This window comes from Scyliorhinus torazame, chromosome 20 (genome assembly GCF_047496885.1).
Source record: "Scyliorhinus torazame isolate Kashiwa2021f chromosome 20, sScyTor2.1, whole genome shotgun sequence".
NCBI lineage: Eukaryota > Metazoa > Chordata > Chondrichthyes > Carcharhiniformes > Scyliorhinidae > Scyliorhinus > Scyliorhinus torazame.
In genome coordinates, this window is record NC_092726.1 from 21,807,754 (window position 1) to 21,878,519 (window position 70,766).

The following is a 70,766-nucleotide window of genomic DNA, read 5'->3' on the forward strand; positions in this document are numbered from 1 at the left end:
ATACCACTGACCCCCCCCCCCCATACCACTGACCCCCCCATACCCCTGACCCCCCCCCCCATACCACTGACCCCCCCCCCATACCACTGACCCCCCCCCATACCACTGACCCCCCCCCCATACCCCTGACCCCCCCCCCCCATACCCCTGACCCCCCCCCCCATACTACTGACCCCCCCCCCATACTACTGACCCCCCCCCCATACCACTGACCCCCCCCCATACCACTGACCCCCCCCCATACCACTGACCCCCCCCCCATACCACTGACCCCCCCCCCCATACCACTGACCCCCCCCCCATACCACTGACCCCCCCCCCATACCACTGACCCCCCCCCCAATACCACTGACCCTGACCCCCCCCCCCCAATACCACTGACCCTGGGCCCCCCTCCCCCCAATACCACTGACCCTGGGCCCCCCTCCCCGCAATACCACTGACCCTGAGCCCCCCCTCCCCCAATACCACTGACCCTGTGCCCCCCTCCCCCCCCCCCCCCAATACCACTGACCCTGTGCCCCCCTCCCCCCCCCCCCCCAATACCACTGACCCTGGGCCCCCCAATACCACTGACCCTGGGCCCCCCTCAAAACAAAGAACAAAGAAATGTACAGCACAGGAACAGGCCCTTCGGCCCTCCAAGCCCGTGCCGACCATACTGCCCGACTAAACTACAATCTTCTACACTTCCTGGGTCCGTATCCTTCTATTCCCATCCTATTCATATATTTGTCAAGATGCCCCTGAAATGTCCCTATCGTCCCTGTTTCCACTACCTCCTCCGGTAGTGAGTTCCAGGCACCCACTACCCTCTGCGTAAAAAAACTTGCCTCGTACATCTACTCTAAACCTTGCCCCTCTCACCTTAAACCTATGCCCCCTAGTAATTGACCCCTCGACCCTGGGGAAAAGCCTCTGTCTATCCACTCTGTCTATGCCCCTCATAATTTTGTAGACCTCTATCAGGTCGCCCCTCAACCTCCTTCGTTCCAGTGAGAACAAACCGAGTTTATTCAATCGCTCCTCATAGCTTATGCCCTCCATACCAGGCAACATTCTGGTAAATCTCTTCTGCACCCTCTCTAAAGCCTCCACATCCTTCTGGTAGTGTGGCGACCAGAATTGAACACTATACTCCAAGTGTGGCCTAACTAAGGTTCTATACAGCTGCAACATGACTTGCCAATTCTTATACTCAATGCCCCGGCCAATGAAGGCAAGCATGCCGTATGCCTTCTTGACTACCTTCTCCACCTGTGTTGCCCCTTTCAATGACCTGTGGACCTGTACTCCTAGATCTCTTTGACTTTCAATACTCTTGAGGGTTCCACCATTCACTGTATATTCCCTACCTGCATTAGCCCTTCCAAAATGCATTACCTCACATTTGTCCGGATTAAACTCCATCTGCCATCTCTCCGTCCAAGTCTCTAGACAATCTAAATCCTGCTGTATCCTCAGACAGTCCTCATCGCTATCCGCAATTCCACCAACCTTTGTGTCGTCTGCAAACTTACTAATCAGACCAGTTACATTTTCCTCCAAATCATTTATATATACTACAAAGAGCAAAGGTCCCAACACTGATCCCTGTGGAACACCACTGGTCACAGCCCTCCAATTAGAAAAGCATCCCTCCATTGCTACCCTCTGCCTTCTATGGCCTAGCCAGTTCTGTATCCACCTTGCCAGTTCACCCCTGATCCCGTGTGACTTCACCTTTTGTACTAGTCTACCATGAGGGACCTTGTCAAAGGCCTTACTGAAGTCCATATAGACAACATCTACTGCCCTACCTGCATCAATCATCTTCGTGACCTCCTCGAAAAACTCTATCAAGTTAGTGAGACACGACCTCCCCTTCACAAAACCGTGCTGCCTCTCACTAATACGTCCATTTGCTTCCAAATGGGAGTAGATCCTGTCTCGAAGAATTCTCTCCAGTAATTTCCCCCTGTAGTTCCCGGGATTTTCCTTGCTGCCCTTCTTAAACAGAGGAACAACATTGGCTATTCTCCAGTCCTCCGGGACATCCCCTGAAGACAGCGAGGATCCAAAGATTTCTGTCAAGGCCTCAGCAATTTCCTCTCCAGCCTCCTTCAGTATTCTGGGGTAGATCCCATCAGGCCCTGGGGACTTATCTACCTTAATATTTTTTAAGACACCCAACACCTCGTCTTTTTGGATCACAATGTGACCCAGGCTATCTACACCCCCTTCTCCAGACTCAACATCTACCAATTCCTTCTCTTTGGTGAATACTGATGCAAAGTATTCATTTAGTACCTCGCCCATTTCCTCTGGCTCCACACATAGATTCCCTTGCCTATCCTTCAGTGGGCCAACCCTTTCCCTGGCTACCCTTTTGCTTTTTATGTACGTGTAAAAAGCCTTGGGATTTTCCTTAACCCTATTTGCCAATGACTTTTCATGACCCCTTCTAGCCCTCCTGACTCCTTGCTTAAGTTCCTTCCTACTTTCCTTATATGCCACACAGGCTTCGTCTGTTCCCAGCCTTTTAGCCCTGACAAATGCCTCCTTTTTCTTTTTGACGAGGCCTACAATATCACTCGTCATCCAAGGTTCCCGAAAATTGCCGTATTTATCTTTCTTCCTCACAGGAACATGCCTGTCCTGTATTCCTTTCAACTGACACTTGAAAGCCTCCCACATGTCAGATGTTGATTTGCCCTCAAACATCCACCCCCAATCTATGTTCTCCGGTTCCCGCCTAATATTGTTATAATTAGCCTTCCCCCAATTTAGCACATTCATCCTCGGACTACTCTTATCCTTGTCCACCAGTACTTTAAAACTTACTGAATTGTGGTCACTGTTACCTCCCCCCAATACCACTGACCCTGGGCCCCCCTCCCCCCCAATACCACTGACCCTGCCCCCCCCCCCCCAATACCACTGACCCTGGCCCCCCCCCAATACCACTGACCCTGGGCCCCCCTCCCCCCAATACCACTGACCCTGGGCCCCCCCTCCCCCCAATACCACTGACCCTGGGCCCCCCCTCCCCCCAATACCACTGACCCTGGCCCCCCTCCCCCCAATACCACTGACCCTGCCCCCCCCCCCCCCAATACCACTGACCCTGGGCCCCCCTCCAATACCACTGACCCTGGGCCCCCCCCCCCACAATACCACTGACCCTGCCACCCCCCCAATACCACTGACCCTGGGCCCCCCTCCAATACCACTGACCCTGGGCCCCCCTCCCCCCCCCCCCAATACCACTGACCCTGGCCCCCCCCCCCAATACCACTGACCCTGCCCCCCCCCCAATACCACTGACCCTGCCCCCCCCCCAATACCACTGACCCTGGGCCCTCCTCCCCCAATACCACTGACCCTGGGCCCCCCTCCCAATACCACTGACCCTGCCCCCCCCCCCCAATACCACTGACCCTGGGCCCTCCTCCCCCAATACCACTGACCCGGGTCCCCCCTCCCAACACCACTGACACTGCCCCCCCCCCCCAAAATACCACTGACCCTGGCCCCCCCCCCTCCAATACCACTGACCCTGCCCCCCCCCCAATACCACTGACCCTGGGCCCCCCCCCCCCCAATACCACTGACCCTGGGCCCCACCCCAATACCACTGACCCTGCCCCCCCCCCAATACCACTGACCCTGGGCCCCCCCCCCCAATACCACTGACCCTGCCCCCCCCAATACCACTGACCCTGGGCCCCCCTCCCCCAATACCACTGACCCTGCCCCCCCCCCAATACCACTGACCCTGGGCCCCCCTCCCCCCAATACCACTGACCCTGCCCCCCCCCAATACCACTGACCCTGGGCCCCCCCCCCAATACCACTGACCCTGCCCCCCCCCAATACCACTGACCCTGCCCCCCCCCCAATACCACTGACCCTGCCCCCCCCCCAATGCCACTGACCCTGCCCCCCCCCCCAATGCCACTGACCCTGGGCCCCCCTCCCCCAATACCACTGACCCTGGGCCCCCCTCCCCCAATACCACTGACCCTGCCCCCCCCAATACCACTGACCCTGCCCCCCCCCAATACCACTGACCCTGCCCCCCCCCCAATACCACTGACCCTGCCCCCCCCCAATACCACTGACCCTGCCCCCCCCCCAATACCACTGACCCTGGGCCCCCCTCCAATACCACTGACCCTGCCCCCCCCCAATACCACTGACCCTGCCCCCCCCATACCACTGACCCTGCCCCCCCCAATACCACTGACCCTGCCCCCCCCCAATACCACTGACCCTGGGCCCCCCTCCAATACCACTGACCCTGCCCCCCAATACCACTGACCCTGCCCCCCCCCAATACCACTGACCCTGCCCCCCCCCCAATACCACTGACCCTGCCCCCCCAATACCACTGACCCTGCCGCCCCAATACCACTGACCCTGCCCCCCCCCCAATACCACTGACCCTACCCCCCCCCCCAATACCACTGCCCCTGCCCCCCCCCCAATACCACTGACCCTGCCCCCCCCCCCCCCCCAATACCACTGACCCTGGGCCCCCCCCCCCATACCACTGACCCTGGGCCCCCCTCCCAATACCACTGATCCTGCCCCCCCCCCCCAATACCACTGACCCTGCCCCCCTCCCAATAGCACTGACCCTGGACACTCCCTCCTCCAAAGCCATGAGCCCCCTCCACTCCCTCAGCCGGCAGAACAGAAAATGTCACCTCGTCCTGACACCCAGGTGTGGACGTCGCAACAGGAGCCGAACTCCACATTTGCGACCGCTGTCCGCTCCACGTGTAGGTTTCAATGCTCCCAGGAACTCTCACGGTAGCCTTGTGGATAGCACAATTGCTTACAGCTCCAGGGTCCCAGGTTCGATTCCCGGCTTGGGTCACTGTCTGTGCGGAGTCTGCACATCCTCCCCGTGTCTGCGTGGGTTTCCTCCGGGTGCTCCGGTTTCTTCCCACAAAGAAGATGTGCAGGTTAGGTGGATTGGCCATGATAAATTGCCCTTAGTGTCCAAAATTGCCAGTTAGTGTTGGGTGGGGTTGCTGGGTTATGGGGGTAGGGTGGAGGTGTTGACCTTGGGTGGGGTGCTCTTTCCAAGAGCCGGTGCAGACTCGATGGGCCGAATGGCCTCCTTCTGCACTGTAAATTCTATGATCTATGATCTAACCTGTTTGACCAGTCTGCCTTTGACCTGATCTGACCTGACAGCTTTGAAATGTGATTGGCTTTTGTGAAGGGTGGGTATGAGGAAACTGTGTGCTGCAGGGAACCGAGAGGCCAGGCCCGACCATTGTTATGGTAGCAATAGGCGATGATGAACTCAGGAAGTGCGTCATTTTTCCCAAACAGAAAGAAGAGAGCACTTTCCTCCCGCAAGTCCCAAAAGACGTGCTTGTTGGGTGAATTGGACATTCTGAATTCTCCCTCTGTGTACCCGAACAGGCGCCGGAATGTGGCGACGAGGGGATTTTCACAGTAACTTCATTGCACTGTTAATGTAAGCCTACTTGTGACAATAATAAAGATTATTATGGGTGGCACGGCGGCGCACTGGTTAGCACTGCTGCCAACGGCGCCGAGGTGCCGGCCTCGATCCCGGGCCTGGGTCACTGTCCGTGTGGAGTTTGCACATTCTCCCCGTGTCTGCGTGGGTTTCACCCCCACAACCCAAAGATGTGCAGGGTAGGTGGACTGATCACGCTAAATTGCCCCTTAATTGGGGGAATAAAAAGAATTGAGTACTCTAAATTTATTTTTTTTAAAGCTATTATTTATTATCTTGCCTTTTTGCAATGAGTTCTTGAAGGCCATGAACTTTGAACACTGAACTTTCTTCCCCTTTTGTAGGAGCTGTCTTATCCAGGATATGCCTCCAATTACTGGTATCCCACCGGTACGCAGACTCCTTACCCGAGTAACTATTCTCAAATGATGGACCATCAAATGCCTCCTCAGGTAATGAATCTTTTTCCCCCAGGAGTTTTGAACACGGCACGTATTTGAGTGTGGAATGTAGTGGAGGGGTTCAGATGGTTTGTGTTGGATATCGTGAGGAGGCTGGGGTATTGATCAAGCCCTGGATCTGAGGCTGAAACTCGACGCAGTCCCGTAGTGATCTGAGCAAAGTGTTGACGTGGGTGTCACCCGACTCTGCCCTATTCGCACGACTGCCCTGACACTTGAGCCCAGATTGTTTTGTGCTGTAACTCGCTTGAAGTGTGGGAGTGGTGGGCGCGTAGCGTAACTGGGACCTTGGTGAATAACGGGATTGACAATCCTCCAGAAATACCTCCAGATTTGAAGCTGGCACAAAGTTGGGTGAGAGGGTGAGTTGTGAGGAGGATGCGGAGATGCTTCAGCGGGATTTGGACAAGTTGAGTGAGTGGGCAGATGCAGGATAATGTGAATAAATGTAGCGTTAGCCACTTTGATTGCAAAAACAAGAAGGCAGATTATTATCTGAGAGAGGGGAATGTACAAGGAGACCTGGGTGTCCTTGTGCACCAGACGCTGAAGGTAAGCATGCAGGTGCAGCAGGCGGTAAAGAAGGCAAATGGTACGTTGGCCTTCGTTGCGAGAGGTTTCGAGTATAGAAGCAGGGATGTGTTGCTGCAATTGTACAGGGTGAGGCCACACCTGGAATATTGTGGGCAGTTTTGGTCTCCTTCTCTGAGGAAGGATGTTCTTGCTCTCGAGGAAGTGCAGCGAAGGTTCACCAGACTGATTCCTGGGGTGGCAGGACTTATGTACGAGAGAGCTGTCCCGCTCTCTCTCTCGCTGTCCCGCTCTCTCTCTCGCTGTCCCGCTCTCTCTCTCGCTGTCCCGCTCTCTCTCTCGCTGTCCCGCTCTCTCTCTCGCTGTCCCGCTCTCTCTCTCGCTGTCCCGCTCTCTCTCTCGCTGTCCCGCTCTCTCTCTCGCTGTCCCGCTCTCTCTCTCGCTGTCCCGCTCTCTCTCTCGCTGTCCCGCTCTCTCTCTCGCGCTGTCCCGCTCTCTCTCTCGCGCTGTCCCGCTCTCTCTCTCGCGCTGTCCCGCTCTCTCTCTCGCGGTCCCGCTCTCTCTCTCGCGGTCCCGCTCTCTCTCTCGCTGTCCCGCTCTCTCTCTCGCTGTCCCGCTCTCTCTCTCGCGGTCCCGCTCTCTCTCTCGCGCTGTCCCGCGCTCTCTCTCTCGCTGTCCCGCTCTCTCTCTCGCTGTCCCGCTCTCTCTCTCGCTGTCCCGCTCTCTCTCTCGCTGTCCCGCTCTCTCTCTCTCGCTGTCCCGCTCTCTCTCTCTCGCTGTCCCGCTCTCTCTCTCTCGCTGTCCCGCTCTCTCTCTCTCTCGCTGTCCCGCTCTCTCTCTCTCGCTGTCCCGCTCTCTCTCTCTCGCTGTCCCGCTCTCTCTCTCGCTGTCCCGCTCTCTCTCTCGCTGTCCCGCTCTCTCTCTCGCTGTCCCGCTCTCTCTCTCGCTGTCCCGCTCTCTCTCTCGCTGTCCCGCTCTCTCACTCGCTGTCCCGCTCTCTCACTCGCTGTCCCGCTCTCTCTCTCGCGCTGTCCCGCTCTCTCACTCGCTGTCCCGCTCTCTCACTCGCTGTCCCGCTCTCTCTCTCGCTGTCCCGCTCTCTCTCTCGCGCTGTCCCGCTCTCTCTCTCGCGCTGTCCCGCTCTCTCTCTCGCGCTGTCCCGCTCTCTCTCTCGCGCTGTCCCGCTCTCTCTCTCGCGCTGTCCCGCTCTCTCTCTCGCGCTGTCCCGCTCTCTCTCTCGCGCTGTCCCGCTCTCTCTCTCGCGCTGTCCCGCTCTCTCTCTCGCGCTGTCCCGCTCTCTCTCTCGCGCTGTCCCGCTCTCTCTCTCGCGCTGTCCCGCTCTCTCTCTCGCGCTGTCCCGCTCTCTCTCTCGCGCTGTCCCGCTCTCTCTCTCGCGCTGTCCCGCTCTCTCTCGCGCGCTGTCCCGCTCTCTCTCGCGCGCTGTCCCGCTCTCTCTCGCGCGCTGTCCCGCTCTCTCTCGCGCGCTGTCCCGCTCTCTCTCTCGCGCTGTCCCGCTCTCTCTCTCGCGCTGTCCCGCTCTCTCTCTCGCGCTGTCCCGCTCTCTCTCTCGCGCTGTCCCGCTCTCTCTCTCGCGCTGTCCCGCTCTCTCTCTCGCGCTGTCCCGCTCTCTCTCTCGCGCTGTCCCGCTCTCTCTCTCGCGCTGTCCCGCTCTCTCTCTCGCGCAGTCCCGCTCTCTCTCTCGCGCTGTCCCGCTCTCTCTCTCGCGCTGTCCCGCTCTCTCTCTCGCGCTGTCCCGCTCTCTCTCTCGCGCTGTCCCGCTCTCTCTCTCGCGCTGTCCCGCTCTCTCTCTCGCGCTGTCCCGCTCTCTCTCTCGCGCTGTCCCGCTCTCTCTCTCGCGCTGTCCCGCTCTCTCTCTCGCGCTGTCCCGCTCTCTCTCTCGCGCTGTCCCGCTCTCTCTCTCGCGCTGTCCCGCTCTCTCTCTCGCGCTGTCCCGCTCTCTCTCTCGCGCTGTCCCGCTCTGTCGCTCGCTCGCTGTCCCGCTCTGTCGCTCGCTCGCTGTCCCGCTCTGTCGCTCGCTGTCCCGCTCTGTCGCTCGCTCGCTGTCCCGCTCTGTCGCTCGCTCGCTGTCCCGCTCTGTCGCTCGCTCGCTGTCCCGCTCTGTCGCTCGCTCGCTGTCCCGCTCTGTCGCTCGCTCGCTGTCCCGCTCTGTCGCTCGCTCGCTGTCCCGCTCTGTCGCTCGCTCGCTGTCCCGCTCTGTCGCTCGCTCGCTGTCCCGCTCTGTCGCTCGCTCGCTGTCCCGCTCTGTCGCTCGCTCGCTGTCCCGCTCTGTCGCTCGCTCGCTGTCCCGCTCTGTCGCTCGCTCGCTGTCCCGCTCTGTCGCTCGCTCGCTGTCCCGCTCTGTCGCTCGCTCGCTGTCCCGCTCTGTCGCTCGCTCGCTGTCCCGCTCTGTCGCTCGCTCGCTGTCCCGCTCTGTCGCTCGCTCGCTGTCCCGCTCTGTCGCTCGCTCGCTGTCCCGCTCTGTCGCTCGCTCGCTGTCCCGCTCTGTCGCTCGCTCGCTGTCCCGCTCTGTCGCTCGCTCGCTGTCCCGCTCTGTCGCTCGCTCGCTGTCCCGCTCGCTCGCTGTCCCGCTCGCTCGCTGTCCCGCTCGCTCGCTGTCCCGCTCGCTCGCTGTCCCGCTCGCTCGCTGTCCCGCTCGCTCGCTGTCCCGCTCGCTCGCTGTCCCGCTCGCTCGCTGTCCCGCTCGCTCGCTGTCCCGCTCGCTCGCTGTCCCGCTCGCTCGCTGTCCCGCTCGCTCGCTGTCCCGCTCGCTCGCTGTCCCGCTCGCTCGCTGTCCCGCTCGCTCGCTGTCCCGCTCGCTCGCTGTCCCGCTCGCTCGCTGTCCCGCTCGCTCGCTGTCCCGCTCGCTCGCTGTCCCGCTCGCTCGCTGTCCCGCTCGCTCGCTGTCCCGCTCGCTCGCTGTCCCGCTCGCTCGCTGTCCCGCTCGCTCGCTGTCCCGCTCGCTCGCTGTCCCGCTCGCTCGCTGTCCCGCTCGCTCGCTGTCCCGCTCGCTCGCTGTCCCGCTCGCTCGCTGTCCCGCTCGCTCGCTGTCCCGCTCGCTCGCTGTCCCGCTCGCTCGCTGTCCCGCTCGCTCGCTGTCCCGCTCGCTCGCTGTCCCGCTCGCTCGCTGTCCCGCTCGCTCGCTGTCCCGCTCGCTCGCTGTCCCGCTCGCTCGCTGTCCCGCTCGCTCGCTGTCCCGCTCGCTCGCTGTCCCGCTCGCTCGCTGTCCCGCTCGCTCGCTGTCCCGCTCGCTCGCTGTCCCGCTCGCTCGCTGTCCCGCTCGCTCGCTGTCCCGCTCGCTCGCTGTCCCGCTCGCTCGCTGTCCCGCTCGCTCGCTGTCCCGCTCGCTCGCTGTCCCGCTCGCTCGCTGTCCCGCTCGCTCGCTGTCCCGCTCGCTCGCTGTCCCGCTCGCTCGCTGTCCCGCTCGCTCGCTGTCCCGCTCGCTCGCTGTCCCGCTCGCTCGCTGTCCCGCTCGCTCGCTGTCCCGCTCGCTCGCTGTCCCGCTCGCTCGCTGTCCCGCTCGCTCGCTGTCCCACCCGCTCGCTGTCCCGCTGACCCGCTCGCTGTCCCGCTCTGTCGCTCGCTCGCTCGCTGTCCCGCTGACCCGCTCTGTCTCTCGCTCGCTGTCCCGCTCTGTCGCTCGCTCGCTCGCTGTCCCGCTCTGTCGCTCGCTCGCTCGCTGTCCCGCTGACCCGCTCTGTCGCTCGCTCGCTCGCTGTCCCGCTCTGTCGCTCGCTCGCTCGCTGACCCGCTCTGTCTCTCGCTCGCTCGCTGTCCCGCTCTGTCGCTCGCTCGCTGTCCCGCTCTGTCGCTGACCCGCTCTGTCTCTCGCTCGCTGTCCCGCTCTGTCTCTCGCTCGCTGTCCCGCTCTGTCGCTCGCTCGCTCGCTGTCCCGCTCTGTCGCTCGCTTGCTCGCTGTCCCGCTGACCCGCTCTGTCTCTCGCTCGCTCGCTGTCCCGCTCTGTCGCTCGCTTGCTCGCTGTCCCGCTGACCCGCTCTGTCTCTCGCTCGCTGTCCCGCTCTGTCGCTCGCCCGCTGTCCCGCTCTGTCGCTCGCTTGCTCGCTGTCCCGCTGACCCGCTCTGTCTCTCGCTCGCTGTCCCGCTCTGTCGCTCGCTCGCTGTCCCGCTCTGTCGCTCGCTTGCTCGCTGTCCCGCTGACCCGCTCTGTCTCTCGCTCGCTGTCCCGCTCCCCCTCCCTCCATGTGGCCCATAGTGACGATGTCCAAAGAGCTGAGCTGTTAAAGGAAATGGGTTATTTGTGAGTCTTTGAGTCATGTCATGACTCACGGTTGCTGTCTGAAGTGAGTACGTACCCAGTACTGAATCATTGAGTGGAATATTGCGTCGTCTTTCCACAGCTCCATGTCAACCTGCACCAAGGACACACTTGGGTCAGTGATGGAGACGGTAGAGAGTGTGATCTCGGTCCTTTCTAACCCTGCCTCTCACTCTCTCTCTGTGCTGAATCCCCATGCTGTCAGTCCCCTAACCCTGCCTCTCTCTTTCTCTCTCTCTCTGTGCTGAATCCCCATGCTGTCAGTCCCCTAACCCTGCCTCTCTCTCTCTCTCTGTGCTGAATCCCCATGCTGTCAGTCCCCTAACCCTGCCTCTCTCTGTGCTGAATCCCCATGCTGTCAGTCCCCTAACCCTGCCTCTCTCTCTGTGCTGAATCCCCATGCTGTCAGTCCCCTAACCCTGCCTCTGTCTCTCTCTGTGCTGAATCCCCATGCTGTCAGTCCCCTAACCCTGCCTCTCTCTCTGTGCTGAATCCCCATGCTGTCAGTCCCCTAACCCTGCCTCTCTCTCTCTCTGTGCTGAATCCCCATGCTGTCAGTCCCCTAACCCTGCCTCTCTCTCTCTGTGCTGAATCCCCATGCTGTCAGTCCCCTAACCCTGCCTCTCTCTCTGTGCTGAATCCCCATGCTGTCAGTCCCCTAACCCTGCCTCTCTCTCTGTGCTGAATCCCCATGCTGTCAGTCCCCTAACCCTGCCTCTCTCTCTCTGTGCTGAATCCCCATGCTGTCAGTCCCCTAACCCTGCCTCTCTCTCTCTCTCTCTCTCTCTCTGTGCTGAATCCCCATGCTGTCAGTCCCCTAACCCTGCCTCTCTCTCTGTGCTGAATCCCCATGCTGTCAGTCCCCTAACCCTGCCTCTCTCTCTCTGTGCTGAATCCCCATGCTGTCAGTCCCCTAACCCTGCCTCTCTCTCTCTCTCTGTGCTGAATCCCCATGCTGTCAGTCCCCTAACCCTGCCCCTCTCTCTCTCTGTGCTGAATCCCCATGCTGTCAGTCCCCTAACCCTGCCTCTCTCTCTCTCTGTGCTGAATCCCCATGCTGTCAGTCCCCTAACCCTGCCTCTCTCTCTCTCTGTGCTGAATCCCCATGCTGTCAGTCCCCTAACCCTGCCTCTCTCTCTCTCTGTGCTGAATCCCCATGCTGTCAGTCCCCTAACCCTGCCTCTCTCTCTCTCTCTCTCTCTCTGTGCTGAATCCCCATGCTGTCAGTCCCCTAACCCTGCCTCTCTCTCTGTGCTGAATCCCCATGCTGTCAGTCCCCTAACCCTGCCTCTCTCTCTCTCTGTGCTGAATCCCCATGCTGTCAGTCCCCTAACCCTGCCTCTCTCTCTCTCTCTCTGTGCTGAATCCCCATGCTGTCAGTCCCCTAACCCTGCCTCTCTCTCTGTGCTGAATCCCCATGCTGTCAGTCCCCGAACCCTGCCTCTCTCTCTCTCTGTGCTGAATCCCCATGCTGCCAGTCCCCTAACCCTGCCTCTCTCTCTCTCTCTCTGTGCTGAATCCCCATGCTGTCAGTCCCCTAACCCTGCCTCTCTCTCTCTCTGTGCTGAATCCCCATGCTGTCAGTCCCCTAACCCTGCCTCTCTCTCTGTGCTGAATCCCCATGCTGTCAGTCCCCTAACCCTGCCTCTCTCTCTCTGTGCTGAATCCCCATGCTGTCAGTCCCCTAACCCTGCCTCTCTCTCTGTGCTGAATCCCCATGCTGTCAGTCCCCTAACCCTGCCTCTCTCTCTCTGTGCTGAATCCCCATGCTGTCAGTCCCCTAACCCTGCCTCTCTCTCTCTCTGTGCTGAATCCCCATGCTGTCAGTCCCCTAACCCTGCCTCTCTCTCTCTCTCTGTGCTGAATCCCCATGCTGTCAGTCCCCTAACCCTGCCTCTCTCTCTCTGTGCTGAATCCCCATGCTGTCAGTCCCCTAACCCTGCCTCTCTCTCTGTGCTGAATCCCCATGCTGTCAGTCCCCTAACCCTGCCTCTCTCTCTCTCTGTGCTGAATCCCCATGCTCTCAGTCCCCTAACCCTGCCCCTCTCTCTCTGTGCTGAATCCCCATGCTGTCAGTCCCCTAACCCTGCCTCTCTCTGTGCTGAATCCCCATGCTGTCAGTCCCCTAACCCTGCCTCTCTCTCTCTCTCTGTGCTGAATCCCCATGCTCTCAGTCCCCTAACCCTGCCTCTCTCTGTGCTGAATCCCCATGCTGTCAGTCCCCTAACCCTGCCTCTCTCTCTCTCTCTGTGCTGAATCCCCATGCTGTCAGTCCCCTAACCCTGCCCCTCTCTCTCTCTGTGCTGAATCCCCATGCTGTCAGTCCCCTAACCCTGCCTCTCTCTATCTCTGTGCTGAATCCCCATGCTGTCAGTCCCCTAACCCTGCCTCTCTCTCTGTGCTGAATCCCCATGCTGTCAGTCCCCTAACCCTGCCTCTCTCTCTCTCTCTGTGCTGAATCCCCATGCTGTCAGTCCCCTAACCCTGCCTCTCTCTCTCTCTCTCTGTGCTGAATCCCCATGCTGTCAGTCCCCTAACCCTGCCTCTCTCTCTGTGCTGAATCCCCATGCTGTCAGTCCCCTAACCCTGCCTCTCTCGCTCTCTCTCTGTGCTGAATCCCCATGCTGTCAGTCCCCTAACCCTGCCTCTCTCTCTCTCTCTCTGTGCTGAATCCCCATGCTGTCAGTCCCCTAACCCTGCCTCTCTCTCTGTGCTGAATCCCCATGCTGTCAGTCCCCTAACCCTGCCTCTCTCTCTCTCTGTGCTGAATCCCCATGCTGTCAGTCCCCTAACCCTGCCTCTCTCTCTCTCTCTCTCTATGTGCTGAATCCCCATGCTGTCAGTCCCCTAACCCTGCCTCTCTCTCTGTGCTGAATCCCCATGCTGTCAGTCCCCTAACCCTGCCTCTCTCTCTGTGCTGAATCCCCATGCTGTCAGTCCCCTAACCCTGCCTCTCTCTCTCTGTGCTGAATCCCCATGCTGTCAGTCCCCTAACCCTGCCTCTCTCTCTGTGCTGAATCACCATGCTGTCAGTCCCCTAACCCTGCCTCTCTCTCTCTGTGCTGAATCCCCATGCTGTCAGTCCCCTAACCCTGCCTCTCTCTGTGCTGAATCCCCATGCTGTCAGTCCCCTAACCCTGCCTCTCTCTCTCTCTGTGCTGAATCCCCATGCTGTCAGTCCCCTAACCCTGCCTCTCTCTCTCTCTCTGTGCTGAATCCCCATGCTGTCAGTCCCCTAACCCTGCCTCTCTCTCTGTGCTGAATCCCCATGCTGTCAGTCCCCTAACCCTGCCTCTCTCTCTGTGCTGAATCCCCATGCTGTCAGTCCCCTAACCCTGCCTCTCTCTCTCTGTGCTGAATCCCCATGCTGTCAGTCCCCTAACCCTGCCCCTCTCTCTCTGTGCTGAATCCCCATGCTGTCAGTCCCCTAACCCTGCCTCTCTCTCTCTCTCTGTGCTGAATCCCCATCCTGTCAGTCCCCTAACCCTGCCTCTCTCTCTCTCTCTGTGCTGAATCCCCATGCTGTCAGTCCCCTAACCCTGCCTCTCTCTCTCTCTCTGTGCTGAATCCCCATGCTGTCAGTCCCCTAACCCTGCCTCTCTCTCTGTGCTGAATCCCCATGCTGTCAGTCCCCTAACCCTGCCTCTCTCTCTCTGTGCTGAATCCCCATGCTGTCAGTCCCCTAACCCTGCCTCTCTCTCTGTGCTGAATCCCCATGCTGTCAGTCCCCTAACCCTGCCTCTCTCTCTCTGTGCTGAATCCCCATGCTGTCAGTCCCCTAACCCTGCCTCTCTCTCTCTCTGTGCTGAATCCCCATGCTGTCAGTCCCCTAACCCTGCCTCTCTGTGCTGAATCCCCATGCTGTCAGTCCCCTAACCCTGCCTCTCTCTCTCTCTGTGCTGAATCCCCATGCTGTCAGTCCCCTAACCCTGCCCCTCTCTCTCTGTGCTGAATCCCCATGCTGTCAGTCCCCTAACCCTGCCTCTCTCTCTCTCTGTGCTGAATCCCCATGCTCTCAGTCCCCTAACCCTGCCTCTCTCTCTCTCTCTGTGCTGAATCCCCATGCTGTCAGTCCCCTAACCCTGCCCCTCTCTCTCTCTGTGCTGAATCCCCATGCTGTCAGTCCCCTAACCCTGCCTCTCTCTCTCTCTGTGCTGAATCCCCATGCTGTCAGTCCCCTAACCCTGCCTCTCTCTCTCTGTGCTGAATCCCCATGCTGTCAGTCCCCTAACCCTGCCTCTCTCTCTCTCTCTCTCTCTCTCTGTGCTGAATCCCCATGCTGTCAGTCCCCTAACCCTGCCTCTCTCTCTCTGCTGAATCCCCATGCTGTCAGTCCCCTAACCCTGCCTCTCTCTCTCTCTGTGCTGAATCCCCATGCTGTCAGTCCCCTAACCCTGCCTCTCTCTCTCTCTCTGTGCTGAATCCCCATGCTGTCAGTCCCCTAACCCTGCCCCTCTCTCTCTCTGTGCTGAATCCCCATGCTGTCAGTCCCCTAACCCTGCCTCTCTCTCTCTCTGTGCTGAATCCCCATGCTGTCAGTCCCCTAACCCTGCCTCTCTCTCTCTCTGTGCTGAATCCCCATGCTGTCAGTCCCCTAACCCTGCCTCTCTCTCTCTCTGTGCTGAATCCCCATGCTGTCAGTCCCCTAACCCTGCCTCTCTCTCTGTGCTGAATCCCCATGCTGTCAGTCCCCTAACCCTGCCTCTCTCTCTGTGCTGAATCCCCATGCTGTCAGTCCCCTAACCCTGCCTCTCTCTCTCTCTCTCTGTGCTGAATCCCCATGCTGTCAGTCCCCTAACCCTGCCTCTCTCTCTGTGCTGAATCCCCATGCTGTCAGTCCCCTAACCCTGCCTCTCTCTCTCTCTCTCTCTCTGTGCTGAATCCCCATGCTGTCAGTCCCCTAACCCTGCCTCTCTCTCTCTCTCTCTGTGCTGAATCCCCATGCTGTCAGTCCCCTAACCCTGCCTCTCTCTCTGTGCTGAATCCCCATGCTGTCAGTCCCCGAACCCTGCCTCTCTCTCTCTCTGTGCTGAATCCCCATGCTGCCAGTCCCCTAACCCTGCCTCTCTCTCTCTCTCTCTGTGCTGAATCCCCATGCTGTCAGTCCCCTAACCCTGCCTCTCTCTCTGTGCTGAATCCCCATGCTGTCAGTCCCCTAACCCTGCCTCTCTCTCTCTGTGCTGAATCCCCATGCTGTCAGTCCCCTAACCCTGCCTCTCTCTCTCTATGTGCTGAATCCCCATGCTGTCAGTCCCCTAACCCTGCCTCTCTCTCTCTCTCTCTCTGTGCTGAATCCCCATGCTGTCAGTCCCCTAACCCTGCCTCTCTCTCTCTGTGCTGAATCCCCATGCTGTCAGTCCCCTAACCCTGCCTCTCTCTCTGTGCTGAATCCCCATGCTGTCAGTCCCCTAACCCTGCCTCTCTCTCTCTCTGTGCTGAATCCCCATGCTGTCAGTCCCCTAACCCTGCCTCTCTCTCTCTCTCTGTGCTGAATCCCCATGCTGTCAGTCCCCTAACCCTGCCCCTCTCTCTCTCTGTGCTGAATCCCCATGCTGTCAGTCCCCTAACCCTGCCTCTCTCTATCTCTGTGCTGAATCCCCATGCTGTCAGTCCCCTAACCCTGCCTCTCTCTCTCTCTGTGCTGAATCCCCATGCTGTCAGTCCCCTAACCCTGCCTCTCTCTCTCTCTGTGCTGAATCCCCATGCTGTCAGTCCCCTAACCCTGCCTCTCTCTCTCTCTCTCTGTGCTGAATCCCCATGCTGTCAGTCCCCTAACCCTGCCTCTCTCTCTGTGCTGAATCCCCATGCTGTCAGTCCCCTAACCCTGCCTCTCTCTCTCTCTCTCTCTGTGCTGAATCCCCATGCTGTCAGTCCCCTAACCCTGCCTCTCTCTCTCTCTCTCTGTGCTGAATCCCCATGCTGTCAGTCCCCTAACCCTGCCTCTCTCTCTGTGCTGAATCCCCATGCTGTCAGTCCCCTAACCCTGCCTCTCTCTCTCTCTGTGCTGAATCCCCATGCTGTCAGTCCCCTAACCCTGCCTCTCTCTCTCTCTCTCTCTGTGCTGAATCCCCATGCTGTCAGTCCCCTAACCCTGCCTCTCTCTCTGTGCTGAATCCCCATGCTGTCAGTCCCCTAACCCTGCCTCTCTCTCTCTGTGCTGAATCCCCATGCTGTCAGTCCCCTAACCCTGCCTCTCTCTCTGTGCTGAATCCCCATGCTGTCAGTCCCCTAACCCTGCCTCTCTCTCTCTGTGCTGAATCCCCATGCTGTCAGTCCCCTAACCCTGCCTCTCTCTGTGCTGAATCCCCATGCTGTCAGTCCCCTAACCCTGCCTCTCTCTCTCTCTGTGCTGAATCCCCATGCTGTCAGTCCCCTAACCCTGCCTCTCTCTCTCTCTCTCTGTGCTGAATCCCCATGCTGTCAGTCCCCTAACCCTGCCTCTCTCTCTGTGCTGAATCCCCATGCTGTCAGTCCCCTAACCCTGCCTCTCTCTCTGTGCTGAATCCCCATGCTGTCAGTCCCCTAACCCTGCCTCTCTCTCTCTGTGCTGAATCCCCATGCTGTCAGTCCCCTAACCCTGCCTCTCTCTCTCTGTGCTGAATCCCCATGCTGTCAGTCCCCTAACCCTGCCTCTCTCTCTCTCTCTCTGTGCTGAATCCCCATGCTGTCAGTCCCCTAACCCTGCCTCTCTCTCTGTGCTGAATCCCCATGCTGTCAGTCCCCTAACCCTGCCTCTCTCTCTCTGTGCTGAATCCCCATGCTGTCAGTCCCCTAACCCTGCCTCTCTCTCTGTGCTGAATCCCCATGCTGTCAGTCCCCTAACCCTGCCTCTCTCTCTCTGTGCTGAATCCCCATGCTGTCAGTCCCCTAACCCTGCCTCTCTCTGTGCTGAATCCCCATGCTGTCAGTCCCCTAACCCTGCCTCTCTCTCTCTCTGTGCTGAATCCCCATGCTGTCAGTCCCCTAACCCTGCCTCTCTCTCTCTCTCTGTGCTGAATCCCCATGCTGTCAGTCCCCTAACCCTGCATCTCTCTCTGTGCTGAATCCCCATGCTGTCAGTCCCCTAACCCTGCCTCTCTCTCTGTGCTGAATCCCCATGCTGTCAGTCCCCTAACCCTGCCTCTCTCTCTGTGCTGAATCCCCATGCTGTCAGTCCCCTAACCCTGCCTCTCTCTCTCTGTGCTGAATCCCCATGCTGTCAGTCCCCTAACCCTGCCCCTCTCTCTCTGTGCTGAATCCCCATGCTGTCAGTCCCCTAACCCTGCCTCTCTCTCTCTCTCTGTGCTGAATCCCCATGCTGTCAGTCCCCTAACCCTGCCTCTCTCTCTCTCTCTGTGCTGAATCCCCATGCTGTCAGTCCCCTAACCCTGCCTCTCTCTCTCTGTGCTGAATCCCCATGCTGTCAGTCCCCTAACCCTGCCTCTCTCTCTCTGTGCTGAATCCCCATGCTGTCAGTCCCCTAACCCTGCCTCTCTCTCTGTGCTGAATCCCCATGCTGTCAGTCCCCTAACCCTGCCTCTCTCTCTCTGTGCTGAATCCCCATGCTGTCAGTCCCCTAACCCTGCCTCTCTCTCTCTTTGTGCTGAATCCCCATGCTGTCAGTCCCCTAACCCTGCCTCTCTCTCTGTGCTGAATCCCCATGCTGTCAGTCCCCTAACCCTGCCTCTCTCTCTCTCTGTGCTGAATCCCCATGCTGTCAGTCCCCTAACCCTGCCCCTCTCTCTCTGTGCTGAATCCCCATGCTGTCAGTCCCCTAACCCTGCCTCTCTCTCTCTCTGTGCTGAATCCCCATGCTCTCAGTCCCCTAACCCTGCCTCTCTCTCTCTCTCTGTGCTGAATCCCCATGCTGTCAGTCCCCTAACCCTGCCCCTCTCTCTCTCTGTGCTGAATCCCCATGCTGTCAGTCCCCTAACCCTGCCTCTCTCTCTCTCTGTGCTGAATCCCCATGCTGTCAGTCCCCTAACCCTGCCTCTCTCTCTCTGTGCTGAATCCCCATGCTGTCAGTCCCCTAACCCTGCCTCTCTCTCTCTCTCTCTGTGCTGAATCCCCATGCTGTCAGTCCCCTAACCCTGCCTCTGTCTGTGCTGAATCCCCATGCTGTCAGTCCCCTAACCCTGCCTCTCTCTCTCTCTGTGCTGAATCCCCATGCTGTCAGTCCCCTAACCCTGCCTCTCTCTCTCTCTCTGTGCTGAATCCCCATGCTGTCAGTCCCCTAACCCTGCCCCTCTCTCTCTCTGTGCTGAATCCCCATGCTGTCAGTCCCCTAACCCTGCCTCTCTCTCTCTCTGTGCTGAATCCCCATGCTGTCAGTCCCCTAACCCTGCCTCTCTCTCTCTCTGTGCTGAATCCCCATGCTATCAGTCCCCTAACCCTGCCTCTCTCTCTCTCTGTGCTGAATCCCCATGCTGTCAGTCCCCTAACCCTGCCTCTCTCTCTCTCTCTCTCTCTGTGCTGAATCCCCATGCTGTCAGTCCCCTAACCCTGCCTCTCTCTCTGTGCTGAATCCCCATGCTGTCAGTCCCCTAACCCTGCCTCTCTCTCTCTCTCTCTGTGCTGAATCCCCATGCTGTCAGTCCCCTAACCCTGCCTCTCTCTCTGTGCTGAATCCCCATGCTGTCAGTCCCCTAACCCTGCCTCTCTCTCTGTGCTGAATCCCCATGCTGTCAGTCCCCTAACCCTGCCTCTCTCTCTCTGTGCTGAATCCCCATGCTGTCAGTCCCCTAACCCTGCCTCTCTCTCTCTGTGCTGAATCCCCATGCTGTCAGTCCCCTAACCCTGCCTCTCTCTCTCTCTCTCTGTGCTGAATCCCCATGCTGTCAGTCCCCTAACCCTGCCTCTCTCTCTGTGCTGAATCCCCATGCTGTCAGTCCCCTAACCCTGCCTCTCTCTCTCTGTGCTGAATCCCCATGCTGTCAGTCCCCTAACCCTGCCTCTCTCTCTGTGCTGAATCCCCATGCTGTCAGTCCCCTAACCCTGCCTCTCTCTCTCTGTGCTGAATCCCCATGCTGTCAGTCCCCTAACCCTGCCTCTCTCTGTGCTGAATCCCCATGCTGTCAGTCCCCTAACCCTGCCTCTCTCTCTCTCTGTGCTGAATCCCCATGCTGTCAGTCCCCTAACCCTGCCTCTCTCTCTCTCTCTGTGCTGAATCCCCATGCTGTCAGTCCCCTAACCCTGCATCTCTCTCTGTGCTGAATCCCCATGCTGTCAGTCCCCTAACCCTGCCTCTCTCTCTGTGCTGAATCCCCATGCTGTCAGTCCCCTAACCCTGCCTCTCTCTCTGTGCTGAATCCCCATGCTGTCAGTCCCCTAACCCTGCCTCTCTCTCTCTGTGCTGAATCCCCATGCTGTCAGTCCCCTAACCCTGCCCCTCTCTCTCTGTGCTGAATCCCCATGCTGTCAGTCCCCTAACCCTGCCTCTCTCTCTCTCTCTGTGCTGAATCCCCATCCTGTCAGTCCCCTAACCCTGCCTCTCTCTCTCTCTCTGTGCTGAATCCCCATGCTGTCAGTCCCCTAACCCTGCCTCTCTCTCTCTCTCTGTGCTGAATCCCCATGCTGTCAGTCCCCTAACCCTGCCTCTCTCTCTCTGTGCTGAATCCCCATGCTGTCAGTCCCCTAACCCTGCCTCTCTCTCTCTGTGCTGAATCCCCATGCTGTCAGTCCCCTAACCCTGCCTCTCTCTCTGTGCTGAATCCCCATGCTGTCAGTCCCCTAACCCTGCCTCTCTCTCTCTGTGCTGAATCCCCATGCTGTCAGTCCCCTAACCCTGCCTCTCTCTCTCTTTGTGCTGAATCCCCATGCTGTCAGTCCCCTAACCCTGCCTCTCTCTCTCTGCTGAATCCCCATGCTGTCAGTCCCCTAACCCTGCCTCTCTCTCTCTCTGTGCTGAATCCCCATGCTGTCAGTCCCCTAACCCTGCCCCTCTCTCTCTGTGCTGAATCCCCATGCTGTCAGTCCCCTAACCCTGCCTCTCTCTCTCTCTGTGCTGAATCCCCATGCTCTCAGTCCCCTAACCCTGCCTCTCTCTCTCTCTCTGTGCTGAATCCCCATGCTGTCAGTCCCCTAACCCTGCCCCTCTCTCTCTCTGTGCTGAATCCCCATGCTGTCAGTCCCCTAACCCTGCCTCTCTCTCTCTCTGTGCTGAATCCCCATGCTGTCAGTCCCCTAACCCTGCCTCTCTCTCTCTGTGCTGAATCCCCATGCTGTCAGTCCCCTAACCCTGCCTCTCTCTCTCTCTCTCTGTGCTGAATCCCCATGCTGTCAGTCCCCTAACCCTGCCTCTCTCTGTGCTGAATCCCCATGCTGTCAGTCCCCTAACCCTGCCTCTCTCTCTCTCTGTGCTGAATCCCCATGCTGTCAGTCCCCTAACCCTGCCTCTCTCTCTCTCTCTGTGCTGAATCCCCATGCTGTCAGTCCCCTAACCCTGCCCCTCTCTCTCTCTGTGCTGAATCCCCATGCTGTCAGTCCCCTAACCCTGCCTCTCTCTCTCTCTGTGCTGAATCCCCATGCTGTCAGTCCCCTAACCCTGCCTCTCTCTCTCTCTGTGCTGAATCCCCATGCTATCAGTCCCCTAACCCTGCCTCTCTCTCTCTCTGTGCTGAATCCCCATGCTGTCAGTCCCCTAACCCTGCCTCTCTCTCTCTCTCTCTCTCTGTGCTGAATCCCCATGCTGTCAGTCCCCTAACCCTGCCTCTCTCTCTGTGCTGAATCCCCATGCTGTCAGTCCCCTAACCCTGCCTCTCTCTCTCTCTCTCTCTGTGCTGAATCCCCATGCTGTCAGTCCCCTAACCCTGCCTCTCTCTCTCTCTGTGCTGAATCCCCATGCTGTCAGTCCCCTAACCCTGCCTCTCTCTCTGTGCTGAATCCCCATGCTGTCAGTCCCCGAACCCTGCCTCTCTCTCTCTCTCTGCTGAATCCCCATGCTGCCAGTCCCCTAACCCTGCCTCTCTCTCTCTCTCTCTGTGCTGAATCCCCATGCTGTCAGTCCCCTAACCCTGCCTCTCTCTCTGTGCTGAATCCCCATGCTGTCAGTCCCCTAACCCTGCCTCTCTCTCTCTGTGCTGAATCCCCATGCTGTCAGTCCCCTAACCCTGCCTCTCTCTCTGTGCTGAATCCCCATGCTGTCAGTCCCCTAACCCTGCCTCTCTCTCTCTGTGCTGAATCCCCATGCTGTCAGTCCCCTAACCCTGCCTCTCTCTCTCTCTGTGCTGAATCCCCATGCTGTCAGTCCCCTAACCCTGCCTCTCTCTCTCTCTCTCTCTCTCTCTCTGTGCTGAATCCCCATGCTGTCAGTCCCCTAACCCTGCATCTCTCTCTCTGTGCTGAATCCCCATGCTGTCAGTCCCCTAACCCTGCCTCTCTCTCTGTGCTGAATCCCCATGCTGTCAGTCCCCTAACCCTGCCTCTCTCTCTCTCTGTGCTGAATCCCCATGCTGTCAGTCCCCTAACCCTGCCTCTCTCTCTCTCTGTGCTGAATCCCCATGCTGTCAGTCCCCTAACCCTGCCTCTCTCTCTCTCTCTGTGCTGAATCCCCATGCTGTCAGTCCCCTAACCCTGCCTCTCTCTCTCTCTGTGCTGAATCCCCATGCTGTCAGTCCCCTAACCCTGCCTCTCTCTCTCTCTGTGCTGAATCCCCATGCTGTCAGTCCCCTAACCCTGCCTCTCTCTCTCTCTCTCTGTGCTGAATCCCCATGCTGTCAGTCCCCTAACCCTGCCTCTCTCTCTGTGCTGAATCCCCATGCTGTCAGTCCCCTAACCCTGCCTCTCTCTCTCTCTCTCTCTCTCTGTGCTGAATCCCCATGCTGTCAGTCCCCTAACCCTGCCTCTCTCTCTCTCTCTCTGTGCTGAATCCCCATGCTGTCAGTCCCCTAACCCTGCCTCTCTCTCTGTGCTGAATCCCCATGCTGTCAGTCCCCTAACCCTGCCTCTCTCTCTCTCTGTGCTGAATCCCCATGCTGTCAGTCCCCTAACCCTGCCTCTCTCTCTCTCTCTCTGTGCTGAATCCCCATGCTGTCAGTCCCCTAACCCTGCCTCTCTCTCTGTGCTGAATCCCCATGCTGTCAGTCCCCTAACCCTGCCTCTCTCTCTCTGTGCTGAATCCCCATGCTGTCAGTCCCCTAACCCTGCCTCTCTCTCTGTGCTGAATCCCCATGCTGTCAGTCCCCTAACCCTGCCTCTCTCTCTCTGTGCTGAATCCCCATGCTGTCAGTCCCCTAACCCTGCCTCTCTCTGTGCTGAATCCCCATGCTGTCAGTCCCCTAACCCTGCCTCTCTCTCTCTCTCTGTGCTGAATCCCCATGCTGTCAGTCCCCTAACCCTGCCTCTCTCTCTCTCTCTGTGCTGAATCCCCATGCTGTCAGTCCCCTAACCCTGCCTCTCTCTCTGTGCTGAATCCCCATGCTGTCAGTCCCCTAACCCTGCCTCTCTCTCTGTGCTGAATCCCCATGCTGTCAGTCCCCTAACCCTGCCTCTCTCTCTGTGCTGAATCCTCATGCTGTCAGTCCCCTAACCCTGCCTCTCTCTGTCTGTGCTGAATCCCCATGCTGTCAGTCCCCTAACCCTGCCCCTCTCTCTCTGTGCTGAATCCCCATGCTGTCAGTCCCCTAACCCTGCCTCTCTCTCTCTCTCTCTGTGCTGAATCCCCATCCTGTCAGTCCCCTAACCCTGCCTCTCTCTCTCTCTCTGTGCTGAATCCCCATGCTGTCAGTCCCCTAACCCTGCCTCTCTCTCTCTCTCTGTGCTGAATCCCCATGCTGTCAGTCCCCTAACCCTGCCTCTCTCTCTCTGTGCTGAATCCCCATGCTGTCAGTCCCCTAACCCTGCCTCTCTCTCTCTGTGCTGAATCCCCATGCTGTCAGTCCCCTAACCCTGCCTCTCTCTCTCTCTGTGCTGAATCCCCATGCTGTCAGTCCCCTAACCCTGCCTCTCTCTCTGTGCTGAATCCCCATGCTGTCAGTCCCCTAACCCTGCCTCTCTCTCTCTGTGCTGAATCCCCATGCTGTCAGTCCCCTAACCCTGCCTCTCTCTCTCTCTGTGCTGAATCCCCATGCTGTCAGTCCCCTAACCCTGCCTCTCTCTCTGTGCTGAATCCCCATGCTGTCAGTCCCCTAACCCTGCCTCTCTCTCTCTCTGTGCTGAATCCCCATGCTGTCAGTCCCCTAACCCTGCCCCTCTCTCTCTGTGCTGAATCCCCATGCTGTCAGTCCCCTAACCCTGCCTCTCTCTCTCTCTGTGCTGAATCCCCATGCTCTCAGTCCCCTAACCCTGCCTCTCTCTCTCTCTCTGTGCTGAATCCCCATGCTGTCAGTCCCCTAACCCTGCCCCTCTCTCTCTCTGTGCTGAATCCCCATGCTGTCAGTCCCCTAACCCTGCCTCTCTCTCTCTCTCTGTGCTGAATCCCCATGCTGTCAGTCCCCTAACCCTGCCTCTCTCTCTCTCTCTGTGCTGAATCCCCATGCTGTCAGTCCCCTAACCCTGCCTCTCTCTCTCTCTGTGCTGAATCCCCATGCTGTCAGTCCCCTAACCCTGCCTCTCTCTCTCTCTCTGTGCTCAATCCCCATGCTGTCAGTCCCCTAACCCTGCCTCTCTCTCTCTGCTGAATCCCCATGCTGTCAGTCCCCTAACCCTGCCTCTCTCTCTCTGCTGAATCCCCATGCTGTCAGTCCCCTAACCCTGCCTCTCTCTCTGTGCTGAATCCACATGCTGTCAGTCCCCTAACCCTGCCTCTCTCTCTCTGTGCTGAATCCCCATGCTGTCAGTCCCCTAACCCTGCCTCTCTCTGTGCTGAATCCCCATGCTGTCAGTCCCCTCACCCTGCCTCTCTCTCTCTCTCTGTGCTGAATCCCCATGCTGTCAGTCCCCTAACCCTGCCTCTCTCTCTCTGTGCTGAATCCCCATGCTGTCAGTCCCCTAACCCTGCCTCTCTCTCTGTGCTGAATCCCCATGCTGTCAGTCCCCTAACCCTGCCTCTCTCTCTCTCTGTGCTGAATCCCCATGCTGTCAGTCCCCTAACCCTGCCTCTCTCTCTGTGCTGAATCCCCATGCTGTCAGTCCCCTAACCCTGCCTCTCTCTCTGTGCTGAATCCCCATGCTGTCAGTCCCCTAACCCTGCCTCTCTCTCTCTCTCTCTCTGTGCTGAATCCCCATGCTGTCAGTCCCCTAACCTGCTGTTTGTCCTCTCGGTCCTTGCTCTATGTCTGTGTGTGTCTGTCTGTATGTGTGTGTGTCTCAGTGTGTGTATATAGGTGTGCGGATGTGTCTTGGTGTGCGGCTGTGTCGGGCTGCGTGGCTGTGTCGGGCTGCGCGGGGCCGCCTCGAGCCGCGCAGCCGTGTCGATGTGAGTGTGTGAGGTGGAGCGATGCTTGACGACAACTTGCTGTCTGGTGCTGCAGTGACCTCACAAATGGTGAGTGTCTCTATGTCACTGAGCTGGATTTGTGCGACCCCACAACACAGGGTGTTCAGGAAGGGCTACCCCAGGGGGCAAATAGCCTCGTATCTTAGCGAGTGTAAAAAGTGGTTCACTAGGGCTGCTTAATTCCCTTTCAGAAATCGTTCTTCTGCATTGACAGAATGCTATCAAGCCAGATTGTACATTGCTCTGCTGAATCTCTTCGTCCTCTGGTGAATGGATAACCTGTGTACTCTTCCTCCTCTCAGGGTTTGGTCAATGGTGTGTTCCCTTCCGGAAGAGCATCGTCGCCCAGCCGAATCCCAGGGAGCACGTGGTATTCCCGCGGAGTGAGTGAAAGCATACTGCCCGAGGACATCCCCGGCGAGAGCATTCAGCAGCAAAGTTATCCCCAGCACCAGCAGCACCCCCAGAATCAGCAGGCCTACCTGCAGCAGCCCACCCAGCAGGCAGGCCTGCCCCGGCCCCCCAGCAATGGGCACGCCTCCTCTGCTCAGTGGGCCCACTCGCAGACTGGGCCGCCCTCGGGCCTGCCGACGAGGGCCCAGACACCAGCTCACACAGCGTATCCAGCTCAAGGACAGCAGCGGGTGAGTGTGGGCGACTCTGGGTGCGTGTCCAAAGTTTCACACTGTTAGACGAGAGTGGCTGAGAAAGGAGACCATTGAGCAGTAACGCTCTGGGCTGTGCACTCTCGGAAGGTTGTGAAGGCATGAGGGCGGGAAAGGGTGCTAAAAAGATTCACAAGAATGGTTTCGGGGAGGAGATACCCTGTTATGAGGACAGATTGGAGAAGTTGTGACTACTTTTTGGAGAGGAGAACATTGGGAGGAGATTTATATTATGATCCCGGACCAGCCCCCAACAGTGGCAAGGATACTGGACAGAACCTCAATATTCTATTTTCAATTTGTTGGACTGTGAGGGAAGTAGCCCTCACTCCAGGAGTGACTGCACAAACATAGGGATCTGGTATATTAAAACAAACTTTATTACCAACACAGTATTAAAATATATTTGCCATTACACCAGATAATAGCTTACAATTATCCCTTAACCAATGCGAATCAATACAGTAACACTGACCCTCAGCTGCTATCTTTATTCCCACTCAAACAACAGGACCCATCCCTACTCTCAATCCACTTTCAAATATAGTCAGCACTCTGGAAAACCCACTTTACCGAGATGCTTCTTTGAGACTGTTTTGAAGAAAAGATCTGAACCCTGGCAGACCCATGCAGAAACTCTGGCTGTGTTCCTTCAGAAGCTGCTTCTCAGTTTGTTCAGCTCACCTTCCAATCACCCAGTTCTGAACTGCTTAGAAGGAAACTGCTAATCTGTCGACAGACGTATCTTAAGACTGCAGTGGGAGCAGATGCTCGACTTCTGCTCACATCCCACTCTAAAACTCAACTAAATCTGTGTTTATGCACAATTCCTGGTGCTTGAGCTCCTCCCAGTAATTACATAACCGTACCAAGCAAGAACATAAAGTATCTACCATTTTTTTGAAATTTAGAGGACCCAATTATTTTTTTCCAATGACGGAGCAATTTAGCGTTGCCAATCCACCTACCCAGCACATTTTTGGGTTGCGGGGGTGAAACCCACGCCGACACGGGTAAAATGTGCAAACTCTACACAGACAGTGACCCGGGGCCAGGATCAAAACCTGGGTCTTCGGCGCCGTGAGTCAGCAGGGCTAACCATCACGCCACCGTGCTGCCGTTCAAAGTATTTAACTAAATCCACAGGGAACCTCCCCAATCCAAACAAAACTCCCATTCGCCCCAGCTTTTACGATGCCTTAATTGCACCCCCCTGGCTCACAAAACCTTGTAAATCAGGATTGTTTAAAAACGTGACCGCAGCAGTCCTACACACATCAACCCAGCCTTTTATCCCTTCCTGCTCCAAATACGGACAATACAATATATCTAACATTCATTACGTTTGAGAGCGATGTTCAAAATCACAAGGGGAAGAGAGTGGAGAGGGAGAAACTGTTGTCGCTTGTACAAGTATTGCTTACGAGAGGGCACAGATTTAAAGCAGCTGGCAACGGAAGCGAAAGTCACATGGGGGGGGGGGGAGAAAGAATAATTTTCCCACAGCGAGTGTGGACTGCCCTGCCTGAGAGAGTGGTGCATACAGGAGGGGATTAGACACTTCTTTTGTCAGAGAAGTACATACAGGGTTAGGGGGTCAGGCGAGCGAATGGAGCTCGATGAATTGCTGATTGGGAGAGCCGATTGCGAGGCAATGGGCCGAATGGCCCCCTCCTTTTCAGTTTGTATCTGAGTAATGCGAATGCCAAGGGCAACGTGGATTTGGGTAACTCCCGCAGAGCAAAGCGTTCCAGGGTATTTAACAGGAGCAGAGGCTATAAAACCTTGCTGATATTGGGACAGCGGGTCACATTTGACGATTTGTCGTCGGGAAGGTCAGCAGGGTGAGGGGGTGGTTCAGAGTTCAGAGCTCCGATGGCTGAAGAAATGGCCGCCGTCAGCAGTGGGGCGATTAAAATCCTCAGCCCTTCGGTTGACCATGTAGTTCCGGCTCCTCTGCAGGTTGAACCTCGGTTGAGGCTGACTGAGCTTTTGTTTCTGATTGAACAGGAGGTGTACGAGCAACAGCCGCAGTACCCAGTGACCGCCCCGCAGTACCACTTCAGAAACCCGGATTCGGCCCCGCAGCCGTCCATGTACCCTCCCCAGCATCAGCCTGCACCTGGCCCGCAAACACAGCCCTGGTCGCCCTCGGCACCAGCACCCTCTCTGACAGCGGCAGGATTGCAGTCCCACGACCTGTGGGCCCAGACCCGGGCGGCCGGGCTAACATCGCCCACGGAGCAGTTCCCTCACGCTATGCCACCGTTCGGGGGTGGGGGCGTATCGGGACCACCTACGCCTGGTTGGCAGAGGCTCAGTCCGTCGCAGTCGATGTACGAACAGAAGGTAAGACCGTGCACAGTCGGAACCTTGTGTTGACACGAGGCTTTGACTGAGATTGTGAGCACCTGAGGATCGGTGGCCCCCGATTGTTAGCCTGGCCGCCTGTGAGGCCCCCCCTCCCTGGCAAAGGACTCCTCTTTCCCCCCCCCCCCCCCCCCCCCCCCGGGTGAAGGACTCTTTCTTCCCCCCTCCCCCCCCCCCCCCCCCCCGCCCCGGTGAAGGATCCACCCACACACCTCTGTGGCAATGAATTCCACAGACCCACCACTCTCTGGCTGAAGACATTTCTCCTCATCTCTGTTCTAAAGTGACTCCCTTTTATTCTAAGGCTGTGCCCCCGGGTCCTAGTCTCCCTTGTTAATGGAAACAACTTCCCTACATCCACCCTATCTAAGCCATTCATTATCTTGTAAGTTTCTATTAGATCTCCCCTCAACCTCCTAAACTCTAATGAATATAATCCCAGGATCCTCAGACGTTCATCGTATGCTAGGCCTACCATTCCTGGGATCATCCGTATTAATCTCTGCTGGACCTGCTCCAGTGCCAGTATGTCCTTCCTGAGGTGTGGGGCCCAAAATTGCTCACGGTATTCTAAATGGGGCCTAACTAATGCTTTATAAAGCTTCAGAAGTACATCCCTGCTTTTATATTCCAAGCCTCTTGAGATGAATGACAACATTGCATTTGCTTTCTTAATTACGGACTCAACCTGCAAGTTTACCTTTAGAGAATCCTGGACTAGGACTCCCAAGTCCCTTTGCACTTCAGCATTATGAATTTTGTCACCGTTTAGAAAATAGTCCACGCCTCTATTCTTTTTTCCAAAGTGCAAGACCTCGCACTTGCCCACGTTGAATTTCATCAGCCATTTCTTGGACCACTCTCCTAAACTGTCTAAATCTTTCTGCAGCCTCCCCACCTCCTCAATACTACCTGCCCCTCCACCTATCTTTGTATCATCGGCAAACTTAGCCAGAATGCCCTCAGTCCCGTCATCTAGATCGTTAATATATAAAGAGAACAGCTGTGGCCCCAACACTGAACCCTGCGGGACACCACTCGTCACCGGTTGCCATTCCGAAAAATAACCTTTTATCCCAACTCTCTGCCTTCTGTCTGACAGCCAATCGTCAATCCATGTTAGTACCTTGCCTCGAATACCATGGGCCCTTATTTTACTCAGCAGTCTCCCGTGAGGCACCTTATCAAAGGCCTTTTGGAAATCAAGATAGATAACATCCATTGGCTCTCCTTGGTCTAACCTATTTGTTATCTCTTCAAAGAACTCGAACAGGTTTGTCAGGCACGACCTCCCCTTGCTAAATCCATGCTGACTTGTCCTAATCCGACCCTGCACTTCCAAGAATTTAGAAATCTCATCCTGAACAATGGATTCTAGAATCTTGCCAACAACCGAGGTTAGGCTAATTGGCCTATAATTTTCCATCTTTTTCCTTGTTCCCTTCTTGAACAGGGGGGTTACAACAGCGATTTTCCAATCCTCTGGTACTTTCCCTGACTCCAGTGACTTTTGAAACATCATCACCAACGCCTCCACTATTTCTTCAGCTATCTCCTTTAGAACTCTAGGGTGTAGCCCATCTGGGCCCGGAGATTTATCAATTTTTAGACGCCTTAGTTTCTCTAGCACTTTCTCCTTTGTGATGGCTACCATATTCAACTCTGTCCCCTGACTCTCCGGAATTGTTGGGATATTACTCATGTCTTCTACTGTGAAGACTGACGCAAAGTACTTATTTAGTTCCTCAGCTATTTCCTTGTCTCCCATCACAAAATTACCAGCGTCATTTTGGAGCGGCCCAATGTCAACTTTTGCCTCCCGTTTGTTTTTAATGTATTTAAAGAAACTTTTACTATCATTCCTAATGTTACTGGCTAGCCTACCTTCAAATTTGATCCTCTCTTTCCTTATCTCTCTCTTTGTTATCCTCGGTTTGTTTTTGTAGCCTTCCCAATCTTCTGACTTCCCACTACTCTTTGCCACATTATAGGCTTTCTCTTTTGCTTTGATGCATTCCCTAACTTCCTTTGTCAGCCATGGCTGCCTAATCCCCCCTCTGATAACCTTTCTTTTCTTTGGGATGAACCTCTGTACTGTGTCCTCAATTACTCCCAGAAACTCCTGCCATTGCTGTTCTACTGTCTTTCCCACTAGGCTCTGCTCCCAGTCGATTTTCGTCAGCTCCTCCCTCATGCCCCTGTAGTTACCTTTATTTAACTGTAACACCTTTACATCTGATTCTACCTTCTTTCAAATTGGAGATTGAATTCGACCATATTATGATCACTGCCTCCTAAGTGCTCCCTTACTTTAAGATCTTTAATCAAGTCTGGCTCATTCCATAACACTAAGTCCAGAATGGCCTGTTCCCTCGTGGGCTCCATCACAAGCTGTTCCAAAAAGCCCTCCTGTAAACATTCAATGAATTCCCTTTCCTTGGGTCCACTGGCAGCATTATTTACCCAGTCCACCTGCATATTGAAGTCCCCCATGATCACTGTGACCTTGCCTTTCTGACATGCACTTTCTATTTCGTGGTGCATCTTGTGCCCCTGGTCCTGACCACTGTTAGGAGGCCTGTACATAACTCCCATTATGTTTTTTTTGCCTTTGTGGTTCCTCAACTCTACCCACACGGACTCCACATCATCCGACCCCATGTCGCCCCCCCGTCGGCAATTCAGCCAGTTTTCCTGGGAGAATTGCAGCGGAGGCCTCTGTCAATGGCCCCCTACCCGTGCGATTTGCGGCGATTCTCCGGAGACTGGAAAATCGCAGGAGCGGCGTCGGACTGGATTTCACCATTGACGCCCATTCTCCGACCCCCGCGTCGATCGCCATTTTGGCGCTGAGGCTCGGAGAACCCACCCATGAGCTTTTGGGGAGTTGGACTCTGGGCAGGATTTTGCACACCCTCGCCCCCAGTGGTGTGTTTTCCTGGGGGTAGGGGGGGTGGGGGTCACTGCCTTCAGCGGGATCGGAAGGTCCCGCCCTCTACCCTAAAAAGTTCACCTTCCTCACCGATGTGGGAGTTTTCCTGTGTGTGTGAGTGTCTCCTTGCTTCCACAGTCGGGGGGTGGGGGGGGGGGACAGTGCTCGTGTGAGGTCTCCTGTATTGTTGAACTGGCTCCGTACTGCCGATGCTTGCCCCAAGTTCCCCCGAGCTTTCCGTTGAGCTGCGCTGGAACACTGCAGCAGGCCGAGGATGGAGAGGTCAGTGTTGGTGGGTGGGGATTTAATGTTTTGCCTTCGTGTCCCTTTGAGAACAAGTTTTAAGGTGTCCCCTAAACAGAGGTGGGTGTGTGGTCGTGTTCTCCTTAATATTTAACACGAGTAGTGATATCAAACCAGGCATTGCTGTCTTGCTATCAGTTCCTCCTCCCATTTAATTGATCTGATTTGTACACTGTCCAGTCTCGAACTCGCAGTGAAGAAGCGGATGCACTCTGCAGGCGCTCACTTTAATTTGAGGCTCGACCTTTAATTGAGACGTCGGGTGCAAACCAACGATTAAACATGTGCACCCTTCACAGGAAAAACTGGCCCAGACAACAGCGAAACCTGCTCTAATCCCAAGCGATAAGCCACAGAATGTGACATTCCCGTACACGATGTGGCTCTTAATATTAATAAATGTAGTGACGCAGAAGCCAAACTGTGTTTCTAAGTAACCCCACCTCCGCGCGCGCACCCCCCCCCCCCCAAACCCATTTTGTGAGTATGGAGGTAGATTTATTCAGCCATGAGGAGTCAGTGCTCCTGTTTCAACCATTCTGTCTCTCCTTCTAGGACCTCCAGTATCCCTTGAATCACCAGGACCTCCGGCCCCGCCTCAGCAACCTGAGCTACCTGGGGAGCGAGCAGCAGGCCGCTGGCTACACCCCGGCCCAGACTCCAGACCAGCTGCCGACCATGCCCCACGGGCAGAGGATGGAGTACAGCGCTCCTCCCACTGTGTACAAGACCCGCACACCGCCCAAGGGTGCCAGGGACAAGTCGGCGCTGCCCACCAACAACGGCACGGAGCAGCAGACTGAAGCGAGTGCCCACCCGGGCCACGTGAAGGTGGAGCAGGTCTTGAGCCACGTGCAACAGCTGGAGGCGGAGGTGAACCACTTCGACGGGAAGCGGGGCGACAAGACATACAGGCTCCTGGAGGAACTGCTCACCAAGCAGCTACTGGAGGTGGACTCGGTGGAAACCAACGGGCAGGAGCAGATCCGGCAGGCCCGCAAGGAGGCGGTGCATAAAATCCAGGGGGTGCTGGAGAAACTGGAGAGCATGGCCGAGTAGGGATTGGAGGGCAGTGAGAGAGCGAGAGGGAGGCTGCTTGGCCAGCCACTGCCGAGGGGAGGAACTGCGACCTGCCCGGCAGAGCTGGTGATTCACCAGGAGGACGTGGATTGGCAGACCGGGGACGGTGAGTTCCCTGGCTGCAAATCGAACTCTGACACCACTTGTGCAGAAAGAGGACTCGTACAGTTGCTCTGATTGGCAAATAGACTCGAAATAAAAAGCAAGTGTACAAAAACACACTGTGTACGTTAAGATGGACGCACCCAAACAAAACACTCTTGAGGTGAGCATTGTAACAAAATGTCACCAATTTCACGAATCTCTCTCCAAGGCAAACTTGTACACCTTTGTATCAACCACAGACTGATTAAAACCTTTGTTCCATTGGTTCGCATTGGAGGCGATTGAGCCCCATTTGGGAGAGGATGCTACGACGTAACAGGCAAGTGGTTCTTCCTTCAGGCTTCCCCGCCGTGCATTGGTCAGGCTGTGGGGGCAGCTCCCGGCTGTCGTGAAGCTTGCCACGTCGGCAACACAGCTCGCACAAGCACAGCTGTATTGACACCACTGACCACACGCCACAGGTGTGCAATCAGACAGCAGCGTCCTGTTTGGGCGCTTTGATTTGGCCTTCGGCCGATCGTTCATTGGTGCAAGTTGGAGTAAGTCAGCCGCGAGCCGGAGGAATCACTGTGCAAATGACCGGGGTGTCCCAATGCCAGGAGAATAAGATGCGATGGTTGCTCATTGCAGCTGGTTAGTGTTCAGTGTTGAGGTGCATTCCCCTCCTCCCCTTGTGCTAAGTAGAGGACAGCAGATATGGGAATTGTCGCGGGTACACACCAGACCACCACCCGCAGCTATATTGCTCACTCTGTTGACCAGTGACTCCGAAACGCTGGCCTCAAACGTAACCTGCTTCAGACTTGCAAAATGAATGAACTGTTTTTTTTTCTGAAACAAGACCCTGGAGCATGAGTTGTTCGATCTTCCGACTGTGTCATTTCTCCTTTTCCCTGACCTCTTTTCCCCCCCCCCCCCCCAGCCCCAGCACTTTCCCTGTTAGCAGCACAAAGAACGTCACCTTGCAGTCTGACATGAAGCAGGAATCTCGACAGAGCCTGTTTTCTTTCCTTTCTGACAGGAGCGGGCCGAAGGATCGTGCGCCGAGCTTTTCCTCGTGCTTTCCCCTTCTCCAGTGAGGTAAATGGGACAGGGGGAGTAAGTCCTGAACTCAGCACTGAGGTTAAGATCATTACCGCCTTGCCACTCGAATGGGGGGAGCCGTTTGCTGCACCGTTTTCTGTCTCCTCCCTTTTGTTCCACCCTTTTGCTTTTTGCAACATCCATCGTCAAGACCTTGCGGCAGCACCTCTTGCTCCACGGATCCGAGATTCATCCCGTCTGCCCGTTCCCAACATCTTGGTCAACGCATCGTTCCCCAACATCCCCTTCTCCCTCGTGTTTCGATACCCAACGAATTGCCAAGGGATCTGTGTTTGTTTGAGGGGGGCAGGAAGTAAGGTTGCTGCCCCTTATCTCCCCCTCGCCCACAGCAAAGTGTGGTACCTGCCCCCGTGACGGGCTTTTCATTCCAGGTCCTGGACAAGCTGTGCTGAGGCAACAGCGCACTGCTTTTCCACCGGGAGACCGAGGTGCAGAGAATGGGATGAAACTGAACCCGGTGACACATCCTTTCCAGAACACCGGGGGAGGGGGCCGAATGTCCAAGGCTTTAGATGACAACAAAATATTCAGACGCGTCTCTTAGCCCAGCATAAACCCCGAGCCCCTCGCTCCCCGAAAAAGAAACGGTAACTTTTATTTAGGGCAGCACGGTAGCACAAGTGGCTAGCACTGTGGCTTCACAGCGCCAGGGTCCCAGGTTCGATTCCCCGCTGGGTCACTATCTGAGCGGAGGTTGCACGTTCTCCCCGTGTGTGGGTGGGTTTCCTCCGGGTGCTCCGGTTTCCTCCCACAGTCCAAAGATGTGCAGGTTAGGTGGATTGGCCATGATAAATTGCCCTTCGTGACCAAAAAAGGTTAGAAGGGGTTATTGGTATAGGGTGGAAGTGAGGGCTTAAATGGGTTGGTGCAGACTCGATGGGCCGAATGGCCTCCTTCTGCACTGTATGTTCTATGTTCTAAAAAAGAAGGGGTCGACTTGCATGTTTGGTTTCTGGATAAGCCGATAGGTCACCATGCCCACTGCCCGATAGAGGGGAAGACGCCTCAGTCTAGCTCTTTAGCCCAGAGAATATTTAAGATCGAGCACTTTTCTCCTCGGTGTGAGTCTGTGTGGCAAGACCGAGCACTTTTCTCCTCGGTGTAAGCCTGTGTGGCAAGACCGTCCCTCCCTCTCCTGGTGACTCTTGACGGATGATATGTGCGCCATCACAGGAGCTGCCTGCCCGCCTATGCTTGCTGAAGTGGCGAGGAGTGGGCGAGAGCTCGCCACCAGTTTTGGGGCAGTGTGAAATGTCTGTCGGCCTTTGGTTTCACCAGGCAATCTGCGGTTTTATATATAAATAGCTATATTCTATATGCATGATGGGACATTTTATATTTTGTTAACACTTTGGAGAGCAAAGTTTAATTGGGACACCGCATGGGGGCAAAACAATCTGACTCTATAAGCGCGCACACACACAATTCTGGAGAGCGGCGCGGACCTTAATTCATTGCAGCATTCAGAGTTTCGAGTATCTGCTCTAGGAGTGCAGACAAAAATCCGCAAGGGTCTTTATCGTCACTTCATTTCCCCCCCCCTCATATTATTGAGTAATTATCTCAGGTATATCGCAGTTCTTGGGTCATTCAAGGAACGAGGGAAAAACATTCGAAACACGGTCTCACTTGTTTGGAAAGAGGTGACAAAATGTTTCTTAAAAATTGCTCTTTTTTTGACGAGAATTATATCTTTGATATCAAACGGGGCGCCAGTGCTTTTTTGTGGAATTGGCTGAGCTGTGAGTGTGTGTGAACCTTTGCTGCCCTTCATTCTCCTCCCGTTCCAATGTACTCTGATGTTATAAAGTCGTGACGTACGGTTTGTCTTCCTCTCCTGATTTGTGCAATAAACGTCTGCTTGTGTTTGATTCTGCCGTGTCCGGTCACTTCTGCTCTCTTGTTGAAGGTCAGTCAGTGAGTTGGCACGGGGAGGAGCCCAAGCCGAGAATCGTAGAATCTCGCGACGCAGGAAGCCAATTATGTGGTAACAGGCGGAACAAATAGAAGCAGGAGGAGGCCCTTCGAGCCTGCTGCGCTGTTCGTTGTGATCGTGGCTGATCATCAAGTTCAATACCCTGATCCCGCCTTCCCCCCCCCCCCCCATATCCCTCGATATATCCCCAAGAGCGGGGGGGGTGGGGAGAGAGAGTTCCCGGAATTGCTGTATCAAAGATGAAGGGTGTTGGGCCCAACGCTCGGAATAAGCAGTGCTGAGCGTCGTCCTCCCCGTAAACCCCTTTGTCCTTTTCAGATAATGATCCAATTTCCCTCCAGAGATTGAACCTGCCTCCACCACACTCCCAGGCAGGCCATTCCCCAGCCGAACCACTTCCTCACGTCTCCATCGCTTCTTTAGACAGTTGCCTTCAACCTGTCCGCTCTGGTTCGCAATCGTTCGACCAACTCTCCCCAACGACTCTCTCCCAGACTCTCGTTGTTTCGAACATTTCGATCAAATTGCCTCTCAACCTTCTCTCCAGGGAGAACAGTCCTAACTTTTCCAATCAATCTCTGCAACTTTAAAGTTCCTCATCGATGGGACCATTCTCGTGAATCCTTCCTGCCCCCTCGCTGATGCCTTCACATTCTTCCGAAAGTGTGGTGCTTCATAACTGGCCACAGGGCTCTCGTTCAGGCCGAACCGGTGTTGTCCAACCGAACCTACTTGCTCTTCTAATTCTAAGCACGGCAGCACAAGTGGATAGCACTGTGGCTTCACAGCGCCAGGGTCCCAGGTTCGATTCCCCGCTGGGTCACTGTCTGTGCGGAGTCTGCACGTTCTCCCCGTGTCTGCGTGGGTTTCCACCCACAGTCCAAAGACGTGTAGGTTAGGTGGATTGGCCGTGATAAATTGCCCTCAGTGTCCAAAAGGGTTAGGAGGGGTTATTGGGTTACGGGGATAGGGTGGAAGTGAGGGCTGAAGTGGGTCGGTGCAGACTCGTAGGGCCGAATGGCCTCCTCCTGCACTGTGTGCGCTATGTTCTACTCAGTGCCCCGGTTCATAAAACCTGGGATGGTGTCGGGCTGGTAACAAAGGGAGCAGCGATCCCATGAAGAAGATAAGAAATAGGAGTAGGTCATTCAGCCCTTCCAGCCTGCTCTGCCGTTCAATGAGCTTGAGGAGTGATTTAAACAGGACATGAAGAATTTGGCATGATGGGTCTGGGCTGTAAGGGTGAGTGGGACTGGGGTACAGGAATGGTCATGATGGGTCTGGGCTGTAAGGGTGAGTGGGACTGGGGTACAGGAATGGTCATGATGGGTCTGGGCTGTAAGGGTAAGTGGGACTGGGGTACAGGAATGGTCATGATGGGTCTGGGCTGTAAGGGTGAGTGGGACTGGGGTACAGGAATGGTCATGATGGGTCTGGGCTGTAAGGGTAAGTGGGACTGGGGTACAGGAATGGTCATGATGGGTCTGGGCTGTAAGGGTGAGTGGGACTGGGGTACAGGAATGGTCATGATGGGTCTGGGCTGTAAGGGTAAGTGGGACTGGGGTACAGGAATGGTCATGATGGGTCTGGGCTGTAAGGGTGAGTGGGACTGGGGTACAGGAATGGTCATGATGGGTCTGGGCTGTAAGGGTAAGTGGGACTGGGGTACAGGAATGGTCATGATGGGTCTGGGCTGTAAGGGTGAGTGGGACTGGGGTACAGGAATGGTCATGATGGGTCTGGGCTGTAAGGGTGAGTGGGACTGGGGTACAGGAATGGTCATGATGGGTCTGGGCTGTAAGGGTAAGTGGGACTGGGGTACAGGAATGGTCATGATGGGTCTGGGCTGTAAGGGTGAGTGGGACTGGGGTACAGGAATGGTCATGATGGGTCTGGGCTGTAAGGGTAAGTGGGACTGGGGTACAGGAATGGTCATGATGGGTCTGGGCTGTAAGGGTGAGTGGGACTGGGGTACAGGAATGGTCATGATGGGTCTGGGCTGTAAGGGTGAGTGGGACTGGGGTACAGGAATGGTCATGATGGGTCTGGGCTGTAAGGGTGAGTGGGACTGGGGTACAGGAATGGTCATGATGGGTCTGGGCTGTAAGGGTAAGTGGGACTGGGGTACAGGAATGGTCATGATGGGTCTGGGCTGTAAGGGTGAGTGGGACTGGGGTACAGGAATGGTCATGATGGGTCTGGGCTGTAAGGGTAAGTGGGACTGGGGTACAGGAATGGTCATGATGGGTCTGGGCTGTAAGTGGGAGTGGGGTACAGGAATGGTCATGATGGGTCTGGGCTGTAAGGGTGAGTGGGACTGGGGTACAGGAATGGTCATGATGGGTCTGGGCTGTAAGGGTGAGTGGGACTGGGGTACAGGAATGGTCATGATGGGTCTGGGCTGTAAGGGTGACTGGGACTGGGGTACAGGAATGGTCATGATGGGTCTGGGCTGTAAGGGTGAGTGGGACTGGGGTACAGGAATGGTCATGATGGGTCTGGGCTGTAAGGGTGAGTGGGGCTGGGGTACAGGAATGGTCATGATGGGTCTGGGCTGTAAGGGTGAGTGGGGCTGGGGTACAGGAATGGTCATGATGGGTCTGGGCTGTAAGGGTGAGTGGGACTGGGGTACAGGAATGGTCATGATGGGTCTGGGCTGTAAGGGTGACTGGGACTGGGGTACAGGAATGGTCATGATGGGTCTGGGCTGTAAGGGTGACTGGGACTGGGGTACAGGAATGGTCATGATGGGTCTGGGCTGTAAGGGTGAGTGGGAGTGGGGTACAGGAATGGTCATGATGGGTCTGGGCTGTAAGGATGAGTGGGACTGGGGTACAGTAATGGTCATGATGGGTCTGGGCTGTAAGGGTGAGTGGGAGTGGGGTACAGGAATGGTCATGATGGGTCTGGGCTGTAAGGGTGAGTGGGACTGGGGTACAGGAATGGTCATGATGGGTCTGGGCTGTAAGGGTAAGTGGGACTGGGGTACAGGAATGGTCATGATGGGTCTGGGCTGTAAGGGTGAGTGGGACTGGGGTACAGGAATGGTCATGATGGGTCTGGGCTGTAAGGGTAAGTGGGACTGGGGTACAGGAATGGTCATGATGGGTCTGGGCTGTAAGGGTGAGTGGGACTGGGGTACAGGAATGGTCATGATGGGTCTGGGCTGTAAGGGTAAGTGGGACTGGGGTACAGGAATGGTCATGATGGGTCTGGGCTGTAAGGGTGAGTGGGACTGGGGTACAGGAATGGTCATGATGGGTCTGGGCTGTAAGGGTAAGTGGGACTGGGGTACAGGAATGGTCATGATGGGTCTGGGCTGTAAGGGTGAGTGGGACTGGGGTACAGGAATGGTCATGATGGGTCTGGGCTGTAAGGGTGAGTGGGACTGGGGTACAGGAATGGTCATGATGGGTCTGGGCTGTAAGGGTAAGTGGGACTGGGGTACAGGAATGGTCATGATGGGTCTGGGCTGTAAGGGTGAGTGGGACTGGGGTACAGGAATGGTCATGATGGGTCTGGGCTGTAAGGGTAAGTGGGACTGGGGTACAGGAATGGTCATGATGGGTCTGGGCTGTAAGGGTGAGTGGGACTGGGGTACAGGAATGGTCATGATGGGTCTGGGCTGTAAGGGTGAGTGGGACTGGGGTACAGGAATGGTCATGATGGGTCTGGGCTGTAAGGGTGAGTGGGACTGGGGTACAGGAATGGTCATGATGGGTCTGGGCTGTAAGGGTAAGTGGGACTGGGGTACAGGAATGGTCATGATGGGTCTGGGCTGTAAGGGTGAGTGGGACTGGGGTACAGGAATGGTCATGATGGGTCTGGGCTGTAAGGGTAAGTGGGACTGGGGTACAGGAATGGTCATGATGGGTCTGGGCTGTAAGTGGGAGTGGGGTACAGGAATGGTCATGATGGGTCTGGGCTGTAAGGGTGAGTGGGACTGGGGTACAGGAATGGTCATGATGGGTCTGGGCTGTAAGGGTGAGTGGGACTGGGGTACAGGAATGGTCATGATGGGTCTGGGCTGTAAGGGTGACTGGGACTGGGGTACAGGAATGGTCATGATGGGTCTGGGCTGTAAGGGTGAGTGGGACTGGGGTACAGGAATGGTCATGATGGGTCTGGGCTGTAAGGGTGAGTGGGGCTGGGGTACAGGAATGGTCATGATGGGTCTGGGCTGTAAGGGTGAGTGGGGCTGGGGTACAGGAATGGTCATGATGGGTCTGGGCTGTAAGGGTGAGTGGGACTGGGGTACAGGAATGGTCATGATGGGTCTGGGCTGTAAGGGTGACTGGGACTGGGGTACAGGAATGGTCATGATGGGTCTGGGCTGTAAGGGTGACTGGGACTGGGGTACAGGAATGGTCATGATGGGTCTGGGCTGTAAGGGTGAGTGGGAGTGGGGTACAGGAATGGTCATGATGGGTCTGGGCTGTAAGGATGAGTGGGACTGGGGTACAGTAATGGTCATGATGGGTCTGGGCTGTAAGGGTGAGTGGGAGTGGGGTACAGGAATGGTCATGATGGGTCTGGGCTGTAAGGGTGAGTGGGACTGGGGTACAGTAATGGTCATGATGGGTCTGGGCTGTAAGGGTGAGTGGGACTGGGGTACAGGAATGGTCATGATGGGTCTGGGCTGTAAGGGTGAGTGGGACTGGGGTACAGGAATGGTCATGATGGGTCTGGGCTGTAAGGGTAAGTGGGACTGGGGTACAGGAATGGTCATGATGGGTCTGGGCTGTAAGGGTGAGTGGGACTGGGGTACAGGAATGGTCATGATGGGTCTGGGCTGTAAGGGTGAGTGGGACTGGGGTACAGGAATGGTCATGATGGGTCTGGGCTGTAAGGGTAAGTGGGACTGGGGTACAGGAATGGTCATGATGGGTCTGGGCTGTAAGGGTGAGTGGGACTGGGGTACAGGAATGGTCATGATGGGTCTGGGCTGTAAGGGTGAGTGGGACTGGGGTACAGGAATGGTCATGATGGGTCTGGGCTGTAAGGGTAAGTGGGACTGGGGTACAGGAATGGTCATGATGGGTCTGGGCTGTAAGGGTGAGTGGGACTGGGGTACAGGAATGGTCATGATGGGTCTGGGCTGTAAGGGTAAGTGGGACTGGGGTACAGGAATGGTCATGATGGGTCTGGGCTGTAAGTGGGAGTGGGGTACAGGAATGGTCATGATGGGTCTGGGCTGTAAGGGTGAGTGGGACTGGGGTACAGGAATGGTCATGATGGGTCTGGGCTGTAAGGGTGAGTGGGACTGGGGTACAGGAATGGTCATGATGGGTCTGGGCTGTAAGGGTGACTGGGACTGGGGTACAGGAATGGTCATGATGGGTCTGGGCTGTAAGGGTGAGTGGGACTGGGGTACAGGAATGGTCATGATGGGTCTGGGCTGTAAGGGTGAGTGGGGCTGGGGTACAGGAATGGTCATGATGGGTCTGGGCTGTAAGGGTGAGTGGGGCTGGGGTACAGGAATGGTCATGATGGGTCTGGGCTGTAAGGGTGAGTGGGACTGGGGTACAGGAATGGTCATGATGGGTCTGGGCTGTAAGGGTGACTGGGACTGGGGTACAGGAATGGTCATGATGGGTCTGGGCTGTAAGGGTGACTGGGACTGGGGTACAGGAATGGTCATGATGGGTCTGGGCTGTAAGGGTGAGTGGGAGTGGGGTACAGGAATGGTCATGATGGGTCTGGGCTGTAAGGATGAGTGGGACTGGGGTACAGTAATGGTCATGATGGGTCTGGGCTGTAAGGGTGAGTGGGAGTGGGGTACAGGAATGGTCATGATGGGTCTGGGCTGTAAGGGTGAGTGGGACTGGGGTACAGTAATGGTCATGATGGGTCTGGGCTGTAAGGGTGAGTGGGACTGGGGTACAGGAATGGTCATGATGGGTCTGGGCTGTAAGGGTGAGTGGGACTGGGGTACAGGAATGGTCATGATGGGTCTGGGCTGTAAGGGTGAGTGGGACTGGGGTACAGGAATGGTCATGATGGGTCTGGGCTGTAAGGGTGAGTGGGAGTGGGGTACAGGAATGGTCATGATGGGTCTGGGCTGTAAGGGTGAGTGGGACTGGGGTACAGGAATGGTCATGATGGGTCTGGGCTGTAAGGGTGAGTGGGACTGGGGTACAGGAATGGTCATGATGGGTCTGGGCTGTAAGGGTGAGTGGGACTGGGGTACAGGAATGGTCATGATGGGTCTGGGCTGTAAGGGTGAGTGGGACTGGGGTACAGGAATGGTCATGATGGGTCTGGGCTGTAAGGGTGAGTGGGACTGGGGTACAGGAATGGTCATGATGGGTCTGGGCTGTAAGGGTAAGTGGGACTGGGGTACAGGAATGGTCATGATGGGTCTGGGCTGTAAGGGTGAGTGGGACTGGGGTACAGGAATGGTCATGATGGGTCTGGGTTGTAAGTGGGAGTGGGACTGGGGTACAGGAATGGTCATGATGGGTCTGGGCTGTAAGGGTGAGTGGGACTGGGGTACAGGAATGGTCATGATGGGTCTGGGCTGTAAGGGTAAGTGGGACTGGCGTACAGGAATGGTCATGATGGGTCTGGGCTGTAAGGGTGAGTGGGACTGGGGTACAGGAATGGTCATGATGGGTCTGGGCTGTAAGGGTAAGTGGGACTGGCGTACAGGAATGGTCATGATGTGTCTGGGTTGTAAGTGGGAGTGGGACTGGGGTACAGGAATGGTCATGATGGGTCTGGGCTGTAAGGTTAATTGTGGGACTGGGGTACAGGAATGGTCATGATGGGTCTGGGCTGTAAGGGTGAGTGGGGCTGGGGTACTGGAATGGTCATGATGTGTCTGGGCTGTAAGGGTGAGTGGGTGTGGGGTACAGGAATGGTCATGATGGGTCTGGGCTGTAAGGGTGACTGGGACTGGGGTACAGGAATGGTCATGATGGGTCTGGGCTGTAAGGGTGAGTGGGAGTGGGGTACAGGAATGGTCATGATGGGTCTGGGCTGTAAGGGTGACTGGGACTGGGGTACAGGAATGGTCATGATGGGTCTGGGCTGTAAGGGTGAGTGGGACTGGGGTACAGGAATGGTCATGATGGGTCTGGGCTGTAAGGGTGAGTGGGACTGGGGTACAGGAATGGTCATGATGGGTCTGGGCTGTAAGGGTGAGTGGGACTGGGGTACAGGAATGGTCATGATGGGTCTGGGCTGTAAGGGTGAGTGGGACTGGGGTCCAGGAATGGTCATGATGGGTCTGGGCTGTAAGGGTGAGTGGGACTGGGGTCCAGGAATGGTCATGATGGGTCTGGGCTGTAAGGGTAAGTGGGGGTGGGGTACAGGAATGGTCATGATGGGTCTGGGCTGTCAGGGTGAGTGGGACTGGGGTACAGGAATGGTCATGATGGGTCTGGGCTGTAAGGGTAAGTGGGACTGGGGTACAGGAATGGTCATGATGGGTCTGGGCTGTCAGGGTGAGTGGGACTGGGGTACAGGAATGGTCATGATGGGTCTGGGCTGTAAGGGTAAGTGGGACTGGGGTACAGGAATGGTCATGATGGGTCTGGGCTGTAAGGGTGAGTGGGACTGGGGTACAGGAATGGTCATGATGGGTCTGGGCTGTAAGGGTAAGTGGGAGTGGGGTACAGGAATGGTCATGATGGGTCTGGGCTGTAAGGGTGAGTGGGAGTGGGGTACAGGAATGGTCATGATGGGTCTGGGCTGTCAGGGTGAGTGGGACTGGGGTACAGGAATGGTCATGATGGGTCTGGGCTGTAAGGGTAAGTGGGACTGGGGTACAGGAATGGTCATGATGGGTCTGGGCTGTAAGTGGGACTGGGGTACAGGAATGGTCATGATGGGTCTGGGCTGTAAGTGGGACTGGGGTACAGGAATGGTCATGATGGGTCTGGGCTGTAAGGGTGAGTGGGAGTGGGGTACAGGAATGGTCATGATGGGTCTGGGCTGTCAGGGTGAGTGGGACTGGGGCACAGGAATGGTCATGATGGGTCTGGGCTGTAAGGGTGAGTGGGACTGGGGTACAGGAATGGTCATGATGGGTCTGGGCTGTAAGGGTAAGTGGGACTGGGGTACAGGAATGGTCATGATGGGTCTGGGCTGTAAGTGGGAGTGGGGTACAGGAATGGTCATGATGGGTCTGGGCTGTAAGGGTGAGTGGGACTGGGGTACAGGAATGGTCATGATGGGTCTGGGCTGTAAGGGTGAGTGGGACTGGGGTACAGGAATGGTCATGATGGGTCTGGGCTGTAAGGGTGAGTGGGACTGGGGTACAGTAATGGTCATGATGGGTCTGGGCTGTAAGGGTGAGTGGGAGTGGGGTACAGGAATGGTCATGATGGGTCTGGGCTGTAAGGGTGAGTGGGACTGGGGTACAGTAATGGTCATGATGGGTCTGGGCTGTAAGGGTGAGTGGGACTGGGGTACAGGAATGGTCATGATGGGTCTGGGCTGTAAGGGTGAGTGGGACTGGGGTACAGGAATGGTCATGATGGGTCTGGGCTGTAAGGGTGAGTGGGACTGGGGTACAGGAATGGTCATGATGGGTCTGGGCTGTAAGGGTGAGTGGGAGTGGGGTACAGGAATGGTCATGATGGGTCTGGGCTGTAAGGGTGAGTGGGACTGGGGTACAGGAATGGTCATGATGGGTCTGGGCTGTAAGGGTGAGTGGGACTGGGGTACAGGAATGGTCATGATGGGTCTGGGCTGTAAGGGTGAGTGGGACTGGGGTACAGGAATGGTCATGATGGGTCTGGGCTGTAAGGGTGAGTGGGACTGGGGTACAGGAATGGTCATGATGGGTCTGGGCTGTAAGGGTGAGTGGGACTGGGGTACAGGAATGGTCATGATGGGTCTGGGCTGTAAGGGTAAGTGGGACTGGGGTACAGGAATGGTCATGATGGGTCTGGGCTGTAAGGGTGAGTGGGACTGGGGTACAGGAATGGTCATGATGGTTCTGGGTTGTAAGTGGGAGTGGGACTGGGGTACAGGAATGGTCATGATGGGTCTGGGCTGTAAGGGTGAGTGGGACTGGGGTACAGGAATGGTCATGATGGGTCTGGGCTGTAAGGGTAAGTGGGACTGGCGTACAGGAATGGTCATGATGGGTCTGGGCTGTAAGGGTGAGTGGGACTGGGGTACAGGAATGGTCATGATGGGTCTGGGCTGTAAGGGTAAGTGGGACTGGCGTACAGGAATGGTCATGATGGGTCTGGGTTGTAAGTGGGAGTGGGACTGGGGTACAGGAATGGTCATGATGGGTCTGGGCTGTAAGGTTAATTGTGGGACTGGGGTACAGGAATGGTCATGATGGGTCTGGGCTGTAAGGGTGAGTGGGGCTGGGGTACAGGAATGGTCATGATGTGTCTGGGCTGTAAGGGTGAGTGGGAGTGGGGTACAGGAATGGTCATGATGGGTCTGGGCTGTAAGGGTGACTGGGACTGGGGTACAGGAATGGTCATGATGGGTCTGGGCTGTAAGGGTGAGTGGGAGTGGGGTACAGGAATGGTCATGATGGGTCTGGGCTGTAAGGGTAAGTGGGAGTGGGGTACAGGAATGGTCATGATGGGTCTGGGCTGTAAGGGTGAGTGGGACTGGGGTACAGGAATGGTCATGATGGGTCTGGGCTGTCAGGGTGAGTGGGACTGGGGTACAGGAATGGTCATGATGGGTCTGGGCTGTAAGGGTAAGTGGGACTGGGGTACAGGAATGGTCATGATGGGTCTGGGCTGTAAGTGGGACTGGGGTACAGGAATGGTCATGATGGGTCTGGGCTGTAAGTGGGACTGGGGTACAGGAATGGTCATGATGGGTCTGGGCTGTAAGTGGGACTGGGGTACAGGAATGGTCATGATGGGTCTGGGCTGTAAGGGTGAGTGGGAGTGGGGTACAGGAATGGTCATGATGGGTCTGGGCTGTAAGGGTGAGTGGGACTGGGGTACAGGAATGGTCATGATGGGTCTGGGCTGTAAGGGTAAGTGGGACTGGGGTACAGGAATGGTCATGATGGGTCTGGGCTGTAAGTGGGACTGGGGTACAGGAATGGTCATGATGGGTCTGGGCTGTAAGGGTGAGTGGGACTGGGGTACAGGAATGGTCATGATGGGTCTGGGCTGTAAGGGTGAGTGGGACTGGGGTACAGTAATGGTCATGATGGGTCTGGGCTGTAAGGGTGAGTGGGACTGGGGTACAGGAATGGTCATGATGGGTCTGGGCTGTAAGGGTGAGTGGGACTGGGGTACAGGAATGGTCATGATGGGTCTGGGCTGTAAGGGTGAGTGGGACTGGGGTACAGGAATGGTCATGATGGGTCTGGGCTGTAAGGGTGAGTGGGACTGGGGTACAGGAATGGTCATGATGGGTCTGGGCTGTAAGGGTGAGTGGGACTGGGGTACAGGAATGGTCATGATGGGTCTGGGCTGTAAGGGTGAGTGGGACTGGGGTACAGGAATGGTCATGATGGGTCTGGGCTGTAAGGGTGAGTGGGACTGGGGTACAGGAATGGTCATGATGGGTCTGGGCTGTAAGGGTGAGTGGGACTGGGGTACAGGAATGGTCATGATGGGTCTGGGCTGTAAGGGTGAGTGGGACTGGGGTACAGGAATGGTCATGATGGGTCTGGGCTGTAAGGGTAAGTGGGACTGGGGTACAGGAATGGTCATGATGGGTCTGGGCTGTAAGGGTGAGTGGGACTGGGGTACAGGAATGGTCATGATGGTTCTGGGTTGTAAGTGGGAGTGGGACTGGGGTACAGGAATGGTCATGATGGGTCTGGGCTGTAAGGGTGAGTGGGACTGGGGTACAGGAATGGTCATGATGGGTCTGGGCTGTAAGGGTAAGTGGGACTGGCGTACAGGAATGGTCATGATGGGTCTGGGCTGTAAGGGTGAGTGGGACTGGGGTACAGGAATGGTCATGATGGGTCTGGGCTGTAAGGGTAAGTGGGACTGGCGTACAGGAATGGTCATGATGGGTCTGGGTTGTAAGTGGGAGTGGGACTGGGGTACAGGAATGGTCATGATGGGTCTGGGCTGTAAGGTTAATTGTGGGACTGGGGTACAGGAATGGTCATGATGGGTCTGGGCTGTAAGGGTGAGTGGGGCTGGGGTACAGGAATGGTCATGATGTGTCTGGGCTGTAAGGGTGAGTGGGAGTGGGGTACAGGAATGGTCATGATGGGTCTGGGCTGTAAGGGTGACTGGGACTGGGGTACAGGAATGGTCATGATGGGTCTGGGCTGTAAGGGTGAGTGGGAGTGGGGTACAGGAATGGTCATGATGGGTCTGGGCTGTAAGGGTGACTGGGACTGGGGTACAGGAATGGTCATGATGGGTCTGGGCTGTAAGGGTGAGTGGGACTGGGGTACAGGAATGGTCATGATGGGTCTGGGCTGTAAGGGTGAGTGGGACTGGGGTACAGGAATGGTCATGATGGGTCTGGGCTGTAAGGGTGAGTGGGACTGGGGTACAGGAATGGTCATGATGGGTCTGGGCTGTAAGGGTGAGTGGGAGTGGGGTACAGGAATGGTCATGATGGGTCTGGGCTGTAAGGGTGACTGGGACTGGGGTACAGGAATGGTCATGATGGGTCTGGGCTGTAAGGGTGAGTGGGACTGGGGTACAGGAATGGTCATGATGGGTCTGGGCTGTAAGGGTGAGTGGGACTGGGGTACAGGAATGGTCATGATGGGTCTGGGCTGTAAGGGTGAGTGGGACTGGGGTACAGGAATGGTCATGATGGGTCTGGGCTGTCAGGGTGAGTGGGACTGGGGTCCAGGAATGGTCATGATGGGTCTGGGCTGTAAGGGTGAGTGGGACTGGGGTCCAGGAATGGTCATGATGGGTCTGGGCTGTAAGGGTAAGTGGGGGTGGGGTACAGGAATGGTCATGATGGGTCTGGGCTGTCAGGGTGAGTGGGACTGGGGTACAGGAATGGTCATGATGGGTCTGGGCTGTAAGGGTAAGTGGGACTGTGGTACAGGAATGGTCATGATGGGTCTGGGCTGTCAGGGTGAGTGGGACTGGGGTACAGGAATGGTCATGATGGGTCTGGGCTGTAAGGGTAAGTGGGACTGGGGTACAGGAATGGTCATGATGGGTCTGGGCTGTAAGGGTGAGTGGGACTGGGGTACAGGAATGGTCATGATGGGTCTGGGCTGTAAGGGTAAGTGGGAGTGGGGTACAGGAATGGTCATGATGGGTCTGGGCTGTAAGGGTGAGTGGGAGTGGGGTACAGGAATGGTCATGATGGGTCTGGGCTGTCAGGGTGAGTGGGACTGGGGTACAGGAATGGTCATGATGGGTCTGGGCTGTAAGGGTAAGTGGGACTGGGGTACAGGAATGGTCATGATGGGTCTGGGCTGTAAGTGGGACTGGGGTACAGGAATGGTCATGATGGGTCTGGGCTGTAAGTGGGACTGGGGTACAGGAATGGTCATGATGGGTCTGGGCTGTAAGGGTGAGTGGGAGTGGGGTACAGGAATGGTCATGATGGGTCTGGGCTGTCAGGGTGAGTGGGACTGGGGCACAGGAATGGTCATGATGGGTCTGGGCTGTAAGGGTGAGTGGGACTGGGGTACAGGAATGGTCATGATGGGTCTGGGCTGTAAGTGGGACTGGGGTACAGGAATGGTCATGATGGGTCTGGGCTGTAAGGGTGAGTGGGACTGGGGTACAGGAATGGTCATGATGGGTCTGGGCTGTAAGGGTGAGTGGGACTGGGGTACAGGAATGGTCATGATGGGTCTGGGCTGTAAGGGTAAGTGGGACTGGGGTACAGGAATGGTCATGATGGGTCTGGGCTGTAAGTGGGACTGGGGTACAGGAATGGTCATGATGGGTCTGGGCTGTAAGTGGGACTGGGGTACAGGAATGGTCATGATGGGTCTGGGCTGTAAGGGTGAGTGGGACTGGGGTCCAGGAATGGTCATGATGGGTCTGGGCTGTAAGGGTAAGTGGGGGTGGGGTACAGGAATGGTCATGATGGGTCTGGGCTGTCAGGGTGAGTGGGACTGGGGTACAGGAATGGTCATGATGGGTCTGGGCTGTAAGGGTAAGTGGGACTGTGGTACAGGAATGGTCATGATGGGTCTGGGCTGTCAGGGTGAGTGGGACTGGGGTACAGGAATGGTCATGATGGGTCTGGGCTGTAAGGGTAAGTGGGACTGGGGTACAGGAATGGTCATGATGGGTCTGGGCTGTAAGGGTGAGTGGGACTGGGGTACAGGAATGGTCATGATGGGTCTGGGCTGTAAGGGTAAGTGGGAGTGGGGTACAGGAATGGTCATGATGGGTCTGGGCTGTAAGCGTGAGTGGGAGTGGGGTACAGGAATGGTCATGATGGGTCTGGGCTGTCAGGGTGAGTGGGACTCGGGTACAGGAATGGTCATGATGGGTCTGGGCTGTAAGGGTAAGTGGGACTGGGGTACAGGAATGGTCATGATGGGTCTGGGCTGTAAGTGGGACTGGGGTACAGGAATGGTCATGATGGGTCTGGGCTGTAAGTGGGACTGGGGTACAGGAATGGTCATGATGGGTCTGGGCTGTAAGGGTGAGTGGGAGTGGGGTACAGGAATGGTCATGATGGGTCTGGGCTGTCAGGGTGAGTGGGACTGGGGCACAGGAATGGTCATGATGGGTCTGGGCTGTAAGGGTGAGTGGGACTGGGGTACAGGAATGGTCATGATGGGTCTGGGCTGTAAGTGGGACTGGGGTACAGGAATGGTCATGATGGGTCTGGGCTGTAAGGGTGAGTGGGACTGGGGTACAGGAATGGTCATGATGGGTCTGGGCTGTAAGGGTGAGTGGGACTGGGGTACAGGAATGGTCATGATGGGTCTGGGCTGTAAGGGTAAGTGGGACTGGGGTACAGGAATGGTCATGATGGGTCTGGGCTGTAAGTGGGACTGGGGTACAGGGATGGTCATGATGGGTCTGGGCTGTAAGTGGGACTGGGGTACAGGAATGGTCATGATGGGTCTGGGCTGTAAGGGAAAGTGGGACTGGGGTACAGGAATGGTCATGATGTGTCTGGGCTGTAAGGGAAAGTGGGACTGGGGTACAGGAATGGTCATGATGTGTCTGGGCTGTAAGGGTGAGTGGGACTGGGGCACAGGAATGGTCATGATGGGTCTGGGCTGTCAGGGTAAGTGGGACTGGGGTACAGGAATGGTCATGAAGGGTCTGGGCTGTAAGGGTGAGTGGGACTGGGGTACAGGAATGGTCATGATGGGTCTGGACTGCAAGGGTGAGTGGGACTGGGGTACAGGAATGGTCAGGGCGAGCAGAGTTTGTGAGATGAATTGAGACTTTGGGGAGGGAGAAAGCAGATATCGGCAAAGGATTGGATCTTTGTCAGAATGCTTGTTGCCCGAGAGCTTGCACATGGTCGAATCCCTACATCCAGTTCCGTAGGAGGCCAATCTGCCCATCGAGTCACCACCGGCCCTTGGAAAAATCAGTTTAAGCTTAAACCCACGCCTCCACCCTAATCTCCATAACCCAGTAACCCTACCTAACCTTTTTGGACACGAAGGGGCAATTTAGCATAGCCAATCCACTTAACCTGCACATCTTTGGACTGCGGGTGGAAACCAGAGCACCCGGAGGAAACCCACACAGACACGGGGAGAAGGTGCAGACTCCGCACAGACAGTGACCCAGCGGGAATTGAGCTGTGAGGCATCAGTGCTAACCACCGTGGGTAAGGGAAGGGTGAGGATCTGTACCTCCGCATGGAGTCAATAACTGCTGAGTAGGAGTGAGATTGGTGAGCATTTGTCTGGGAACTTCGATTGAAGCTCGAGCTGTTGTGACCACGGACCACCGGGAGAGGCTGCCGTCATTTCCTGATGTTCGACTTGATCCAACAGCTCAGCATAGGATGAAGGCAATCGTGCTGACTTGATCATTCTCATTAACTTCCCATCCCTGCACATCCCAGCCTCGGTAAAGGTAAAGCCACCACAGTCCCAGGTGACCATCGGCTACTTTCCCCATGAGGGAGAGAGCTGACTGGCGGTGATTTAACCTGAGGATCGCTACACCTCAGGCGAGGGACGAGGTTGAAAAGGTGGACCTTCATGAAGAAGTCTCTGTAAATGGGATTTGAAATGAAATGAAAATCGCTTATTGTCACAAATAGGTTTCAATGAAGTTACTGTGAAAAGCCCCTAGTCGCCACATTCCGGCGCCTGTTCGGCGAGGCTGGTATGGGAATTGAACCGTGCTGCTGGCCTGCCTTGGTCTGCTTTCAAAGCCAGCGATTTAACCCAGTGTGCTAAACCAGCCCCTTTGAATCAATGTCGCCGTTTCTGCTGCGAAGAAGTGGCCCGTTTTCCTGGAACTTTTGATGGAAGTTGAGGACCAATATTGGAATCTTAATTCCAAATCAGTTCAATCTCTGGTCGCTGATCGATCTGGAATGTCAGCCATCGCTCGGTGGTAGCATCCCATCTCTGAGATGGGGTCCATGTGGGTTCCAGTTCTGCTCTCGGGAACCAGGGATTCAATTCCGGCCTCGGGGTGACTCTGAGTGGAGTTTGCACTTTCTCCCCTTCTTTGAATGAGTTTCCTCCCCCATGTCCAAAGATGTGCAGGTTCAGTGAACTGGCCACGCTAAACTGCCCCTTAATGTCCAGGTGAGGTGGGGTTCCAGGGATGGGGCGGGGGAGTGGGTCGAGATAGGGTGCTCTAACAGAGGGTCAGTGCAGAGCTGATGGCATCCATCGGCAGGATGGGTTCTACATGCTCTGGGTCAGCATTTCAGAGGGGGAGAGTGGGAAGAGAGCGGCGTTGGATAGTCCCAGTTTGAACATAGAACATACAGTGCATAAGGAGGCTATTCGGCCCATCGAGTCTGCACCGACCCATTTAAGCCCTTCACTTCCACCCTATCCCCGTAACCCGGACATCTTTAGACTGTGGGAGGAAACTGGAGCGCCCGGAGGAAACCCACGCAGACACGGGGAGAACAAGCAAACTCCGCACAGACAGTGACCCGCCGGGGCATCGAACCTGGGACCCTGGCGCTGTGAAGCCTCAGTGCTACCCACTTGTACCGTGCTGCTGAAGAGGAGCAAGGGCAGCTCTCCCCACATGGGGCGGCTCACACACTGATGGAACACTGTGCCACTTACTAAGCACCCAATGTTAGGAAAATGCAGGGACCAGCCTTCACAATACCCACACCAACATGCACACACACTGAATTATCAGTTATTGGAGTCAGAAGGCAGTGAAACCTTGGAATTGACACACACAACCCCCTTGGATTAGATACAGACATTCCCCTTGGAATGGACGGACACACACATTGAAATAGATACAGATACACACCTTGGAATAGATACACACCTTGGAATAGATACACACACACCTTGGAATCGATACACACCTTGGAATAGATACACACACACCTTGGAACAGATACACACCTTGGAATAGATACACACACACCTTGTAATAGATACACACCTTGGAATAGATACGCACACCTTGGAATAGATACACACACCTTGGAATAGATACACACCTTGGAATAGATACACACCTTGGAATGGACACACACACACCTTGGAACAGATACACCTTGGAATAGATACACACCTTGTAATAGATACACACCTTGGAATAGATACACACCTTGGAATAGATACACACACCTTGGAATAGATACACACACACTTTGGAATAGATACACACACACTTTGGAATAGATACACACACAGCTTGGAATAGATACACACCTTGGAATAGATACACATCTTGTAATAGATACCTTGGAATAGATACACACACACCTTGGAATAGATACACACACACCTTGGAATAGATACACACACACCTTGGAATAGATACACACCTTGGAATAGATACACATCTTGTAATAGATACACACCTTGGAATAGATACACACCTTGGAATAGATACACACCTTGGAATAGATACACACCTTGGAAAAGACACACACACCTTGGAATAGATACACACACAGCTTGGAATAAATACACACCTTGAATTAAATGCACACCTTGGAATAGGTACACACATCCTTGGAATAGACGCACACACCTTGGAATAGATACACACACACACCTTGGAATAGACACAGACACCTTGGAACAGATACACACCTTGGAATGGACACACGCACATTGAAATAGATACACAAGGACTTCCGGGTCGCGGCGATGCGGAGCGAAGCCGCGCGAGTCGGCAGCTCCCGCAGAAACGGACTTTTGGGCCCGCTAACGGAGCCCCAACGGACCTGTAAAAAAAAAAACCCGTGGGGAAGAACGGAGGAAGCCCCCCACAGCCCTGCATGGACCGGACCCGCAGTGAAACGGCAAGGAAAGCGGCCCTGGAGCAGCGGGAGAAGAAAGAAGAATAAAACAAAATGGCGGCGCCCACAGACCGAGAGGAGATGAAAGAGTTCATCAAGCGCTGCTTCGAGGAGCTGTGTAAGGAGATGGTGGCGCCTATACTGGCAATGGTGGAAAAGCTTGGAGCAGCCCAGAAAGCCCAAGAGGTGAAGATTCAGGAGATCCAGGAAAAAGTGAGTGAGAACGACGACGAGCTCGTGGGCCTGGCGGAGAGAGTGGAGCGGCACGAGGCGCTGCACAAGACGTGGGCGGGAAGACTCGAAGACCTGGAGAACAGATCAAGGAGAAACAACTTGAGGATCCTGGGTCTCCCAGAAGGAATGGAGGGGGCCGATGCCGCGGCATACGTGGGCACAATGATCGGGATGCTGATGGGTGCGGAGGCCCCCCCGGGATTGCTGGAGCTGGATGGGGCGCACTGAGTGCTAGCGAGGAAGCCCAATGCAAAAGAGCCGCCAATGGGCGATGGTGGTGAGATTTCACCGGTTTACGGACAGAGAGAGGCTCCTGAAATAGGCCAAGAAGGAACGGAGCAGCAAGTGGGACAATGCGGAGATCAGAATATACCCGGACTGGAGCGCGGAGGTCGCTAAGCGGAGAGCGGGTTTCAACCGGGCCAAGGCGGTGCTGCACCGGAAAGGAGTGAAATTCGGAATGCTGCAGCCAGCGCGACTGTGGGTCACATATAACGGCCAACACCACGACTTCGAAACGCCCGAAGAGGCGTGGACCTTTATATTAGCTGAAAAATTGGACTCTAATTGAGGGTTTGTGTGGGAGGGGGGTGTTTGAGGGGTGAAGTATGATGTTTGTTGTACATAGGGGGTCAACCACGCGCAGGAAAGGATATATGGGCTGGGGGAGAGGGACAAGGCCATGACAGGAGCAGCGCCATGGGGGGTGGGGCAGGCTTTGGGAAGCGTGGGGTTTTTCCCGCGCGCGGCAAAAAAAATTAATTAAAAGGGCGGGAAGGGGACAAAGGAATGTACATTGATTGGGAGAGTCCCACACGGGGGGGGTAAAGGGATGGCGGGGGAAGCCGGGGTCAGCAGGTGTCAGCTGACTTACGGGAGGGATATGGGGGGAGCAAAAAAGCTAGACGGGGATCTAGCGGGAGGGGGGGGGGAAGGGGGGGAGTGGGGGGTGGAAAGGGTTGCTGCTGCACTGGCCGAAAGAGAACGGGACACAGAAGTGGTGGCTGGGACGGGGGTCCCCCAGCTGGGGGACTGGAGAGTGAGGGAGACGCGGACAAGGGACTGGCCCAGAAAAGGAGATGGATAGTCGGCAGGGGGGGGGGGGGGTGAGAGAGTGTCCCTCCAATCCGGCTGATAACGTAGAACGTGAGGGGCCTGAATGGGCCGGTGAAGCGGGCTCAAGTGTTCGCGCACTTGAAGGGACTGAAGGCAGATGTGGCTATGCTCCAAGAGACACACCTGAAGGTGGCGGACCAGGTCAGGTTAAGAAAGGGACGGGTAGGACAGGTATTTCACTCGGGATTGGACGCAAAAAATAGAGGGGTGGCAATTCTGGTGGGAAAGCATGTGTCATTTGAGGCCAAGACTATCGTAGCGGATAATGGAGGGAGATATGTGATGGTGAGCGGTAGGTTGCAAGGGACGTGGGTGGTGTTGGTAAATGTATACGCCCCGAACTGGGATGATGCTGGATTCATGAAGCGCATGTTGGGGCGCATTCCGGACCTGGAGATAGGAGGACTAATAATGGGAGGGGACTTTTTACAGTGCTGGACCCAGCACTGGACCGCTCCAGATCAAGGACGGGAAGGAGGCCGGCGGCGGCCAAGGTACTTAGGGGGTTTATGGATCAGATGGGGGGAGTGGACCCATGGAGGTTTGCAAGACCGCAGGCCAGGGAATTTTCTTTTTTCTCCCACGTGCATAAGGCTTTCTCCCGGATAGATTTCTTTGTTCTGGGCAGGGCGCTCATCCCGAGAGTGGGGGGGGACGGAGTATTCGGCCATAGCCGTTTCGGACCACGCCCCGCACTGGGTGGACGGGAGCTGGGAGAGGAGAGGGACCAACGCCCGCTGTGGCGGCTGGATGTGGGACTGCTGGCCGATGAGGTGGTGTGTGGGAAGGTGAGGGGGTGTATTGAAAGGTACTTGGAGGCCAACGACAACGGGGAGGTGCGAGTGGGGGTGGTATGGGAGGCGTTGAAGGCGGTGATCAGGGGAGAGCTGATCTCCATCAGGGCTCATAGGGAGAAGATAGAGGGAATGGAAAGGGAGAGGTTAGTGGGGGAGATCTTGCGGGTGGACAGGAGATACGCAGAGGCCCCGGAGGAAAGATTACTTGGGGAAAGGCGACGGCTCCAGACGGAATTTGACCTGCTGACCACGGGCAAGGCGGAGGCACAGTGGAGGAAGGCGCAAGGGGCGACTTACGAGTACGGGGAAAAGGCTAGTCGGATGCTGGCGCACCAGCTCCGTAAGAGGGCGGCAGCGAGGGAAATAGGGGGAATCAAAGATGGAAGGGGAGCCACGGTACGAAGTGCAACGAAAATAAATAAGGTATTTAAGGACTTTTATGAAGAGCTGTATAGGTCCCAGCCCCCAGGGGGGATGAGGCGATTCCTGGACCAGCTGGGGTTCCCGAGGGTGGAGGAGCAGGAGGCGGTTGGTTTGGGGGCACCAATTGGGCTGGAGGAGTTGAATAAGGGTTTGGGGAACATGCAGGCGGGGAAGGCCCCGAGACTGGACGGGTTCCCGGTGGAATTCTACAGAAAATATGTGGACCTGCTGGCCCCGCGACTAGTGAGGACCTTCAACGAGGCAAGAGAGGAGGGAACCCTGCCCCAGACAATGTCGGAGGCGACAATCTCCCTGACCCTAAAGCGAGACAAGGATCCACTGCAATGTGGATCGTACAGGCCGATTTTGCTCCTCAATGTGGATGCTAAGTTATTGGCGAAGGTACTGGCCACTAGGATTGAGGACTGTGTCCCGGGGGTGATTCACGAGGACCAAACGGGATTCGTAAAGGGCAGGCAGTTAAATACCAATGTGCGACGGCTCTTAAACGTGATAACGATGACATCGGAGGAGGGAGAGGCGGAGATAGTGGCAGCTATGGACGCGGAAAAAGCCTTTGACCGAGTAGAGTGGGAGTACCTCTGGGAGGTATTGCGCAGGTTTGGGTTCGGGGGAGGGTTTATTAGATGGGTTAAGCTCCTTTACAGCGCCCCGGTGGCGAGCGTAGTGACAAACCGGCGGAGGTCAGAGTACTTTCGGCTGTACCGAGGGATGAGACAGGGGTGCCCTTTGTCCCCCTTGTTGTTTGCATTGGCGATCGAACCCTTGGCCATATCACTTAGGGAGTCTCAGAGGTGGAGGGGGATAGTCTGCGGGGGAGAGGAGCATCGGGTATCGCTATATGCGGATGACCTGCTGCTATACGTGGCGGACCCAATGGAGGGGATGGTGGAGGTCATGCAGACTCTGAAGGAGTTTGGAGAGTTTTCGGGCTACAAGCTTAATGTAGAGAAGAGTGAGCTTTTTGTATTACAGGCAGGGGACCAAGAAAGAGGGATAGGGGACCTGCCGCTGAGGAGGGCGGAGAGGAGTTTTCGGTATCTGGGGATCCAGATAGCCAGAAGTTGGGGGGCCCTACATAAATTGAATTTGACGAGGGTGGTGGAGCAAATGGAGGAGGATTTTAAAAGATGGGACATGCTCCCGCTCTCGTTGGCGGGTAGGGTGCAGTCGGTCAAAATGGTGGTCCTTCCGAGGTTTTTGTTCGTGTTTCAGTCCCTCCCCATCGTGATCACCAAGGGCTTTTTCAAGAGAGTAAGTAGGAGTATTATGGGGTATGTGTGGGAAAATAAGACCCCGAGGGTGAGGAGAGGGTTCTTGGAACGCAGCAGGGACCGAGGAGGGTTGGCTTTGCCAAACCTAGAGAGTTACTACTGGGCAGCAAATGTGGCGATGATCCGTAAGTGGGTTATGGAGGGAGAGGGGGCGGCATGGAAGAGGATGGAGATGGCGTCCTGCAAAGGAACGAGCCTGGGGGCGTTGGTAACGGCACCGCTGCCGCTCTCGCTGACAAAATACACCACAAGCCCGGTGGTGGCGGCAACATTAAAGATCTGGGGCCAGTGGAGAAGACACAGGGGTGCAATGGGAGCATCGGTGTGGTCCCCGATCAGGGGTAACCACCGGTTTGTCCTGGGGTAGATGGACGGGGGGTTCCAAGGCTGGCATCGGGCGGGGATAAGAAGAATGGGGGACCTGTTCATTGACGGGACATTTGCGAGTCTTGGGGCACTGGAGGAGAAATTTGAGTTACCCCCGGAAATGCCTTTAGATATATGCAGGTGAGGGCTTTTGTGAGGCGACAGGTGAGGGAATTTCCGTTGCTCCCGGCATAAGAAGTTCAAGATAGGTTGATCTCGGGGGTATGGGTCGGGGAGGGCAAGGTATCGGAAATATACCAAGAGATGAAAGAAGAGGGGGAAGCGATAGTAGAAGAACTGAAAGGTAAATGGGAGGAGGAGCTGGGGGAGGAGATTGAGGAAGGGCTATGGGCCGACGCCCTGGGTAGGGTTAATACCTCTTCCTCGTGTGCCAGGCTCAGTCTGATACAATTTAAGGTGGTTCACAGAGCGCATTTGACGAGGGCGAGGCTGAGTAGGTTCTTTGGGGTAGAGGATAGATGTGAAAGATGTTCAGGCAGCCCGGCGAACCATGTCCATATGTTTTGGTCATGCCCGGCATTGGAGGGGTTCTGGAGAGGAGTGGCGGGAGTAATATCCCAGGTGGTGAAAGTCCGGGTCAAGCCAAGCTGGGGGCTAGCAATATTTGGAGTAGTGGATGAGCCGGGAGTGCAGGAGGCGAAAGAGGCCGGAATTCTGGCCTTTGCGTCCCTAGTAGCCCGGCGAAGGGTCTTGCTATTGTGGAAGGAGGCGAAGCCCCCTAGCCTGGAGGCCTGGATTAATGACATGGCGGGGTTCATAAAATTGGAGAGAATTAAGTTTGCTTTGAGAGGGTCTGCACAGGGGTTTTACAGGCGGTGGCAACCGTTCCTAGAATATCTCGCGGAGCGTTAGAAGAAGGCCGATCAGCAGCAGCAGCAACCCTGGGGGGGACGGGGGGGGGGGGGGGTGGTGAACGAGAGACTGTCTGATGGGATGGACGAGCGGGAGATAGCATGGAGGGTGGGGGGAAATGGTATGCGCGGCCAAGAGCCAGTGTATAAAGCTATGTAAATATACCATCTTGCCTTGTATATATCTTGCTCAGGGAGAATTTGCGTTATTTTGTTACGGGGGGGAGGTTATTGTTTGTCAGGGGAAAAAATTGTGTTGTTAAAAAACCTAAATAAAAATATTTATTAAAAAAAAGAAATAGATACACAAACACACCTTGGAATAGATACACACCGTGGAATGGACAGACACACACCTTGAAATGGACACACACACCTTGAAATATATACACACACACAACTTGAAATGGACACATACCTTGGAATAGATACAGACATACACCCTGGAATAGACACACACACCTTTGAACAGGCACACACACACCATGGAATAGATACACACCTTGGGATGGACACACACATTGGAATAGATACACAAACACACTTTGAAATAGAAATAAACACCCACCTTGAATTAGATGCACACACACCTTGGAATAGATACACACACCTTGGACTAGATACACACACAAACACCTTGGAATAGATCATCATAGAATTTACAGTGCAGAAGGAGGCCATTCGGCCCATCGAGTCTGCACTGGCTCCTGGAAAGAGCACACTACCCAAGGTCAACACCTCCACCCTATCCCCATAACCCAGTAACCCCACCCAACACTAAGGGCAATTTTGGACACTAAGGGCAATTTATCATGGCCAATCCACCTAACCTGCACATCTTCGGACTGGGAGAAAATCAGAGCACCCGGAGGAAACCCACGCACACACGGGGAGAACGTGCAGACTCCGCACAGACAGAGACCCAAGCCGGAATCGAACCTGGGACCCTGGAGCTGTGAAGCAATTGTGCTAAACACAATGCTACCATGCTGCCCACATACCTTGGAATGGATATACACATACCTTGGATAGACACCCACACACCTTGGAATAGCACACACACACCTTGGAATAGATAAACACACCTTGGAACAGATACACACACCTTGGAATAGACACACACACACCTTGGAACAGATACACACCCTGGAATAGACACACACACACCTTGGAATAGCACACACACCTTGGAATAGCACACACACCTTGGAATAGCACACACATACCTTGGAACAGATACACACCCTGGAATAGACACACACACACCTTGGAATAGATACACAGACCTTGGAATAGATACACACACCTTGGAATAGATACACACATCTTGGAATAGACACACACACACCTTGGAATAGATACACACACCTTGGAATAGATACACACACCTTGGAATAGATACACACACCTTGCAATTGATACACCCCTTGGAATGGACACACATACACATTGACATAGATACACACACACACCTTGTAATAGATACACACCTTGGAATACATACACACCTTGGAATGGACACACACACACCTTGGAACAGATACACACCTTGGAATAGATACACACACACCTTGGAATAGATACACACACCTTGGAATAGATACACACCTTGGAATAGATACACACACACCTTGGAATACATACACACCTTGGAATGGACACACACACACCTTGGAACAGATACACACCTTGGAATAGATACACACACACTTGTAATAGATACACACACCTTGGAGTAGACACACACACACCTTGGAATAGATACACACCTTGGAATACATACACACACACCTTGTAATAGATGCACACCTTGGAATAGATACACACACACCTTGGAATACATACACACCTTGGAATGGACACACACACACACACCTTGGAATAGATACACACCTTGGAATAGATACACACCTTGGAATACATACACACACACCTTGTAATAGATACACACCTTGGAATAGATACACACACACCTTGGAATACATACACACCTTGGAATGGACACACACACACACACCTTGGAATACATACACACCTTGGAATAGATACATACATACATGGAATTCATCCACACCGTGGAATAGATACACTCACCTTGAAATAGATACACATACACACCTTTGAACAGACACACACACACCTTGGAATAGATACACGCACACAGTTTGGAATAGATACACACTTTGGAATAGCTACACACACACACCTTGAAACAGGTATAAACACACCTTGGAATAGATACACAAACACATTTTGAAATAGATATATACACACACCTTGTATTAGATGCACACACACACACCTTGGAATAGATACGCACACACACACACCTTGGAATGGATACACCTTGGAAGTGATACACACGCCTTGGAATAGATACACACCGTGGAATAGATACACTCACACCTTGGAACAGCCACACACACCTTGGAATAGGCACGCACACAATTGGATCAGACTGATGTTAACGCAAACGTGGATGAGCAAGCTTATTCTTTCCAATGCAGATCTTTGACGCTTGCAAAGTGGGACGGTTGAACCCTGTAAATCAGTCGGATTATCGTTTGCAACCCCCCTATCCTGGGAGTGTGTGTGTGCGCTGACCTTGCACCTCTGCTCCTCCCGTGTGCGTGTGCCTGCGCGCCGGGGTGGCTGTGTGGGTAGAATGCCGCGTCTGTGACGGGTCGAGTGGAACCGCTCAGCCACAAGTGTTTTCATTAGAAACTGCGCCCTGCCAGGGAGCAGCAAACGGCCAGAGGAGATGCTGGGACCCCGGAAGGGAGGTCCCTGGGGTGGAAGGAATGGAGGTGTTTAAATCCCAGACTGAATACACAGTGAGGGGGGCTGAGAGCTGCCTGTCCTGCAGTAGATCCAGTGGCAGCATGGAGATCAAGTCAGGTCAGTGTGAGACAGAGCCAACCCCTCCTCAACCCCGTCCACCCAACCCCTCCTCAACCCTGCCCCTCCTCAACACAACCCCTCCTCAACCCCGTCCACCCAACCCCTCCTCAACCCTGTCCACCCAACCCCTCCTCAACACAACCCCTCCTCAACCCCGTCCACCCAACCCCTCCTCAACCCCGTCCACCCAACCCCTCCTCAACCCTGTCAACCCAACCCCTCCTCAATCCTGCCCCTCCTCAACCCTGTCAACACTGCCCCTCCTCAACCCCGTCCACCCAACCCCTCCTCAACCCTGTCCACCCAACCCCTCCTCAACACAACCCCTCCTCAACCCGTCCACCCAACCCCTCCTCAACACTGCCCCTCCTCAACCCCGTCCACCCAACCCCTCCTCAACCCCGTCCACCCAACCCCTCCTCAACCCTGTCCACCCAACCCCTCCTCAACCCTGCCCCTCCTCAACCCGTCCACCCAACCCCTCCTCAACCCCGTCTACCCAACCCCTCCTCAACCCCGTCCACCCAACCCCTCCACAACCCTGACAACCCAACCCCTCCTCAACCCCGTCCACCCAACCCCTCCTCAACCCTGCCCCTCCTCAACCCTGTCCACCCAACCCCTCCTCAACCCCGTCCACCCAACCCCTCCTCAACACTGCCCCTTCTCAACCCTGTCCACCCAACCCCTCCTCAACCCTATCCACCCAACCCACCTCAACCCCGTCCATCCAACCCTTCCTCAACCCCGTCCACCCAACCCCTCCTGAAACCCCGTCCACCCAACCCCTCCTCAACCCTGTCCACCCAACCCCTCCTCAACCCTGTCCACCCTACCCATCCTCAACCCCGTCCACCCAACCCCTCCTCAACACAACCCCTCCTCAACCCGTCCACCCAACCCCTCCTCAACCCTGCCCTTCCACAGCCCCGTCCACCCAACCCCTCCTCAACCCCGTCCACCCAACCCCTCCTCAACCCTGTCCACTCAACCCCTCCTCAATCCCGTCCGCCCAACCCCTCCTCAACACAACCCCTCCTCAACCCTACCCATCCTCAACCCCGTCCACCCAAACCCTCCTCAACCCTGCCCCTCCTCAACCCCACCCCTCCTCAACACTGTCCACCCAACCCCTCCTCAACCCTGTCCACCCAACCCCTCCTCAACCCTGTCCACCCAACACCTCCTCAACCCTGCCCCTCCTCAACCCTGCCCCTCCTCAACTCAACCCCTCCTCAACCCTGTCCACCCAACCCCTCAACCCTGTCCAGCCAACCCCTCCTCAACCCTGCCCCTCCTCAACACAACCCCTCCTCAACCCCGTCCACCCAACTCCTCCTCAACTCTTGTCAACACAACCCCTCCTCAACCCTGCCCCTCCTCAACCCAACCCCTCCTCAACACAACCCCTCCTCAACCCCGTCCACCCAACCCCTCCTCAACCACGTCCACCCAACCCCTCCTCAACCCTGTCAACCCTACCCCTCCTCAGCCCCGTCCACCCAACCCCTCCTCAACCCTGTCAACCCAACCCCTCCTCAACTCTTGTCAACACAACCCCTCCTCAACCCTGCCCCTCCTCAACCCAACCCCTCCTCAACACTGTCAAACCAACCCCTCCTCAACTCTTGTCAACACAACCCCTCCTCACCCCTGCCCATCCTCACCCCGACCCCTCCTCAACCCTGTCAACCCAACCCCTCCTCATTCCTGTCAACCCAACCCCTCCACAACCCTGTCAACGCAACTGCTCCTCAACCCAGCCAATCCTCAACCCAACCCCTCCTCAACCCAGTCCACACGACCCCTCCTCAACACTGTCAACCCGACCCCTCCTCAACCCTGTCAACCCAATCCCTCCTCAACCCAACCCCTCCTCAACTCTGTCAACCCAATCGCTCCTTAACCCTGTCAACACAACCCCTCCTCAACCGTGTCGACCCACCTCTCCTCAACCCAAGCCCTCCTCAACCCCGTCCACCCAATCCCTCCTCAACCCTGCCCCTCCTCAACCCTACCCATCCTCAACCCTGTCCACCCAACCCCTCCTCAACCCTGCCCCTCCTCAACCCAACCCCTCCTCAACCCTGTCCACCCAACCCCCCTCAACCCTGTCCACCCAACCCCTCCTCAACCCTGCCCCTCCTCAACCCTGCCCCTCCTCAACACAACCCCTCCTCAACCCCGTCCACCCAACCCCTCCTCAACCCTGTCCACACAAACCCTCCTCAACTCTTGTCAACACAACCCCTCCTCAACCCCGTCCACCCAACCTCTCCTCAACCCTGTCAACACAACCCCTCCTCAACTCTTGTCAACACAACCCCTCCTCAACCCTTCCCCTCCTCAACGCAACCCATCCTCAACCCTGTCAAGCCAACCGCTCACAAACCCTGTCCACCCAACACGTCCTCAACCCTGCCCCTCCTCAACACAACCCCTCCTCAACCCCGTCCACCCAACCCCTCCTCAACCCTGTCCACCCAACCCCTCCTCAACCCTGTCAACACAACCCCTCCTCAACTCTTGTCAACACAACCCCTCCTCAACCCTGCCCCTCCTCAACCCAACCCCTCCTCAACATAACTGCTCCTCAACCCCGTCCAACAAACCCCTCCTCAACCCTGCCCCTCCTCAACCCAACCCCTCCTCAACCCAACCCCTCCTCAACCCTGTCAACCCAACCCCTCGTCAACCCTGTCAAGTCAACCGCACCCCAACCCTGTCAACCCAACCCCTCCACAACCCAACCCCTCCCTAACCCTGTCAACCCAACCTCTCCTCAACCCTGCACCTCCTCAACCCAACCCCTCCTCAACCCTGTCAACCCAACCCCTCCTCAACCCAACCCCTCCACAACCCTGTCAACCCATCCCCTCGTCAACCCTGTCAAGCCAACAGCTCCCGAACACTGTCAACCCAACCCCTCCTCAACCCAACCCCTCCCACAACCCTGTCAACCCAACCCCTTCTCAACCCTGTCAACCCAACCCCTCCTCAACCCTGTCAAACCGACCCCTCCTCAACCCTGTCAACCCAACCCCTTCCCAACCTTGTCAACCCAACCCCTCCTCAACCCAACCCCTCCTCAACCCTGTCAACCCAACCGCTCCTCAACCCAACCCCTCCTCAACCATGTCAACCCAACCCCTCCTCAACCCAACCCCTCCTCAACCATGTCAACCCAACCCCTCCTCAACCCAACCCCTCCTCAACCCTGTCAACCCAACCGCTCCTCAACCCAACCCCTTCCCAACCTTGTCAACCCAACCCCTCCTCAACCCTGTCAACCCAACCGCTCCTCAACCCAACCCCTTCCCAACCTTGTCAACCCAACCCCTCCTCAACCCAACCCCTCCTCAACCCTGTCAACCCAACCCCTCCTCAACCCAACCCCTCCTCAACCATGTCAACCCAACCCCTCCTCAACCCAACCCCTCCTCAACCCTGTCAACCCAACCGCTCCTCAACCCAACCCCTTCCCAACCTTGTCAACCCAACCCCTCCTCAACCCTGTCAACCCAACCGCTCCTCAACCCAACCCCTTCCCAACCTTGTCAACCCAACCCCTCCTCAACCCAACCCCTCCTCAACCCTGTCAACCCAACCCCTCCTCAACCCAACCCCTCCTCAACCCTGCCCCTCCTCAACCCCGTCCACCCAACCCCTCCTCAACCCTGCCCCTCCTCAACCCTGCCCCTCCTCAACCCTGTCCACCCAACCCCTCCTCAACCCTGTCAACCCAACATCTCCTCAACCAGGTCCACCCAACATCTCCTCAACCCTGCCCCTCCTCAACACAACCCCTCCTCAACCCTGCCCCTCCTCAACCCTGCCCCTCCTCAACCCCGTCCACCCAACCCCTCCAAAACCCTGTTCACCCAACCCCTCCTCAACCCTGCCCCTCCTCAACCCTGCCCCTCCTCAACCCTACCCATCCTCAACCCCGTCCACCCAAACCCTCCTCAACCCAACCCCTCCTCAACCCTGTCCACCCAACCCCTCCTCAACCCAACCCCTCCTCAACCCAACCCCTCCTCAACCCAACCCCTCCTCAAACCTGTCAACCCAACCCCTCCTCAACCTGTCAACCCAACCCCTCCTCAACCCTGCCCCTCCTCAACCCAACCCCTCCTCAACCCTGCCCCTCCTCAACCCAACCCCTCCTCAACCCTGCCCATCCTCAACCCAACCACTCCTCAACACTGTCAAACCGACCCCTCCTTGACCCTGTCAACCCAACCTCTCCTAAACTCTGTCAACACAACCCCTCCTCAACCCAACCCCTCCTCAACCCTGCCCATCCTCAACCCTGCCCATCCTCAACCCAACCACTCCTCAACCCTGTCAACCCAACCCCTCCCCAACCCTGTCAACACAACCCCTCCTCAACCCAACCCCTCCTCAACCCTGCCCATCCTCAACCCTGCCCATCCTCAACCCAACCACTCCTCAACCCTGTCAACCCAACCCCTCCCCAACCCTGTCAACACAACCCCTCCTCAACCCAACCCCTCCTCAACCCAACCCCTCCTCAACCCTGCCCATCCTCAACCCAACCCCTCCCCAACCCTGTCAACACAACCCCTCCTCAACACAACCCCTCCTCAACCCAACCCCTCCTCAACCCAACCCCTCCTCAACCCAACCACTCCTCAACACTGTCAAACCGACCCCTCCTTGACCCTGTCAACCCAACCTCTCCTAAACTCTGTCAACACAACCCCACCTCAACCCAACCCCTCCTCAACCCTGTCAACCCAACCCCTCCTCAACCCTGTCAACCCAACCCCTCCTCAACCCTGTCAACCCAACCCCTCCTCAACCCTGTCAACCCAACCCCTCCTCAACCCTGCCCCTCCTCAACCATGTCAACCCAACCGCTCCTCAACCCAACCCCTCCTCAACCCTGTCAACCCAACCCCTCCTCAACCCAACCCCTCCTCAACCCAACCCCTCCCCAACCCTGTCAACCCAACCCCTCCCCAACCCTGTCAACCCAACCCCTCCTCAACCCTGTCAACCCAACCCCTCCCCAACCCTGTCAACCCAACCCCTCCTCAACCCTGTCAACCCAACCGCTCCTCAACCCTGTCAACCCAACCCCTCCTCAACCCTGTCAACCCAACCCCTCCTCAACCCTGTCAACCCAACCCCTCCTCAACCCTGTCAACCCAACCCCTCCTCAACCCTGCCCCTCCTCAACCCAACCCCTCCTCAACCCTGTCAACCCAACCGCTCCTCAACCCTGTCAAACCGACCCCTCCTCAACCCTGTCAACCCAACCGCTCCTCAACCATGTCAACCCAACCCCTCCTCAACCCTGTCAACCCAACCCCTCCTCAACCCTGTCAACCCAACCCCTCCTCAACCCTGTCAACCCAACCCCTCCTCAACCATGTCAACCCAACCCCTCCTCAACCCTGCCCCTCCTCAACCCAACCCCTCCTCAACCATGTCAACCCAACCCCTCCTCAACCCTGCCCCTCCTCAACCCAACCCCTCCTCAACCCTGCCCCTCCTCAACCCAACCCCTCCTCAACCCTGTCAAACCGACCCCTCCTCAACCCAACCCCTCCTCAACCCAACCCCTCCTCAACCCAACCCCTCCTCAACCCTGTCAACCCAACCGCTCCTCAACCCAACCCCTCCTCAACCATGTCAACCCAACCCCTCCTCAACCCTGCCCCTCCTCAACCCAACCCCTCCTCAACCCTGCCCCTCCTCAACCCAACCCCTCCTCAACCCAACCGCTCCTCAACCCTGTCAAACCGACCCCTCCTCAACCCAACCCCTCCTCAACCCAACCCCTCCTCAACCCAACCCCTCCTCAACCCAACCCCTCCTCAACCCTGTCAACCCAACCCCTCCTCAACCCAACCCCTCCTCAACCCAACCCCTCCTCAACCATGTCAACCCAACCCCTCCTCAACCCAACCCCTCCTCAACCCTGTCAACCCAACCCCTCCTCAACCCAACCCCTCCTCAACCCTGTCAACCCAACCCCTCCTCAACCCTGTCAACCCAACCCCTCCTCAACCCAACCCCTCCTCAACCATGTCAACCCAACCCCTCCTCAACCCAACCCCTCCTCAACCCAACCCCTCCTCAACCCAACCCCTCCTCAACCCAACCTCTCCTCAACCCTGCCCCTCCTCAACCCTGTCAACCCAACCCCTCCTCAACCCAACCCCTCCTCAACCCTGCCCCTCCTCAACCCCGTCCACCCAACCCCTCCTCAACCCTGCCCCTCCTCAACCCTGCCCCTCCTCAACCCCGTCCACCCAACCCCTCCCCAACCCTGTCAACCCAACCCCTCCTAAACCCAACCCCTCCTCAACCCTCCTCAACCCAACCCCTCCTCAACCCTGTCAACCCAACCCCTCCTCAACCCTGTCAACCCAACCCCTCCTCAACCTGTCAACCCAACCCCTCCTCAACCCTGTCAACCCAACCCCTCCTCAACCCTGTCAACCCAACCCCTCCTCAACCCTGTCAACCCAACCCCTCCTCAACCCTGTCAACCCAACCCCTCCTCAACCTGTCAACCCAACCGCTCCTCAACCCAACCCCTCCCCAACCCTGTCAACCCAACCCCTCCTCAACCCTGTCAACCCAACCCCTCCTAAACCCAACCCCTCCTCAACCCTCCTCAACCCAACCCCTCCTCAACCCTGTCAACCCAACCCCTCCTCAACCCTGTCAACCCAACCCCTCCTCAACCTGTCAACCCAACCCCTCCTCAACCCAACCCCTCCTCAACCCTGTCAACCCAACCCCTCCTCAACCCTGTCAACCCAACCCCTCCTCAACCTGTCAACCCAACCCCTCCTCAACCCAACCCCTCCTCAACCCAACCCCTCCTCAACCCAACCCCTCCTCAACCTGTCAACTCAACCCCTCCTCAACCTGTCAACCCAACCCCTCCTCAACCCTGTCAACCCAACCCCTCCTCAACCCAACCCCTCCTCAACCCAACCCCTCCTCAACCCAACCCCTCCTCAACCCAACCCCTCCTCAACCCAACCGCTCCTCAACCTGTCAACCCAACCCCTCCTCAACCCAACCCCTCCTCAACCCAACCCCTCCTCAACCCAACCCCTCCTCAACCCAACCGCTCCTCAACCTGTCAACCCAACCGCTCCTCAACCCAACCCCTCCTCAACCCTCCTCAACCCAACCCCTCCTGAACCCAACCCCTCCCCAACCCTGTCAACCCAACCCCTCCTCAACCCAACCCCTCCTCAACCCTGTCAACCCAACCCCTCCTCAACCCTGTCAACCCAACCGCTCCTCAACCCAACCCCTCCTCAACCCTCCTCAACCCAACCCCTCCTGAACCCAACCCCTCCTCAACCCTGTCAACCCAACCCCTCCTCAACCCTGTCAACCCAACCCCTCCTGAACCCAACCCCTCCCCAACCCTGTCAACCCAACCCCTCCTCAACCCTGTCAACCCAACCCCTCCTCAACCCTGTCAACCCAACCCCTCCTCAACCCTGTCAACCCAACCCCTCCTCAACCCAACCCCTCCTCAACCCTGTCAACCCAACCCCTCCTCAACCCTGTCAACCCAACCCCTCCTCAACCCAACCCCTCCCCAACCCTGTCAACACAACCCCTCCTCACCCTGTCAACCCAACCCCTCCTCAATCCTGCCCCTCCTCAACCTTGCCCCTCCTCAACCCAAACACTCCTCAACCGAACCCCTCCTCAACCCTGCCCCTCTGCAACTCTGCACGTCCTCAGCCCAACCGCTCCAAAATACAACCCCTCCTCAACCCACCCCCTCCTCAACCCAATCCCTCCTCAATCCAACCCCTCCTCAACCCACCCCCTCCTCAACCCAACCCCTCCTCAACCCAATCCCTCCTCAATCCAACCCCTCCTCAACCCACCCCCTCCTCAACCCAACCCCTCCTCAACCTTGCCCCTTCTCAACCTTGCCCCATCTCAACCCTGCCCCTCCTCTACCCAACCCTTCCTCAACATACCCCCTCCTCAACCTTACCCCTCCTCAACCATGCCCCTCCTCAACCTTGCCCCTCCTCAACCTTGCCCCACCTCACCCAACCCCTCCTCAACCAACACCTCCTTAACCATGCCCCTCATCAACACACACCCTCCTCTACCCAACCCCTCGTCAACACTGCCCCTCCTCAACCCAAATCCTCCTCAACCCAACCCCTCCTCAACCCACCCCTCCTCAACCCAATCCCTCCTCAAACCTGCCCCTCCTGCACCCAACCCCTCCTCAACCCACCCCTCCTCAACCCAATCCCTCCTCAAACCTGCCCCTCCTGCACCCAACCCCTCCTCAACCCATCCCCTCCTCAACCCACCCCACCCTCAACACAACCCCTCCTCAACCCACCCCCTCCTCAACCCAACCCCTCCTCAACCTTACCCCTCCTCAACCATGCCCCTCCTCAACCTTGCCCCTCCTCAACCTTGCCCCTTCTCAAACCTGCCCCTCCTCTACCCAACCCCTCCTCAACCTTGCCCCTCCTCACCCAACCCCTCGTCAACCCAACACCTCCTTAACCATGCCCCTCATCAACACACACCCTCCTCAACCCAACCCATCCTCAACCCAAACCCTCCTCAACCCAACCCCTCCTCAAACCTGCCCCTCCTGCACCCATCCCCTCCTCAACCCATCCCCTCCTCAACCCACCCCACCCTCAACACAACCCCTCCTCAACCTACCCCCTCCTCACCTAACCCCTCCTCAACCCAAACCCTCATCAACCCTGCCCCTCCTCACTCAACCCCACCTCAACCCAACCCCTCCTCAAACCTGCCCCTCCTGCACCCATCCCCTCCTCAACCCATCCCCTCCTCAACCCACCCCACCCTCAACACAACCCCTCCTCAACCTACCCCCTCCTCACCTAACCCCTCCTCAACCCAAACCCTCATCAACCCTGCCCCTCCTCACTCAACCCCACCTCAACCCAACCCCTCCTCAATCTTGCCCCTCCTCAACCACGCTGCTCCTCAGCCCTGCCCTTCCTCAACCCAACCCCTCCTCAATCCTGACCCTCCTCAACCCAACCCCTCCTCAATCCAACCCCTCCTCAAGCCCACTCCACCCTCAGCTGGCCCACTGCCCCCTCAGCTGGCCCACTGTCCCCTCAGCTGGCCCACTGCCCCCTCAGCTTGCCCACTCCCCCCTCAGCTGGCCCACTCCCCCCTCAGCTGGCCCACTGCCCCCTCAGCTGGCCCACTCCCCCCTCAGCTGGCCCACTGCCCCCTCAGCTGGCCCACTGCCCCCTCAGCTGGCCCACTGTCCCCTCAGCTGGCCCACTGTCCCCTCAGCTGGCCCACTCCCCCCTCAGCTGGCCCACTGCCCCCTCAGCTGGCCCACTGCCCCCTCAGCTGGCCCACTCCCCCCTCAGCTGGCCCACTGCCCCCTCAGCTGGCCCACTGCCCCCTCAGCTGGCCCACTGTCCCCTCAGCTGGCCCACTGTCCCCTCAGCTGGCCCACTGCCCCCTCAGCTGGCCCACTCCCCCCTCAGCTGGCCCACTGTCCCCTCAGCTGGCCCACTGTCCCCTCAGCTGGCCCACTGTCCCCTCAGCTGGCCCACTGCCCCCTCAGCTGGCCCACTGCCCCCTCAGCTGGCCCACTGCCCCCTCAGCTGGCCCACTGCCCCCTCAGCTGGCCCACTCCCCCCTCAGCTGGCCCACTGCCCCCTCAGCTGGCCCACTGCCCCCTCAGCTGGCCCACTGCCCCCTCAGCTGGCCCACTGCCCCCTCAGCTGGCCCACTCCCCCCTCAGCTGGCCCACTGCCCCCTCAGCTGGCCCACTGCCCCCTCAGCTGGCCCACTGTCC

The 70,766-nt window shown here is 56.5% G+C and overlaps 1 protein-coding gene across 2 annotated transcripts; it reads left to right on the forward strand.

The window, feature by feature from the left end:
• Window positions 1–5,830: 5,830 nt before the first annotated feature.
• On the forward strand, window positions 5,831–35,531 carry bag4 (BCL2 associated athanogene 4). 2 transcript variants are annotated; one of them, XM_072485896.1, is made up of 4 exons: window positions 5,831–5,934; window positions 25,404–25,745; window positions 27,777–28,115; window positions 31,927–35,531. In XM_072485896.1, exons 1-4 carry the CDS (start codon window positions 5,908–5,910, stop codon window positions 32,428–32,430), a joined length of 1,212 nt encoding a protein of 403 aa, XP_072341997.1. In that variant the 5' UTR covers window positions 5,831–5,907; the 3' UTR covers window positions 32,431–35,531. The 2 variants fall into 2 exon arrangements, with proteins under 2 accessions (XP_072341997.1, XP_072341996.1); XM_072485895.1 differs by lacking the exon at window positions 5,831–5,934 and adding an exon at window positions 24,737–25,149.
• Window positions 35,532–70,766: the final 35,235 nt, after the last annotated feature.

Excerpts from the sequence above, each read along its gene's own strand:
- bag4 (XM_072485895.1), top strand. The coding sequence starts at position 25,102 with ATGCTTGACGACAACTTGCTGTCTGGTGCTGCAGTGACCTCACAAATG. Across the intron at positions 25,150-25,403 it reads CTGCAGTGACCTCACAAATG|GGTTTGGTCAATGGTGTGTT; the intron begins GTGAGTGTCTCT and ends TCCTCCTCTCAG. Across the intron at positions 28,116-31,926 it reads AGTCGATGTACGAACAGAAG|GACCTCCAGTATCCCTTGAA; the intron begins GTAAGACCGTGC and ends CTCTCCTTCTAG.